General features: G+C 40.6%; 2 protein-coding genes across 2 annotated transcripts; both read right to left on the reverse strand.

Moving 5' to 3' along the window:
* Positions 1-1,131: 1,131 nt before the first annotated feature.
* On the reverse strand, positions 1,132-18,998 carry LOC132631023 (uncharacterized). Its single transcript, XM_060346622.1, has 6 exons — positions 18,621-18,998; positions 18,092-18,537; positions 17,313-17,637; positions 17,128-17,249; positions 1,628-1,882; positions 1,132-1,240 (listed from the first exon to the last, which is right to left on the reverse strand). The coding sequence occupies exons 1-6, from the start codon at positions 18,996-18,998 to the stop codon at positions 1,132-1,134; spliced, it is 1,635 nt and encodes a 544-aa protein (XP_060202605.1).
* A 767-nt stretch (positions 18,999-19,765) lies between these two features.
* On the reverse strand, positions 19,766-20,404 carry LOC132631024 (uncharacterized). Its single transcript, XM_060346623.1, has one exon. The coding sequence runs from the start codon at positions 20,402-20,404 to the stop codon at positions 19,766-19,768; it is 639 nt and encodes a 212-aa protein (XP_060202606.1).
* Between the last annotated feature and the right edge of the window lie 51,685 nt (positions 20,405-72,089).

Below are 72,089 nucleotides of genomic sequence, written 5' to 3' on the forward strand. Positions count from 1 at the left end.
CAACATACTTGCCATAAGTTAGTTCAGCCACTACCACATAAGCCACAATTACTCTATTTTTTCTAAACAACTACCTAAATATTCTAGGTTCAACAGAAATAAAACCCCTCAGAAAAAGAACCATGACAAAGAAAAGCCGGGGAGAAGGGGGAGGGGGGGGGGGTCCTAAAACACATATATACAAATACAACAAAATCAGTTAGCCTACCCCCAATTAAAAATCATGAATTGTCCCCAAGGCATGAATATACGTAAAATAGAGTGTTAGGACTACCTATGGCGTACTAGGACAACTGCTCATCCTGAGGTGTGAGCACCTCATCAGTGTGGACTAGTGATAGCTCGTCCGCTGGGACAATAGTGCCGGTGGAAGGCTATGTATGGCTCTGTGGAAGCAGGTCCTTCTCGAGGACAGTAGTAGTAGCCTCCACGGGTACCTCAATATTAAGCACTGTCTGCTCAATACGAGTGGCTGTGCTGGACGTCGCCCCTGTGAAATATGTATCAACAATGGAGCGACGTTGTACTTTTCTAACATGACGCTCCTCTTCATTACTCTGATGCTCCTCCTCATCATCATTATCCTTCAATATTGGTCTCTTGTCCACATCTCAGGGTGGTGATTTATCTCCCAACAATCTGACCACTGGGACTACTGATGCCAAATCTATCTCCTGTGCTAGTGCAAGGTTTGCAGGTTCAGGTCCCTCTTTCACTTGTAGCTCATTCATATCACTCTTCAACTAGAGTATATATGCCTGAATTGCCCATAAACCAACCTCAGGCTTACCTTCTCTAACTCTAGAATCCTCCTCTCAAGGCCACAGTCCGGGAGTGAATCTGGCGGTGAGAATCCTTCACCGACTGTTTCAATTTATCCAAGGTCTTCCTAATCTACTTTTCTACAGACCCTTCCAAATCTCCCATCAGGCTGACAAACTATCGATCCACTCTATCAACTTTCACATAAGCGTCATGAAAATAATGTTGAGATAACAGAATCATAGTGCCCCCAGGCAGAACTGTGGGTGCAGGAGCCGTTGTGGCAGCTAGGATAGCTGATGGATCGGAAGATGATGTCGGGACCTATGATGTGGAATGTGCTACTATGGTAGTGTCATTCGGAATCTCTTAAGAAGTCTTGGGTAGGCCCCTCTCCTGATGATGTGTTTTGGAAGGAGGCTGTGCCAACGTCACTGGAGGTGGCACCGTAAGCTCCCTGGCATGAAGGTCCTCATCCCTGCAATTCATCAGATCATAAAAGCTCTTATCTTAGAGCTGATAATCTCTGTGGGATACAACTGGTCACTTGTTCTAAGGCATAAGGCAGTAATGAGACACGGATACACCAAAGACAACTCCTACATCCTCGCATGATAATGAACTTCTTCCACAATAAGCTTGCTAATGTCAATGTTGTACCGGGACATGATGGTTGCTACTAGAATGGCCCTGTCAATGTGAGTTAGTTATCTGCCTGAGTGGGGTAGAATTTTTGACAAGGACACTCCGCCAGAATTTTCCTTCAACTAAGAGATCTGCTTTCTTGACCGCAATGCATGTGTCCGTACTCTAATCGGGAGTCCCCTTACAAATAACTGAAGCCACCCATGGTAGCTCGTTCAACTTGTCTTTTCTGCTATCACTTAATCTATATTCAAGCTCATCGGTGTTTGTAGGTGGCACATACTCATCACCAAAGTAGAAACGGTTGACAGCTCGGCCGGAGAAGTCAATTTTCAAACCTCGGACCGTTGCCTCTTCAAGTGGCGCATGTTTCTTATTTTTTAGCTGGCCAGGCTTATATGTGTTGTTTATCTCAGCAACGTAGGAAGCATAGAAGTCTCGGACCAAAATCGGGATATACTTTCTAGGAGGATAACTGAGGAATTCCCATTTATAGTATTAGATGATAACTAGGATTTTGGGAAATTTATCCAATCCATCCATGCTAATTCTCCGTTCCTCCTGTATGTTTCTCCGTGCCCCCCGTCAATCTTACTCTTCTCAATCCCATGCTCAAATAACTCTTTTGATCCTTTAATAGAGAATCGATTACTGTACTACAACCTTTCTTTCATTCTGAGTTCTTTCTATCGCGCAGCCTCCTCAGGATCCGTATTGTCAGAGTAGCTAGTGGGTGAGGAAGATTCCCCCTTTTCAGATTGGGGGGAATTCTCAGTTTGTGGTGTACCACTGCCTCTGGTGACTCTGACAAGTAGTGTGTCATCCTCTATCTTCTCAACCTCAGTGACCGGTTGGTCAGGGAGGCGCGATCAGATTTTTTGTTGGCTTCTGCTCCTACCTCTGCCAGTTGGTTGTGCATTAGCTCTCCTTTTCGAATTTTTCGGGGCCATACGTGTGTGTTACACTATTAGTAAGCATGTGGAATAAATAAAATCAAAATCTTTTTGGGTTTTCTTTTATAATTGAAAGCAAGAAAAGAGAATAAAAAGAATAAAAGTGTGCTATAATCATATGTACACGATTTGATCACAGTGATAATAATGGACCATACAATATTTCATGAGCCGTGAAAAGTTTTACGGTCTGTGGATTGTACCATCAAATGGTCACAGTGAGCACAAATATGGAAGAACTATTTGACGGTGGAGGTTTACGGTCCGTAAAACCCACCGTATAATGATAACAGTGAACAAAAATTGGGGAAGCTATTTTACAGTGCAAGTTACGGTCCGTAAGTTGCATCGTAAAATAGAAACAATGTACTCAATTTTGTATAAGGTGTTTTATGACACATTTTAATGGTCCGTAAATTAATTTATGATCCGTCAAACCTAGTCATAAAATTCCCTATGCAAGACTGAGCAGTTTATTCCAGAGTTAAACTATTCAACAATACTTCCATCCTTGTTCATGATCAATCATATCACCCCAAAAAACAATATACACACTTACATAAGACTGGGGGTTAATCAAAATTCACCCCGTTAGCAATTGGATTCATTCAACCATTTAATCGAATAGTTGGCGGGCATAATGAATTTTGACTTCAAAATTCAAATTGATGATCGAAATGCCCCCGGACTCAATGGAGGTTGCGATACCTCGTCCCCGATGTGTTCAATTATACACAAACATCCGAACACCCTAACCCCTAACTAAAATTTTTTGATTACGCACCCCACATGATGAAATCATATTATTTTGCTCACAAGTATCATAGGAAATGAACATACATCCATTATCCTTACCTATAAGCATCATAACGTATGAGAAGATTAGAATAAAAAGTCAACATACTTGTTAGAGGATTACATGTTTAATTGAAATTGTTGAAAGACTTAAAAGCACTGTACGTGTGGGTGTTAATGGGTGTGTGATGAGAGGTGATTGTGTGAGGGGCGATGGAAGTGTGATGAGAGGTAAACAACGATAAGGGATTTAATGGACGTTAATGGATGTTTATGGGAGTGAAAGATGGAGGGTTTTTAGGGAATTTGAATTGTGGTGGGAGAGGGAAGGTGTATAAGCGTGTAGGGTATGGGCACGCCGGTTGGGTTTTTTAAACCCTAGCCGCTTCAGTTAAGTTCCATATATTTTTTTTTACTATCTGGTCTACGGACCGTAAAATGGTTCCTGAACCATTTTACGGTCACTTACATGACAAGGATAATGATGTGGAAGCTTTTTTGAATGCCAAGGTTTTACGCTTCCTTTTACGGTCCGTAAAATATCCACGGGCCGTAAAATCTAGCATAAAACCATAACATTGAACTTGTTTTGAATGCCCCATTTTATGTTTCCTTTTATGGTAAGTATAAAATTTTACGGGTCGTAAAATCTAGCGTAAAATAGGAACAATAAGCTCATTTTCGATGCCCAATCTACGCCTTCATCTACGGTCCGTAAAAAATTATATGGCTCGTAGATTCTGGCGTAAATTCATTCCAGTGAGTCGCAGTTGTTTCTCCACTTCTTCCATTTTCCAAATCTTTGTAGATCCTTGCACACAACCCAACATCAAAGCAATCTGAAAGTCAAATTACATGAAGGTAAACATGGGTTGCCTCCCAAGAAGTGCTTGATTTAATGTCACAGCACGACGGTGTTACCACTCTATTCAGGATCAGGAGTGTAACCATGCTTTAAACGGTGCCTATCAACAATCTTGTCATTATCAATGCATCCATGTTAATGCTTCACCCTCTGGCCATTCACCTTAAAGGTCCGAGTTACATCTCCGGAATTCAATTGAGTTGCACCTTGGGGTGAAACACTTACCACTTGAAAAGTCCCGGACTATTTGGATTTCTATTTGCCCTGTAGAAGCTTCATTCTTGAGTTGTATAGTTGGACATCATTAATGTTACACCCTGAAAAATTTCGCGTTATCAAGACTGTGGACGGCTTAGTATGAGCTCAAGGGGGGATCAGAGTTACACAAGGATTAGGGAGGAAGATTATATTATCTGAGCATAAGAATATATATATGACATTTGGAGATTGTATGGAGTAAATCAGTAAACACGATTACTCGATGATAGCCCTCGTAACCATAAGTTAAGGTGGGGCCCACATGTCGGGATTTTGTAAAGGACATATTAAAAGTGATACGAGTAGTACATGGAAAGTTGAGCAAATCTTAAGAGGACCCTTAAGTCAAATATGGGCATAAGACCTCCAAAAGGATGATTTAAAGGTACATTTTCGGATGACCTAACTTGGAGGGGCCAAAACGCTATTATAAGTTTGGAATTTGGAAACACTACAAGAATGAAAGTGGTGTATAATTGAAAGAGCTTTCCAACCGTAGGTCGTGAGTCCTTACACAATATCGAGATCAAAAGTTATGGCTGTTTTAAAATCAGGACTCTAAGCTGCCAAATGGCCCCGCGGGCCCCACTTGAGGAAGTCGGTGAAACCGACCTAGGAGGGGTATAAATACCCCATCAACCCCATTTTTTTTTCAGTAAACAACATTCTAAAGAGTCCTAGAAATTTCTCCACACCTCCCCCAAACATTATAGTCCGATAAATCAAGAATTTAACAAGATTACACCAAACTAGCCCACGAAAGGTGATTGTTCTTGCTTCTACTTAAGCTTGGTATTGGAGAAAGTTGATGTGGCTGAGTTTCTTCAAGTGTAAGGTATGTTATTCATCCTATCTCTTATGTTGAACTTATTTGAGGGTTTAGCAAGCCGGAAAGGTGAAAATAGTTATGGAGGAAATGTCATAAAGTGTTGTGTTGTAGTTGTTGTGTTTATGGGCTGTTTTGAACATGTTGTAGCCATGTGGTTGGGCGATTTATACGTGTAGAAATGGTATCTAACATTGTTGGTGTGTTGATGAGATTATACTCCTTGATCGGGATGAAAGGAAGTGCATATTGTTGTTGTATGTTGAAAAACATCGTGTGGGATGTTTGAGGTATATATTGGTATAGATAATAGTGTTGTTGATGTTGGTATTGTTGTTGTTGTTGATTGGTTGCTGAATTGTAATTTTGGGTTAGGCATATAAATAGGGGAGATGCTCCCCGATTTTCGGCAGAATATAGAATAGTTTGATTTGAAACCTGGAACAAGTGTGCAATAAAGAGTCTAACGTTAGTATAACTCCTCTTAAATGTAGACTTGCGAGCTCAGACGAATAAGCGTAGCTAATAGGAGGTCGAACAAGTATGTTAAGGCTCGTCCCTTTCTTTCAAAGGCATGATTCCTACGTTATGATTTTATAAATGTTTCCATATCCTCCTTGTTATCAAAAGTTAAAAGTCTGGGATTCCAAGGCATGATTCCTTTCCCGATAACCCGTAAATGATTTTCCAAAATATTCATATTTTTCTAAAACAGAGGTTTATGATTTTGTAAGCTCTTATGACAACAAGGATGGACATGTTTTTATCATGATGGCAATGATGCCAAAGATGAGAATATTTTTCTATGGTAATTATTATGAGAACGATTTCATGTTTAACGGTTCCAAGTTTACGATTTCAATGACGGTATAAGAATGTTGAGCTATTTCTTCATTTCCCAATTTTATTCATGGATGATGACTATTTTTAAAGATTCCAAAGTATATGAATTGATGCCTTATGAGATTTACGATCTTATTCTATGTTTTCTCTTGATGCTATTATTCATTGATAGTCTCACCTTATAATAATTGTTCCTTCAAGGTGAGACAAAGCGAAGATGATTATTCCAAAATGTAATCGGAGGTTACCGACCTTACGTCACTCCGATAGAGAAATAACTTTCTCTGGGCTCTTCTGCATGCTGCTTATATGATATATGTATATTTAAATGGGGAATATGGGAAAAAAAGAGGAGCGTTATATACGCGTAACCACCTGATCAGTTGGTATAAAATGACATGATATCATCCCGGACGCGGGATATATGGGGTTAAATGGAGCGGAGCCGACGCCTCGGCAATATGATATGTTCTATTTTCTGTATATATGAACAAGAAATGTTTTTCAAAGAAAGCTAAGCATGCATGGAATCCGTCCTAAAAGGCACTCATATGTACTGGTTTCTCTTTTATCTTACGATATGCTCTATATTTGCATTTTGTTATCATCCATACTTGTATCCCTTATTATATTATCGTTCATGCCTTACATACTCGGTACATTACTCGTACTGATGTCCCTTCTTGCGGATGCTGTGTTCATGCCCACAAGTAGACGAGGAGACGGTACAGATCCCTAGGAGCCTTGTCAGCAGCTTTGCAGAAGCGTTTCACTACTCCGGAGTTGCCGCTTATTGGTACTTCCTTTTGTGTACATGTTTTGGGGCATGGCGGGGTCCTGTCCCATCCTAATGTTCAGTATTCCAGATAGAGGCTCGTAGATACATATGTGTGGGTAATCGATGTCTCATGATCACCTTAGTGTATATTTTTGTATATCACTTTTGACACCTCGAGAGCTTATACACATATGCATGTCTTGTGAAAATATTTAGCGACCATTTCACCGCAAGTATGTTGGGAATTATAGTTGCACAGGTAGAGCGATAGATGGTATGATAAGGGGTGCTCGGTAGCTAAAACTGGGTACCTGTCATGGCCCTCTTGTTGGGTCGTGACAAAAGTGGTATCAGAGCAGTTCTGTCCTAGGGTGTGTCTACGAGCCTTGTCCAGTAGAGTCCTGTTTATGGGTGTAAAGCGCACCACATTCATAAGCAGGAGGCTGCAGGGCATTTTAGGAATAACTGACCTTCTTTCCTATCTTAGATCATGCGATAGAGCCATGTTATCAGGTTCTCCCCATTTTTTTAATCGTGTGTTATGATTTCAGCGATGCATGTGAAGAGAAAAGCTACGGCGGCCCAAAAGGGCAAGACGGTGGCTGGGAGAAGAGTTGAACGGGAGCCACCGGTGGAGGTAGAAGAGGGTGAGTCTCATAAAGAAGTCCCTCCTTGGACTTCTCGTACTCCACCCGTGTCGGCGGAGCAGGAAAGAGTTCCAGCTCCAACCCCAGTACCTCCAGTTCCACTGCCAGCAGCTTTGGGCCAACATATAATAGAAGCTATTCAGTTGCTGACCCAGTTGGTTGCTGCGCAAGCTCAGCGGCAAGGTGCGGGCCAAGGTGACAGGGCGGTGAGTGCAAGAGCCCGTGATTTTATCACTCTGAATCCTCCGGAGTTTTATGGATTGAAACCCGATGAAGACCCGCAAGGCTTCATAGATGACATGCTGAGAATGCTGCGGATAATACATGCTTCGGATACGGAGTCAGTAGAGTTGGCTTCGTATAGGTTGCGGGATGTAGCCGTCCAGTGGTATAATGCTTGGATATCTTTGAAGAAAGCAAATGCACCTCCCCCAGTTTGGCAAGAGTTCACCGAAGCATTCCTGTGATATTACTTACCACCGGAGGTTCGACGAGCCCGAGCTGATAAGTTCCTAAATCTCAAACAGGGGAATATGAGCGCCCGGGAATATAGTGTCCTTTTTAATTCTTTAGCCAGGTATGCCCCAGCCATGGTGGCTGACATGGGGGATCGTGTGCATCGATTCGTGAGTGGGTTGGGACCACATCTAGTCAAGGATTGCTTGACGGCCTCACTCCAGGATGGGATGGATATCGCTCGTATTCAGGCCCATGTCTAAAATCTGGAGGAACAGCAGCAGCCGCAGAGAGGTGAACGTTATTCTGATTGGGAGCCCAGAAAAAGGGACAGGTCTTTCGGAACTAGAAGTGAGTATAGAGGGGGACAGACACAACAATATTCTAGGTATTCAGGCCAATCAGCGCCAACGCACCTCCTCAATTCGCGAGTAAAAGATTTGATCGTCCTATCTATTCAGGACCAGACCAGAGTTCCAAAGCTTTATGGTCCCAGTATAGAGCTGATTCTAGCAGGACGAGGCCACCTCCACCACGGTGTCCTCGGTATGGCAGGCCACACTCTGGATAGTGTCCCCTAGGTGCACGTGCTTGTTTTACCTGTGGTCGAGTTGGCCATTTGATGCGTGATTGCCCACTGAGGAATGAGGGGGACAAAGCTCAGCCCGCCGGGTCGGCAATTGGTTCATCATCGTCCGTGCGCCCTCCTGGACAAACTTCCCAGGCTCCAGCAAGCCGTGGCCGAGGCAGCGGAGGGGCACACAGTTCAGGTGGTCCTCAGAACCGTATATATGCACTGGCGGGACGGCAGGATCTTGAATCTTCCCCAGACGCGGTTACAGGTACACTATCGGTATTCTCTTATAATGTGTATGTGTTGATTGATCTAGGTTCTACTCTATCATATATCGCTCCTTATATTGCTAAACGTATTGGGTTGAAACCCGAGCCAAATCGAACGATTTGAGATGTCTATGCTTGTTGGCGACCAAGGTGTTTTCGCCACTATTGGGAATCTGGAAATCCTGGATGAAAGGTAGTTGTACACATAGGTGAAAAGTGAATATTGAGGATCGAAAAGGGCAAAATAGTAATTATGTGATCGGAAGAGTAAGAGATCCTTTCTAATTCGGAGGGAGAGGTAGTACGAGAATGTTTTGGAATCTGTCAAGACTTCAGTTTGCTCTAGATTATGAGGTGAAGGTCACGCGGTGAGGTAGATGTGATCATGCCAGCATTAACGCACCGGATTTCATCAGAGTTTCAAGGTTAAGCGTGCTGGGGTGAGAGAAATGTTAGGATGGGTGACCCCCTGGGAAGTGTACTAAAAGTTCTATAAATTTAGACATAAGACAGGAATAAGAAGCCAAAGTAGCCCAAGGGAAGTTAGAGTGTGCGGAGTAGTTGGAAACCTTAAGAGGTCGCGAAGAACGAGGCAGACTAGATCGGTGAGGGGAAAGAAAGTGCATTACAGCTCTAGAATTAGGATGTGTTTAAGTAGCGCTTGGAAATACCCTGCAAGCGAGGCGTTAGAAAATGTACATATGTATGCATATGATATCCTATTTATGGCGATATCAGCCGGTACGTGTATCCGGGCAACCGGCTTTGCGGCATCTTGAAGGCATTAATCGAACAGGGTAACAAAGTTCAAGTGACAAAAGAACGTTACCAGGTAAGCTGATTTACTTTCACTACCAGATAGGTTTGGAGAGTTCTAATGCAATAACACTTGGAAAGGAAATAAAGTGAAAATACGGAAGGTAAGGAGATCAAAGTGTAGAGAAAGTAAAAAGTAAAAAACATGAGTGAGCGAAGCCTTCGAGAGAGATGACGGGTAAAACGCGAGACTATTTGGGTAAGAATCCGAAGGTAGGCGTGTGAAGGGGCTAAGGTGTGGTAGTAGGGAACAAAAGAGGAATGTGTGGGGTTAGAGAATAGAATTCGATGAGTGAGGCTAAGAGGATAGTGACCACGACGAGGAATGAGAAGTAAGAGAAAGAATGGTTAGGCCTTGCGTCGATGTTAAGAGATTTCCAACTCTCGGAAAAATATATTTACGAAGGGATAAAGGTGTAGCCATATTGGTATGGTTGCCTCGGACATGGAGAAACTTTCCTAAAAGATGACTTAAAAATTAGAACGGATTTGCACATTTTAGGGAATATTTCACGAACTTTAGGGTTGATACTGTAAATAACGAGGGAAGAAAGGCGCTCAAGGAGGAAAGATCCTAAGGAAGGTTAAGGTTGAAAATAGGGAAGGTATACTAATGGGTTAATCAAAGAAAAAAAAAAAGAGGGAGAGCATTTAGCAGCAAAGTAACTGGAAAACTTTAACCATGGGAGTAAGAGGGATATTTTAACGAGTTGGCAGTAGGAAACCGATTACTTATCGAGGAAAGGACGAGGATGATGAGTCAACACAATTGATTAGAAAATTAATGACATGGAATAAGAATTCACGAGAAGGCCGATAGATTCAATCATAGAGGAAATGGATTTAAATGTAAGGAACATGTATGGAAGACCACCCGGCCGTAGCATCAAAAAGATAGATAAAGGTTCGATGAACAAGGATAGAGATAAAGGCTCGATGAATGAGGATGGAGAGAGAGTACATTGTAAGGATTCTGTGCCAAGAGTAAGAAGTAGCAGGACACTCGGGAAACTCGAATGTATAGTTGCAACACAAACACGTAGTTAAGAAGAATTATGAGTAAGTTAGCTAAATGGGCGGAAGGACTAGTAGTGGAAGGAAGGGTACGAAAATATTGACAAAATGAGGATATAGGCATAAATGGAAGAAGAACTCAGGGTAAGGAGTTTTAAAGATGTCATAAGCAAAGTAGGGAATAGCAAAACAAGGAGTAAGGTATAATCGGAGACTTCATAAAGGACGTGGTGAATCTCAATATCCCCATCAACTTTCAGGTCCGGAAAACCGTTAGTCATAAAAGACAGAGGTGCGAAAAGACGGAAAAGAAGGCATCAGAATTGGATCTAACCCTTATAAGTATTCCGATTGGATACAAGACTGTAACTAGCAAGAAGATAGACAAGTTCGACCATACGATGATGGAACCCCGACCCCAAGAAGATCGTGAAGGACGATAGATAATTATCGAAGGCTATGGGCGTATAAGGACCTTCTTAATAAGGGGGGGGGGGGGGGGGAAGAACATACTAGACTTGAAAGGAGCAATGACGTTTCAAGCCCCAAACAAGGAGATTTATTAGCTCGGGCTAGAGTTGAGGCATATTGTCATATCGGGAAGGTAACAGAAAGATGTGGAAACGAATTGACAATAAGTGTACCATGAGGTAGACATAGGGAGAAAGTATGGAACATGACTCAAGAGAGCACTTTCCGCCAAGATGAACTACGATATTTTTAGACAATGATTTGAATCAGTACGACGTATATCTAAGATCAACGGGTACAAAAAGGATAGCCCGAGATGGCACTGAAGGAGTAAACGCAAAGAGGGCGCCGTAGAGAGAGAAAGGTAGCTGCTCACTAACAAAGGAACAAGGAACGAGGAAAAAGAGAAATACTCACGGGTTGATGAATAGTTATGGTGCGATAAGTCAAGTTATAGTCTAAGCAAACAGTAATCGGTCCCGAAGGGAAGAATGATTGTTCTAACAAATCAAAAGATGTCGCGGGTTGTAAACCACAACATTCAAGGACGAATGCTTTTAAGGGGGGAAGGATGTTAGACCCTGAAAAATTTCGTGTTATCAAGACTGTGGACGGCTTAGTATGAGCTCAAGGGAGAGCAGAGTTACACAAGGATTAGGGAGGAAGATTATATTATCTGAGCATAAGAATATATATATGACATTTGGAGATTGTATAGAGTAAATCAGTTAACACGATTACTCGATGATAGCCCTCGTAACCATAAGTTAAGGTGGGGCCCACATGTCGGGATTTTGTAAAGGACATACGAAAAGTGATACTAGTAGTACGTGGAAAGTTGATGAAATCTTAAGAAGGACCCTTAAGTCAAATATGGGCATAAGCCCTCCAAAAGGATGATTTAAAGGTACGTTTTCGGATGACCTGACTTGGAGGGGCCAATACGCTATTATAAGTTTGGAATTTGGAAAAACTCCAAGAATGAAAATTGTAGATAATTGAAAGATCTTTCCAAACGTAGGTCATGGGCCCTCACACAATATCGAGATCAAAAGTTATGGTCGTTTTAAGATCAGGACTCTAAGCTGCCAAATGGCCCCGCAGGCCCCACTTGAGGAAGTCGGTGAAACCGACCTAGGAGGGGTATAAATACACCATCAACCCCGTTATTTTCAGCAAACAACATTCTAAAGAGTCCTAGAAATTTCTCCACACCTCCCCCAAACATTATAGTCCGATAAATCAAGAATTTAACAAGATTACACCAAACTAGCCCACGAAAGGTAATTGTTCTTGCTTCTACTTAAGCTTGGTATTGGAGAAAGTTGATGTGGCTGAGTTTCTTCAAGTGTAAGGTATGTTATTCATCCTATCTCATATGTTGAACTTATTTGAGGGTTTAGCAAGCCGGAAAGGTGAAAATAGTTATGGAGGAAAGGCCATAAAGTGTTGTGTTGTAGTTGTTGTGTTTATGGGCTGTTTTGAACATGTTTTAGCCATGTGGCTGGGCTGATTTATACGTGTAGAAATGGTATCTAACATTGTTGGTGTGTTGATGAGATTATAATCCTTGATCGGGATGAAAGGAAGTGTATATTGTTGTTGTATGTTGAAAAACATCGTGTGGGATGTTTATGGTATATATAATAGTGTTGTTGATGTTGGTGTTGTTGTTGTTGTTGATTGGTTGCTGAATTGTAATTTTGGGCTAGGCATATAAACAGGGGAGATGCTGCTCGATTTTTGGCAGAATATAGAATAGTTTGATTTGAAACATGGAACAAGTGTGCAATAAAGAGTCTAACGTTAGTGTAACTCCTCTTAAATGTAGACTTGCGAGCTCGGACGAATAAGCGTAGCTAATAGGAGGTCGAACAGGTATGTTAAGGCTCGTCCCTTTCTTTCAAAGGCATGATTCCTACGTTATGATTTTATAAATGTTTCCATATCCTCCTTGTTATCAAAAGTTAAAAGTCTGGGATTCCAAGGCATGATTCCTTTCCCGATAACCCGTAAATGTTTTTCCAAAATATTCGTATTTTTCTAAAACAGAGGTTTATGATTTTGTAAGCTCTTATGACAACAAGGATGGACATGTTTTTATCATAATGGCAATGATGCCAAAGATGAGAATATTTTTCTATGGTAATTATTATGAGAACGATTTCATTATTAAAGGTTCCAAGTTTACAATTTCAATGACGGTATAAGAATGTTGAGCTATTTCTTGATTTCCCAATTTTATTCATGGATGACGACTATTTTTAAAGATTCCAAAGTATATGAATTGATGCCTTATGAGATTTACGATTTTATTCTATGTTTTCTCTTGATGCTATTATTCATTGATAGTCTCTCCTTATAATAATTGTTCCTTCAAGGTGAGACAAAGCGATGATGATTATTCCATAATGTAATCGGAGGTTACCGACCTTACGTCACTCCGATAGAGACATAACTTTCTCTGGGCTCTCCTGCATGCTGCTTATATGATATATGTATATGTAAATGGGGAATATGGGAAAAAGGGAGGAGCGTTATATACGCGTAACCACCTGATCAGTTGGTATAAAATGACATGATATCATCCCGGACGCGGGATGGCCGGACGCGGGATATATGGGGTAAATGGAGCGGAGCTGACGCCTCGGCAATATGATATGTTCTATTTTCTGTATATATGTCACGACCCAGTTAGGGGCCGTGACGGGTACCCGGGGCTGACCACCGAGCACCGCTCGTTCTACTACTCATCATACTTATTAAGCCTCTTTTTTCGTTCATAAACTCATAATCATAAGAAAATTATTTTCATTGAAGAACATAAATACTTTTATATACATAAGCCCTTTGGCTATCAAATGATAATGTACACATATGTACGTATATACAGTAGTGACCTTGTGAGACCATATAACCCACTCATACGTATCTACGAGCCTCTACTAGAGTACTAGACTTATGGATGGGACAAGACCCCGTCGTGCCTAAAATATTTATACATATGTATATACACAGAAGTATAAGCCCGATTAGCACCTCCGGAATAATGGAGTGCTTCTGCAAATCTGCTGATAGCTCCTAAAGGTCTGCACCGTCTCCCTGTCTACCTGCAGGCATGAACACAGCGTCCAAAAAAAACGGACGTCAGTACGAATATTGTACTGAGTATGTAAGGCATGAATGAAACAAACATAATAGAGAAATCATAAGTCATGAGGTGAAGGGAAAACTTGCGCGACCTTTAAGGGTGAATACATTTCATACATATATCACATATACATAATCGTCGTACATGAACCATTGTAGCGTATACATTATCATGTCATATAATTTATCATCGTAGTGCCGTAGCTTCTCATACACATAAAACATTATCCGTATTCGGCCACGTAGGGCTCGACAATATCCGTATTCGGCCACATGGTGGCTCGACAGTATCCGTATTCGGCCATGTAGTGGCTCGACGATATCACATACATATCTTCCATATTCGGCCACGTAGTGGCTCGACCATATCACATGCATCATACAAGGATCAATATATCTCATCATCATCATTGTCATCATATACATCTCATAAGCTTATCCTAACCTTTCATTAATGCACACATTTAAATTTAAAGACAATCTATGAAAATCACATCGTATTCGTAGCATGAATTTCGTATAATTATCGTATGATAGTCTTTATAATATTTGGGCTTAAGCTCATCATTTCCATTATCATTTCTATAGCATATCTCTTACCTTTATCTCACATGAAATCCTTTATGAACATAGACTCGTAGTTTCTCGAAACATTCGTCATAGGACATGAATTGAGGCTTATGACCAATCTTTAACAATGTCGGGGTGACGTAAGGTCGAGCACCCCCGCTTACATTATGAACGTTTATGAGTATCGTGCCTCGCCTTGAAGGAAATAGAGCATAAGACTAGTGTTAACAGAGATACCATCATTAGCCTTATAGGAACATCATGCCACAATTTCTTGAATCGCTATACTCTAGCTCATTATCATCACCATCATCTTCATATGTAATTCAATATATTGAAGGAATCATAGGCTTTGTTTTGTGGAAGGATTATATAAGACTTGAAGGATTCATGCCTTTTGAAAGAAAAGATAAGCCTTACATACCTTTCCTTTAGCTATTCTACCGCTTGATCGTTTCTCTTCAATATTCGCGTCTTTACCTTCAAGATAATTCACATCAACGTCAGTTAATCGACTATAAGAACGCGTGACTATTTTCTAGGGAAAATTGGGCAGCATTTCCTTTGTTGCTACTACTTTTCCCATGTTTCATTTCAACTACTAAACATTCACAACAACACTCACAATATCGTATCAACAATCGTTATTTATCTACATTTACCACATTCCACCATTTTTCTCCAATTTCTCCACATTTATGGGTTTTAGCTCATCATCACATTTTCTCATACATAACACCTATTTTATGGTCTACAAGTCATTTATAACATATTCATACTCACAACACACTAACATTCATGATTCAATTCAACTACCATTCACTCATAGCACTATTCACTCATTTATGACCCATTTGCTATGCTTCTCTACAATTCGGGTATCTTAACCTTCCAATACCTTAAACAACATGAAATGGTCATGAAACTTACCTTGGATGATGGTTGAACAAGTCTTGAGTGGAGTTTCTCCTCTAGCACCAAAACCCTATCTCATATCTTTTGGTTTTCTTTGAGGAAGATGAACTTTACTTGGGTTTCATACACTTTGATTCATGGATTATGTGTTGTTTACCTTAGTTCCCCTTTGATTTCTCTTGTAGTTGAAGAGTAGGGAGGGTTCTAGATGTTTCTTGAAGTGTAGAGTGAGAGTGGAATGAAAAATGAAATGAAAAAGGGGTCCTTATACTTAAACTTAAATCTGCCCGACCATATTATACGGACCAAACATACGGTCCGTACTATTTATACGAACCGTATGTGTGGCCGTATGTTTGGTCCAGTAGCTGGTGGCCTTCTTGGCCAATTATACGGTCCAACATACAGCTGGTACAATTTATACGGTCCGTAGGTTGGGCCGTATAATGCCCAGTGATTCCGTTTTCGTTCTCGTCGCCTCGTTTGATCTCCGATCCTTATGGAACCTTCTTGGAACTTGTTTAACATCTCAATATCAATCTTGGGGGAGTTATTAATCTTCTCTAAGACATCATTATGCCATCATAAACTTGTTTCTCGAAATCCTTATCCAATACACAATATATGGCTTTGCTTTCCTTAACAACTTTCTTTCCTTGCATTACATGCCTTTAAAATCTCGTTGAGGGTCATCTAATACTCTTTATTACTCGTCAAAACATCGCATATGCTATGTCCTCTGCTAGCCTGTTCCCTGTACATATACGGGGGATTTTTCCAAGGTGTAACAATATATGAACAAGAAATGTTTTTCAAAGAAAGCTAAGCATGCATGGCATCCGTCCTAAAAGGCACTCATATGTACTGGTTACTCTTTTATCTTACGATATGCTCTATATTTCCATTTTGTTATCATCCATACTTGTATCCCTTATTATATTATCGTTCATGCCTTACATACTCGGTACATTACTCGTACTGACGTCCCTTCTTGCGGACGCTGTGTTCATGCCCACAGGTAGACGAGGAGACGGTACAGATCCCTAGGAGCCTTGTCAGCAGCTTTGCAGAAGCACTCCACTACTCCGGAGTTGCCGCTTATTGGTACTTCCTTTTGTGTACATGTTTTGGGGCTGGCGGGGTCCTGTCCCGTCCTAATGTTCAGTATTCCAGATAGAGGCTCGTAGATACATATGTGTGGGTAATAGATGTCTCATGATCACCTTAGTGTATATTTTTGTATATCACTTTTGACACCTCGAGTGCTTATACACATATGTATGTCTTGTGAAAATATTTAGCGACCATTTCACCGTAAGTATGTTGGGAATTATAGTTGCACAGGTAGAGCGATAGATGGTATGATAAGGGGTGCTCGGTAGCTAAAACTGGGTACCTGTCATGGCCCTCTTGTTGGGTTGTGACAATTACCTTGTTGGAAGTCCCGTTTGAGGATCTTTTTATCATGGCAGTGCTTCCTCCTCTCCTTGTACGATACTGCACTCTCATATTCTTGGTACCAGAATCCATCCATCTCATTAAGTTGAAACAACCGAAGCTTGGTTGCCTTTTTCCAATCCATATTTAGTTTCTTCAATGCCCATATGCCCTTGTGTTCAAGTTCGACTGTCAAATTGAACGCCTTTCCAAATACCAGCTTGTAAGGAGAAGTTCTAATGGGATTCTTGTATGTCGTTCAACACACCCAAAGAGCATCATCAAGCTTTCGGAACCAATCAGTCCTATTTGCAATGACCGTCTTGGCCAAAATACTTTTTATCTCCCGATTAGAGACTTCCACCTGGCCATTAGTCAAAGGATGATACGTGGTAGACACTCTATGCTTTACACCATACTTCTCTAGCAGTCCCGCGAAGGCTCTATTGTAAAAATGTGAACAACCATCACTTATGATTGCCTTCGAGATGCCGAAATGAGTAAAGATGTTTTTCTTCAGAAAACCCATAACACTTTTGGCTTCATTATTGGGTAAACCATTGCTTCTACCTATTTGGAGACGTAGTCCATAACTACCAAGATGTACTTCATTTTGTACGAACTCAAAAAGGGGCCTTTGAAATCAATCCCCCATACATCAAAGAATTTCACCTCCAATACAAAATTCATGGATATTTCCTGCCTCCTGCCAATGTTTCGTTGGCATTGGCATTGGTCACACGATCATTCCAACAGGTTTATATCATGGAATATAGTCGGCCAATAATAGCCACACTCAAGTGCTTTTGGTGCTGTCCATTTCCACCATGGTGACACCCAACAGGAGAGCCATGGCAATCCTTCAAGATATTTATCTTCTCAGATTCGGGGATACAACACCGAATGATATTGTCAGCACATGGTCGAAACAAATAAGGTTCATCCCAATAATATTGCCAAGAATCCCTCAAGAACTTCTACTTTTGGTATGCTTTGATTTCATCGGGAATAAGACTAGTCACCAAAAAGTTGGCGATATCAACATACCACGGCGCTACATCACAAGACACCGCTAAAAGCCTCTCATTTGGAAATGCATCATCAATATCAAGATCTCCTAATTGTCGCCCAGCTTCCTCAAGCCGTGATAGATGATTAGCAAACTGATTTTCTGACCCTTTCCGATCTTTGACCTCGAAGACAAATTCCTGTAGCAAGAGGAACCATCGACTCAACCCTGGCTTTGCATCTTTATTCACTATCAAATACCTCAATGCCGCGTGATCAGTATACACAACCACTTTGGACCTTAACAAATAAGCCCGAAACTTCTCAAATGCATAGACTATAGCAAGCACTTCTTTCTTAGTTACAGTATAATTCATCTGCGCCCCATTCAGTGTTTTTCTTGCATAGTAAATCAGGGGCATGATCTTATTGTGCCTCTGACCAAGCACCGCTCCAATGGCAAAACCACTTGCATCACACATAAGCTTAAATGGTAGAGATCAATCAGGTGAAACAATAACTGGAGCTGACGTTAGCCGCTCCTTTAACTCTTCAAACGCTTTCAAACACTTGTCATCAAATGGGAATTTAGGTTCCTTTTCAAGAAGCTTGCACATGGGATTAACAATCTTGAGAAATCTTTAATGAACCACCGATAGAAACCAGCATGTCCCAAGAAGCTATGAACACCCTTGACAGAGATGGGTGGAGGAAGCTTAGCAATGACATCAATCTTTGCTTGATCAACCTCAATAACTTTTTCAGAAATTTTGTGGCCAAGTACAATCCCTTCCTTCACTATAAAGTGGCATTTCTCCCAATTAAGAACAAGGTTAGTTTCTTCACACCTCTTCATCACTCGACCCAAGTGGTCAATACACTCATTAAATGAATCATCAACAACAGAGAAATCATCCATGAAGACCTTCAAGAAGTCCTTAACCATATTCGAAAAGATAGACATCATACACCGCTGAAAAGCACCGCATATGCCGAATGGCATCCTGCTAAAAGAAAAAGTGACAAGTGAATGTGGTCTTCTCCTGGTCCTCCAAGGAAATATTTATCTGGTTATAGCCAGAATATCCATCCAAGGAGCAATAATATGACCTTTCCGCTAGCCGATCACGTATTTGATTAGCAAAGGACATAGGGAAATGGTCCTTGCATGTCGTAGTGTTCAGCTTTTGGTAATCCATACACACTCTCCACCCTATAACTATTCTTATCGGAATCAGCTCAATCTTTGCATTGGGCATCACTGTGATGCCACCTTTCTACGAAACAAATTGCACTAGCTAACCCATTTTCTATTTGCAATTGGGTACACAACTCCAGCATCTAACCACTTGATAATTTCCTTCTTGACCACCTTTTGTATAGGTAGATTCAGTCTTCTCTGATGTTCAAAGCTCGGCGAACTATCTTCCTCAGGTTGAATTTTATGCTCGCATATGCCAGAGGGAATCCTCCGAATGTCTGCAATGCTCCAACCTATACCTCGCTAATATTCTCGCAAAATTCGAGCAATCTCTTTGTCTGCTCATCATTTAGCAAGGAAGAAACAATTATTGGAAAAGTATTATCCAGACCAAGAAACTCATACCTCAGATTTGATGGGAGCTATTTAAGCTCAAGCTTAGGTGGCTCAATAACAGATGTCTTCACTGGAGGAGTAGTCCGATTTTCTAGATCAAGAGATAACGTCTTCGGTTAGTAAGAGTAATAGCCTATCCCTACAAGTGAGTTCACTATCTCCACATAGCCCTCCATATCATCAACATTGAAATTAACAAGGATGGATACTAGAGCTTCGGCAAGACACTCTTCCTCCATTTTGAATTCGACTGCTTCGTCAACTACATCAATCGTGTCAATCACAGAAATGCTTTTATAAGCACTTGGTAGTTTCATTCTCTTGCTCGTTTGAAAAGTCACTTCTTCATCATTTACTCGGAATTTGATTTCATTTTTCTCCGAGTCCATGAGAGCTCTTCCAGTGGTAGGGAATGGTCTACCCAAAATAATATCCTTATCAACTGCACAATCCAGAATTTCAAAATCTGCCGGATAAAGGAATTCACCAACCCGAACAAGAACATCATCAACCACCCCAAGTGGCCTCTTTATTGATCTGTTAGCCATTTGCAGATGCATGTTGGTAGGCCTAGGCATCCCCAATCCTGATTGCTTGTAAATTACAAACGACATTAAATTTATGCTAGCTCTATTGTAACAGAGAGCATGTGCAAAATCATGATAACCAATAGTGTAAGGAATAGTAAAGGACCCTGGATCTTCTTTCTTATGAACCTTGGTAGTGGAGATAATAGAGCTAACATGATGAGTCATACTTACAGTTTCATGTTTGACTGGCCGCTTCTTCATCAACAGATCCTTCATAAATTTCGCAAAACTTGCATTTCCTGGAAAGCATCAAGGAACAATATATTCATAGATAGCTACTCTAACTGATCATAAAAGCACTGTCGCTTGGCATCCTCAGTCTTCTTCACCAACCTTTGAGGAAAAGGAGGTATGGATTTAAAGGGTTGAGTTAAGGGACGAAGAGCCCCTATAACCTTTGATTTTCCCGTGTCACTGTTCCCTTCAGGAATCTTTGAACTTTCTGGAGTACTATCAACATTTTTCACAATAGGCACATTTGTATTCACATATTCAGCAACAATTGGCACATCAAGTTGTGACTCTTCCTGTTCTTCGACTGGCTCACTTTCAATCACCTTCTTACCTGTACCTTGAAGTAGTTTTCCACTTTGAGTGCTAATAGAAGCACACTTCTCAAGATTATTACCTCCTGTGCTATTGGGATTTGGAATTGTATCACTCGAGAGACCTCCCTTTTGTGGAGGGTATTGCTCTCTTGAAATATCTCTCATCTATGACTCAATATTTTGGATGGAAGCAGTGTGAGAGCCCAGAGTTTTTTTCAACCCCTTCAAAGTTTTATCAAACTTCTCTTGGTTGGCTAGCTCCCTTTCAAGCATGCTCTCTAGCTTACAACCTCCTTGCTCATTCGATTGACCCTTTGGTGAAACGTAGGGATTGGAACTCCTATTTCTGAAATTATTACGGATGTTATAGTTCCCTTGGTTTCAAACCACCATAGTCGTTTCACCCATACTAGTTACCTTTCCCTTGTTGAGGTCTCCACTGATTCATATTCTGATAACCCCCTTGGTAATTCTGCTTTTGATAACCCTCTTGAGAGTTATTCACATTATTGGCATCTTTACATTGCATAGGAGGTCCTTCTGGCTATGTGATAACGTCAAAATCCACTCCTCAATGAGAAAGTGTACATGATCGTATGCAATATAATTTACCCAACGATGAGTCGTGTAATGACCCGTTTAGTCGTTGTTGCAGTTTTAACCATTTACGCACGTTGACCCTGTCCCGAGCCCTGTTAGTACAATTTAACCCGTGGGGATGGGTGGTATGGTTCTCGAGGTAGTCGGGTGAGTTTTATGATGACTTATGTGAAATAAAACCTTAAAGTGAAAATCGATTCTCTGATAGTTAGCTTTTGGGTAAACGGACCTTTTCGGATATCCATCAATTCTGTGAGGTTCGGAGGGTCGATTATGACTTAGTTGGGTGGATGGTTCGGTTCCCAAGGAATTTGGGTTGCATTTTGGGTACTTGGTTGGAAATTTAATTTTATCTGTTTGGGGGTTGACTTGGTGAATTAGATTTTTGTTGGTAATTCCGAGGCCACGGGTGAGTTCGTAGCGTATTTTTAAGTGTATGTCCATATCTGGTTGTGCCCGGGAGTCCTCGGATTGATGTTTGGATTTTGGGGTGGACTTGTGAAAAATAAGAAAATCTGGTTGTTAGTGTTCTCACCATGGCGAGCCCAGTACTGCCATAGCAGGCCCGCCACGACGGAGTCTTGCCCACTATGACGAGGGTCTATGTTTAAGTGGAGTTTTGCCATGGTGATCCTAATTATCGTTGAGGCGAATCGACAGGTTTAGTTACTTATTTTAATACCCTAAGTCCGAATCATTAGTCTAAAACACCCAAAAACCTTATTCTAAGAGCTCGTAGAGGCGATTCTTGAAGGATTTTGGAGAAATCATCTATTGGGGTAAGTTCTAACCTATAATCTTGCTTATTTACCTTCCTCTTTAATATTCCGTAAGAGATTATGGCCTTAGAATGATGGGTTATGAGACTTAGGGTATTAATAATGAAACCCTTATATAAATTGGTTATTGTTGATTAAATTACTGTCTATATCATCATGAATTGCAGATTAACATATTCTAGGATTGAATCACTCATAATTTCAAGAATCAATTCATGAAACTTAGGGTTTTGCCCAAGTTTGGGGTTTTGACTAATTTGAAGAAATGAAAGGTCTAATGTGATTAGAAACCTATATAATTAAGAATTATGGCTATTGGGAATATGGCTAGGGTAATTTCACCCTCAGTTTCAGGTTTAACCCATATGATTCGTTAGGGGCATTTTGGGTAATTTTGCCCGAATCAATTCTTCTTCCGATTAGTTGGTTTGTTGTTGTCATTTTCTTACTTAGCATTGCTAATTGTTAGACTACAAGAGGTCAGAGGCATTTTGGAAAGGCAAGGCTCGGATTTGGCGGTTCGTGGCACCAGTTCAACATCAAGGTAGGTTACGACTTTTCTTTCGGTTGGACTCAAATTAGTGAAGCATATGTAGGAGTTAGATATTAACGGGGAAAGCATGTTAGGCCTTCAGGTGTGGAGTTGGGATGGAGTTCTATTAGGTTGGTTTCCGTTGATCGTGGCTTATTGGCCTGTTATTGTGATTAGGCTTGTTGCCTTATTTGCTGTGTTGTGATACATGTTTGCATTCATTTCTCTCTTGTTGTGTCATTTATCATTAGGGGACAGGAAGGATAATAAGAGTAGGCTTGAATCGTGATGTATACTTATAAAAATACACGGTTGAAATTTTGATTATGATTCACTGTTGATGATGATATCATGCATGGCGTACATTCTCATTTCACATGAATTTTGGATATTGAATTATGACCTGATACTGAGGATGATAAATGAGAAAATAGAATATATTGGTGACACAAGGCCTAGTCATGAGGAGTATTTATCATGTTTGGAAGTGAAGGGTTGTTATAGACTCTCTATGCTGACCGAACTGATTTGTTGATTCATTCCATGGTTGAGTTGATTTATCTAAGTCTTGGTATGACTTATGGCATTGTGACTTCTTTTACCTTCATTGTTATTTGAGTGCATTGATTTACCATGCTTACACTCATTTCTGCATTCATACATTCATACGTGATGGAAATAGTTCAGAATTGAATGATAAAAGACTTATGGTATCTATGAAAGAAAATTATTTAAATGCCCGATGGGAAATGGCTCGGGGTGGTGTGATATGATATGATATGATAAAGAACCTCAGTGGGCAAAGATCCGGAGACTCGTTACCGTTAGGCAAAGATTCAGAATGAGTGGTACTGGACAACATGGGCCCCCCGCGGGTCATGACTATTATACGTACAATGCCATTAGCATGTGTGTACAGGTTTAAGACATTTGGCCAGTGCATTGGATTGCATTGAAAATTATTACATTTCATCCTACATCATCATACGACTCCTTATTTCTGATTTTGGTATGGTTTTTTGTAATATTGTTGTGGTATAGATCTGATAATTAGGGTCTGAACGAGATTGTGGATTAGTGAATCTACCTAGGTTTAGGTATTGGATTTGTGATTATTGATTTGAGATTATTGACACTTGATAGGCTTGTGGTTTAGAAGTTTCGCTTAGGCTTATGACTTGGAAAGTGAGTTTTTGTATGACGTTTGTGTGGGTGGAAGTCCTTGATTATTATGATAATGTGATTTGTAAGTATACGTGATAGCTTATCTACCTACTTGTTGATTTCTTTCTTCATATATGTGAACTAATTGTTGTCGGCCTATGATACCTACCAGTACTTGTTGTTTGTACTGATGCTACTCTTGATGTACTCTTTTTTTGTGTGCAGAGTTTGTTATTAGTTCCATTTTCCGTCCTTCAGAGGGATCCGAGTCTACTTGACAGGGATTTCAGGGTGAGCTTATGGGCTAGATCCGCAACCCGGAGACTCTTCTTTGTATTTCACTGTCTACTTTGTATTTCTGAGACAATATTGATATTTGATATTTGTACTTCCTATCGGACTTGTATCTATGTAACAGTGGCTCTTGTACTAGTTCAGACCAGATTTTGGGTTATTCTTACTTCCACACTTATCATTTATATAATTTGAATCCGTTAGCTAAATCATTATTTATTTCCGCATAATTCTTATAAATGACTATAATGATTTGGGAATGGTTCGGCTACCTGGGAGGGACAATGTAGGTGCCCTCACGATTCACAATTTGGGTCGTGATAAGTTGGTATCAGAGCCCTAGGTTACCGGTCTTACAAGTATAAGAGCCTGTCAAGTAGAGTCTTGCGGATCGGTACTGTCACGACCCAACTAGGGGGCATGACGGGTACCCGGAACTGACTACCGGGCACCACTTATCATGCTGACTATCCCTCCCATCCTGAATAGATATAACTTCTCAAAGATATACTTACTATAAAATAATCACCAACCAACCCCCAAGAACATGCATATATGCATAGGCCCATAAGGCCACAAAATGATGTACAAAGTGTATGCTGAAGAGGTCATATAGCATCTATTACCCACACATGAGTATCTACGAGCCTCTAGCTGAAGTACTGAAATCATAAGGATGGGACAGGACCCCCCCCATGCCCAAAATATGTACACAAAAGAATATTACAAGAAATGGCAACTCCGGAGTAGTGGAACACTCCTTCAAATCTGCTGAGTAAGCTCCTAAACATCCGCGTCGACTCCCTGTCTACCTGTGGGCATGAACACAGCGTCTATACAAGAAAGGACGTCAGTACGAACAATGTACTGAGTAAGTAAGGCATGTATATTAACATAAATAAGGAATAAGAGAACATGAGATGAAGAGATAACCTGTAACCAATTGCCTCTTAAGGTGGAATCATGCATGCTAACAAAGAAAGAAACATCATATCATGTATGTATATATATATATATATATATATATATATATATATATATATATATATATATATAAACTTCCCGACCATATAGGTACGGTGTGATCATCATCAGCCCGCGTCCGGGGTAAACATCTCAAGCCGCCCACTAGTGGTGTCTGCCCGGCCAATTAGGCACAGTGTGATAATCATCATAGCTGCCCACTACGCCTGTCGTAGTAGTGACTGCCCGACTAACTAGGCATGGTGTAACCTTACATATACATAATCTAAAGCAGGCATGAGAGCTCAAGTAAAAGCTGTAACTCTATCGGAGTGACATAAGGTCGGAAACCTCTGATTACATTATGGAATAATCGTCATCACTAGGTCTCACCTTGAAGGAACTAATATCATGAGGTGAGATAACAATAAGAAGTAACATCAATGAAATCATAAAGATAAGAATATCAAGCTCATCATTATCATCATCATTATCATGGAACATATCTCATCTCTATCTTATAAGAATCATTAACTTTCATCTTTGGAATGTAAGAAAGTCATGGAAATGTAAGAAAGGAAATCGTAGTAGAGGAGTCATGCCTTTGGAAGAAAACGGACTACCCTTACATACCTTTACATCTCCTTAACGACTAAGTGCTCTCTTTCCAAGCTCACAACTCTACATTCAAGAGAATTTGTACTAAGGTTAGATATTAGAAACACGCTTAAGTTTAGGCTAAAACAACTATAGGCTAACGAAAATTGGGCAGCATTTCCTTTGTTTCGACAACTTTCTCCATATAATAAACAACTCCCAAATAGCAATAGCAACACCCATAATACTATAATCAATAAACTTCTTCAAGTTAAACATTATTCAATCCTCACAATTCTCTTCCAAATCATCCACAACCATGACTACAATGCAACATCATATTCATTTTTCACATAATGCTCCCTCAACGACATTAGCTTCATTCATAACAAGATTATACTCATCTCATGCTAAGAATCATGACTCAAATGAACTTACTACTCAAAATACCCTTACTTCCATATTTTGGGCTCATATTCTACTTTCTTCTCTAATCCAAGTCTTTCAACCACTCAATACTTGTAATAACATAAAATAGATGTAAAACTCACCTTTAATTATGTAGGAATGACCCTGGATGAAGATACTCCCCTTAATAAAAACCCTAACTTCAATACAACAGGAATTCTTGATCTTTACAAACCTTAGTGAGCATCCATACATTTGATTCTACCAATTCTTGGTGTTTAATCCTTGATTTGTCTTGGATATGTGTTAATATAGTGGAGGGAATATATTAGAGTTTTCAGAATTTGTGGAGAAGGTGGGATATGAAAAACAAGAACAATGGTCGTCTATTTATAGCTGGGACTAGAATATTCCAGAGAGGTAGTTCGACGAGCGGGTCGACGATCCATCGACATGTCGACGGTCCGTCTACTTGCTCCGTCGACTTGCGCCTGCAGGTCACCAATTGCAGAAACATATTGACGGTGCACAGTGACGGTCAGTCGACATGTCGATGACCCGTCGACACTGACTGGTGTCTGCAGAATTTCCTGAATCAGTTCAGATTGCGTCTATTCGATTTTTTCAACTTCTAACCCTGTAAATTACCGGGAATACCTGTTGGTACATTTGTACACAGGGTAAGGCACTTTCTACCTTAACTTTCTCCAACGAGCTTTCTTCTCTCTCCACAAATGTCTTTGGAATCTTAATTAGAATCACTAAATATCCCTTCTTACTTGTAGGGACATCATATATACCTTAACTTGCGTTAGTCTATTCATCGCACAACAATCCAAAATTCCGAGGTGTAACAGGTACGATGAGCTCCATACTTATCTGCGAGAGGCTATAGGACATTTAGGAAACTTCTAATTCTTTCCCTCTGTCGTGCTACTTCATTCAAATTGGTATCTAATCAATTCCAATTGGTATCTAAATTTCCTTGTCTTATTCTCCCATGGATGGTGGGAACTCGTCCCCAATTTCTTATGCGAGTGGTTTGATATGACATGGAGTGGTAAAGTGCGAGGTGTGTTATTATGATGCGGGTGCGTGATCCAAGTTCATTTTTTAGTTATGACTTGAAGTTGCAGTAATGTTGGGTTGTGGTTAAGACTTGTTTATCGTGGGGGATTTTCTTGAGGAAAGGGGGAGATAGTGTAAGGGACCACTTGATCTCTACGTTTTCAGCGTTGGATTGCTCGGAGCCATAGAAATGGATTTATTGGTTAACGAGAATGATCTGCTGGAGGTATGGTTGGTTTGGGGAAAGTTTCAGCATTGTCAAATGTATTATGATGGTTAGGGAATGAGTATAAGTTCAGTAAGGATCAGCAAATTTGGCAAAAGTATATTGATCGCGCGTAAGAAAGAAGAGAAGGTGGGAATAAGGACATGAACGATGATTTTTATGGGAAATGAGTAGCGAAGTAAGATTTCTTAGGGTATTTTGGTATGAGTACCTTTCACGTCAATGGGACTGAGGCGTAAGGAAGAGGGTTTGGATAGAGTAATCTCCACTATTAGGAAGGGAAAAATTAGTATCTGCCGTGTTTGTCAGGATAAGGTTGCAATCAGAACGAGAGTGGATTTTTTATTTGGTTGTGCAAAGTTAACTTGGGCTTCGACGTGACTATATTCTAGTGGTTGTGGGTTCGTCCAGGGAAAATATTAGTGGTTCTAGATCGGAAGGAAAAGTTACTTGTGACAAGTGGAGACTTAATGTTACACCTCGGAAAAGTTTTCGTTGATGCATAGTGAATAGACTAACGTAGAGCACGAAGTATACGGTATTTAGATAAGTAAGGAATTACATTTGATGACCTTAATTAAGATTTCAAAGACGTTCGAGATAAGGGAAGAAAGTTTGCCAAGAGAAGGCAAGGCTTACGATAGGTGTCGAAAAGGAATTACGAGTAACGAGTTAACGAGGATTTAATAATGCTTTCGAGAAGAGTTATAACGTCCCTTAGATTGTTAATGAGGTGATAAATGAGTGCTAAGAAGGTTCCATAAGGATTGGAGATCAAACGAGTCGACGAAAACGAATTTCGGGAAACTGGGGATTATACGGCCAAACATACTGGCCGTATAAAACATACGGACCGTATGTTGGACCGTATAATCAGCCAAGAATGGAACCCCTCTCTGGACCAAATCTACGGCTAGACATACGGTCAGTATAATTTATACGGACCGTATGTTGGTCCGTAGAACTGGTCGGGGTAGAATTTGGTGTATTTAATAAGGGATCCAAGTTTCATTTCATTTCATTTCGCCTATCACACCCCTTATATCTAAAACATCTCTCTACATTTCTTCCACAATAATTCAAGAGATATTAGTGATCAACAACATAAACTAAGTGAATCAAGTGTAAGAAACCCATTAAAGATCATCCAAGTCAAGAAATCTCATTGGAGATGAACTAGGGTTTTGGCTCAAGTGACGTATTTCCACCCAAAGCTTGTTCCTACAACATCTAAGGTAAGATTTATGGTATTTCCATGTTGTTTAAGGTATTTGAAAGTTGAAACACTTGGATTGTAGAAGGATATAGAAAAGTGGGTCATGAATGTGGAAATAGTGCCATTGTGAGTAATATCTTGAGTTGAGTCATAATTCTTGATTTGTTGTGATATGGTTATGTTATAAATGATGTTAAGAACATGGGATGGGCATTGTATATGAATGAACGTAGTCGTGTGTTATGACTATGGATATGGGTGATTGGAAGTGAATTGAGAAATATGGATAATGTGGATAAATAAAGACTATTGTTATGATATTATGAATGTATTATTGATGTTTGGGAGTTGATATATGATATGGAGGAAGTCGTATAAATAAAGGAGATGCTGTCCAATTTTTACTAGCCTTTGTCACGTATGCTAGCTATCGATTTTCTAATGATAGTATAACTCTAATGAAGGTTGAAACGTGAGCGTGGAAGGAGAACGTGCAAGTGTAGAATAGTTGAACGGGAAGGTATGTAAGGCTAACCCTTCTTTCATAAGGCATGGTTCTTTGGCCAATCATCTAAATCTTCTATAAGTCTATGATGTCCTCCAAATGACTCTATCTTCAAAAGCTACTAAGCTTATGATTCTCGATATGTTACGATTGTACTAAGTTCCTCATATGATGAGTAATCCTATAAGGATAGATGTAATGAACGATGATGATAGTGATAACGATAATGACGACGATGAAAATGGCAATGATGCTAAAGATGCTTATGAGCTATTATGTATATTTATCTATGTATGACTATTATGGAACCCCGAGCTTAGTAGGCTGGGTAGAATATGTATATATTTATGTAACGCGCACGCACCTCTGCAGTTGGGTACGGGTAACCCTGAAGCCTTGGTAGGGCCAGGTATGTGTAACCCTGAAGCCTTGGTAGGGCTAGGTATGTGTAACCCTGAAGCCATGGTAGGGCCAGGTATGTGTAACCCTGAAGCCTTAGTAGGGCCAGGTATGTGTAACCATGATGCCTTGGTTGGCCAGGTATGTATATGATATAAATATGTATATGACATAAATATGTATATGATATGGATATGTACATGATATGGATACGAGTATGAATACGGACATGATACGAATATGAATAAGAATAGGCATATTAATACGATTATGGATATGAAATGTAAGTGAGTACGGATATGAGTACGGATATGAATACGGATGTATGTACACAACCTCGCATTAGAAATGGAAAGTCCCTATGAAAAGCAAGTAAGTGCTTATGACGATGATTCGACTATCTCCCATCTTATGCTATTTCTTATGTTGTTTATTATGCTTCTATATTGATATTGATCATGCTTTACATACTCAGTACTGTCACGACCTGACTAGGGGCCGCGACGGGTACCCGGGGCTACCCACCGAGCACCGCTCGTTCTGTTACTCATCATACTTATTATATACCCTTTTATCAAATTTATACTCGTCATCATATCATATAGGCATAAATGTATAAGTATAAGCTGCCCGTCCATGTAGGTATGGTGTAATAACAAGTAACCTGCGTCCAAGCCTCCCGCGTCCGGGGTATAAGCTGCCCACTATAGTAATGTGTATATCTGCCCGACCATATAAGTACGGTGTAATATCATCATCATATGCTCATCATAATCTACTCATCATAGTGTGCTCATCACAATACATGCATGAAAACTCAAGGACAACTATACTTTATCGGGGTGACGTAAGGTCGTGATCCCCCGATTCCATTATGGAGCATTCACAAACATCCTGCCTCACCTTGAAGGAAGTAATACGTAAGGTGAGTGTGTACAGAACATAACATCATCGACTTTATGGCACTCTGCCTCACCTTGAAGGGACAATACATAAGGTGAGTGTCTACAATACCTGACATACTTAACTTAATGGTATTCTGCCTCACCTCGAAGGAAATAATGGATGAGGTGAGTGTATACAACATACGACATCATTAGCGTTATAGGAACGTCATAACATGAACTTTAGAGTCTTTAGACTCAAGCTTATCATCATTGGACTCATAACATATCTCTTATCTCATATAACTATTCATGATCATAGACTCTTGACTTTCCGGGATATATAGAGAATTTATGGAGAGAAAGGAGAATCATACCATCGGATTCATTCCATAGAAAGAAAGGACTAGCCTCACATAGCTTTTACGTTTAGCTAATTTATCGCTAGCTTGTTCTCATTTAATGCCCACGTTCTACCTTCAAGAGAATTCGTATCGACATTAGCTAACAATTATAAGAACGGACTTACTAACGCTAGAGAAAATTGGGCAGCATTTCCTTTGTTTATACTACTTTTCCCATGTTCTATATCAGCTCCCAACGTTCATATCAATATTCACAATATTGCAACCAACAATCATCATTTATCACCATTTACCACAAGTCACCATTTCTCTTCAATTCCTCCACTATTATGGTTATAGCTCATTATCGCGTTTCCTCACACATAATACCTATTCCATAGTCTAAATGTAATTTATAACGTATTCACGATCACAACATACCAACGTTCATCATTCATCCCAACCACTATTCAACAATGACACTATTCACTCATTTATGACCCATTTTCTATGTCTTTCTACAATTCAAGTGTCTTAGCCTTCCAATACCTTAAACAACATGGTATGGTCATGAAACTTACCTTGGATGATGGATGAACAAGCCTTGAATGGAAATGCTCTTCTAGCACCAAAACCCTATTTCACTTCCCTTGGGTTTTCTTGAAGTAGATGAGCTTTTACTAAGTTTCACACACTTGTTTTCATGGATTCGAAGTGGTTGATCTTGGATTTCCTTTGATTTCTTGTGGACGAAGAGCGGAGAGAATATTCTAGAGGTTTCTATGACCAAAAATGGTGAAAATATGATTTTTGGGTCGAGTTTGATCTATATATAGTAGTCCAGAAAATTCTGGACCGACACAACATGCGGAAAGCTTTGCTAGACGCAAAGCGTGCTTTGCGAGCCGCATGTTGTGTTGCAGAACACACACAACACCAATTTTCACTGTGACACTTTGCTGTGCAACTGCGTGGCCGCAAAGCGTGTTTGCTGATCATATGTTGCGCTGCAAAGTGCGCCATAATGTGACATTTTACCTAACTTCCACCTATACTTAAATCCGATGATCCGACGAGTCTTAAACTTTCCCGAGGCTTACTAAACATGGTTTTTCTCCATCATAGACCCAAGATGGACATATCTATCCCCATGGTCTCGAAAAATTTATCCTACTTCCCAAGGCTAGGACAATTAGAATTCGGCGAAACTTAATGTATGAAAATGAGAGGTGTAACATTCTCCCCCCCTTTTGGAACATTCGTCCTCGAATTTTAAACACTCGGGAATTCTACAAAAATTTCGCTAGAGTTTCCCCTGTAATATGGCACTACCATCCTGTAACAACAACCCATAATAATATTGCCTTACAAGGCTACAACACAATATCAACACATCTATGGCCACACACGACCAAAAGTATGAAAATAAAGTATACATACCTCATAATGTTAGTGTTTCATTTCGAATCTCTCCCAGGGCTGAAACAAGTGCGGACACTTGGATTTCATATTTTCTTCCGCTTCCCGAGCCATTCTTCTCAGTTGTTATTCTGCCATAAGACCTTAACTGAGGCCACTTCTCTATTTCGAGGTCTCCGTACTTGCCTATCTAATATGGCAATGGGTAGCCCTTCATAAATCAACTTTTCTTGTCACTTGAACATCATTTACTAACATAATCCTAGTAGGATTTCCAACATATTTACGAAGCATCAAGATGTATAAAACCGGGTGAACTGACACCAAATCAGGAGGTAGATCTAATTCATAAACCACCTTGCCGATTTTGCACACAATCTCATAAGGCCTAATGCATCGGGGACTAAGCTTCCCCTTCATTCAGTGATCTTCTTGCCTTCGTAAGTGGTCACACCCCAAGGCTACTGTAGTAAGCGTATAGCACGTACTTGTGTCATATTCCAAGTAATTGTCCTATTTATCCCTAACAATAATCCCAACTCATTATTTCAACTCAATTTACCATATATTTTTGCTTCAACTGACCCGGAGTATCATGACTACCCTGTCCTTGTTTACCTCCTACTCCTCTTTTTAAGTACCCACTTGGTTTCATTGGCGACGCATAATTATTTGCAAGTTACATAATCGTTCTTGCGTGATTCGTGTACATACACATCTATACATATACATGTATCCATATCCGTATCCGTATTCATAATCGTACTCATTTACATGTCGTATCCATGGCCATATTCATACACTTATCATTTACATAGCATGCCCGACCACAAAGGTTCAGTATTTCGCATATCCGGCCACGACAAGGCTCGGTGTCATTCATACCAAAAGTCTTTTGTCTGCCTGTAGTAACTCGTCTCGTCTTGCTCTCTTCCTTCCTTTATTTTTTTTCCTATCTTATGCTCTACCAAAGAAAACCTTAGGTCCCTTTCTTAATTGTCACTAATAAATAATGATATCATTAACAACGACTCTCCCATTAGTGCCTTTGTCTCCATTCCAGTACAACATCTCTATCTTTTACAATATCCCTTAAGTTATTTGCTCTCAATATCACGGGGTTCAAGGTCTTCGCGAATGGTTTCCCGCACAGTCTCAGATGTCTGCTCAATTCGTGTCCTGCATAACTCTCACTTTTTGTTTTAGAGTCTATATCTGTCACATCATAGGATTCATCGTTTCAATCTCTACACTCGTATTTTCCTTACTCGCTTCCCTCCCTTTAAGGGTTTTACTTGTATCATCCTCAAATCCGTTGCCTCACCTTCAAATCTTGAATTCATATATCCCTTACTATACTACATCTCATTTATGCTGTTCCCCATAATTTATAGCTACGGTAATTCATGTGGGAGGTCTTAACATACTCATCTTGCAGTTTTGTAATCAAGTAATACAACCGGCATAGCAATCCGAACAAGAACGTGTTTTACCTAGCTCATTTGGTAGTTATAAGTCAATATCTAAATCCGCTCCAATTAACAACTTTCTGCCCCATAGGGATGCTCACAACAATAGTAGGTCTAGTTATCTATACCATCCATATAATGTCACTTGCCCTCTTCTTCGGTGCTCAAAGTTCACTTCTAACGTCATCTTTGTTCTCCAGGGCCTAAGTCTCATACGCCACTGATACCCCTCACGCTTCACATTCTTTTACTCTTGTTTTGCACTCAACACTGATTTCAAGACCAATCATAATCGTATTATATTTGTCGTTGATGATAGATTTACTCTATCGCTTTATCGTCGTACGGTAAACCCATAATTCGTGATCATCTCTTTCTTTTCAAATCTTTACTTCATATACTTTACTTGTTCTAACTTGGTATAGGATATTCGCAGGAGATGCATCTTCTTTTAGTCATAACATGACTAGTTCTTAAGTGCGCGTACTTTGCAGCGCATTTCCTACTCTTTCCATTCCTCTTACTCATTCCTTTACAGTTCTTCCTCCTCAATTTACCTTATTTCCTCCCATTTTATGGTTAATCCTTTCTTCTTCGCATGAGGAACTTTATTCCTAACTTAATACCGCTTTGTCTTTTAGAATATACTGCCTTTGTACAATCCATTCTTTTTGCTTTCTCATCTACTGCCCCATGGCTCGCTTGCTGGTTTCACTCTTGCATTCACTCTTTATTCATATAGAACATGTCACCTCCTTAGTCGTTTCCTCGTTATACTTTGTATTACAGTTCTTGTTATGCCCTCATTATACCTTGATCATAATCAATGCTATAGAATGCCACTTCCTTACCTCGTTCGCAAACCTGCTCATAAAATAGAATAAATCTTGCGAAGTAAGCATACTCAACCTGTTACACTTTCTAATTAGTTCTATTACAATTACCATATAAATTGTTTACCAATGTATTCTCATTCACTATAACCCTTCGTATTCGTACCTCTGTCTCCGAGTACTGTTACTTTAGTTGCTAGTAAACTTATCATATCTTACTCGCACTTATCCGTCCAATCAATACTCAGTATCACACTCTATTGGAGTTACCCTTTATCTTCCATGTCATGTCTTAGTACTACCAAACATTTCTCCTTACCGTATCAATGTCGATCTTATAACTACTGTTACTATCAATTCAATAGTACTTAACTCAGCTCGTGTAGTTGTTAATGATATTCCTAACTTAATCTCGTCCTGCCATTACCTTGTTGCACGACATCTCTTCTCGTTAGAACATGTCACAAGCTTATATCTTATCTCCTTTAGATTCTAGGAAAATTTCGGCAGAGTTTCTCTTGTAAACATAACAATCCCAAACCTGCACATAGCCCAGAAAACACATCCGATGTCTTAATAGGACATATATCGGAACACACATAATACGTAACTGAACAACACAAGATCACTTACCATTAAAGGATATAAATAATAGGGCTTGTCTCATAAGTTGTGCCTGCACACTCGGTATATAATTCCATTAGCTATATACATACACATATTATTTATATTCACTCACTGTCAATCAACTTACTTGTAAATCATGATTTTTGGCTATCACTAGGTTACTAACAAATATAGCTATCTCAAATCGTCGGATTGGCTCAGATTTTTCACCTCAACACAATCATCACAACGGGGGTGATACATGACAGCATAGGATCCGAATCAATCAATGCACAGATATCATAAGAGGATACTAACAATATACCTGGAACAATATCAGGGGAAGACTCAGGATCCTGTCGCTCAGCTAACGCATGGATATGATGCTAGGATCCATTTGGACTGGGCGTTCCTCTTTGGTCTCTATCACCACTTACTAACATCTGTGGCCTTGTCCTTGGAGGGCGTACCAATGACGAAGAGCCAGCTACTAACCCCATAGGCCGAACCTTATCTCTACCACGCCTCTATGGGCAGTCGCGCAAAATATGGCCTGGCCGAGCACAGGTATAACAAACATCCGAGCCCAAGTGGCACGGTTCCCAATGTAACTTGCGACACTGAGTACATCGCGGTAGCGAGGGTCTCATCTGAATAGAACCACTCCGAATTCGAGAACTGGAAACTCTGAGACTATGGGATGACCTGGAATAAGTAGACCCATCAAATCCGGGTTTAGAAAACTGCGGAGGAGCACCACTTGTCGAACGAACTGAGTGCATAAAGAATTGTTGCCTCGGAGCACCCCTAAACACATGATCAAACCCTGAAGAATTAACTCCCTTTCTCCAACCCCTGTTATCGTGGCCCATATCCTGCCGCTGAGCTTGAGCGGCTACCAATTGAGTCAGTAAAAGAATAGACTATCTCATCTCTTGGCCCGAGGCATCTGGTGGAGGAACGGGGGGTGCTGGAGCTAAAGTTGAGGCTCCCCTCTGATCCTCTAAAGTGGGCGAAGTATGGGAAAACCGAGGTAGGGCCTTATTCTGGGTTCGCCCTCTTCCATATCTATAGACGGCTCTCGTTCAAGCCTTTCTTCAACCACCATCTTGCTCTTCTGGGCTGCCGTAACTTTTCCTTTCATCAGCTTTGCTGAAATTATAGCACACTATTAAGGAGGAGATAATTTTATAATACAGCTCTATCACACGATCTCTTAAGATGAAAGATGGTCATTTTTCCTAAATGCCCTGTAGCCTCCTGTTTATTAGTGTGGCGCGCAACACACCATAAACAAGACTCTCCTAGACACGGCTCGTAGACACTTCCTAGGACTGAACTGCTCTGATACAACTTTTGTCACGACCCGACTAGGGGCCGCGACGGGTACCCGGGGCTATCCACCGAGCACCGCTCGTTCTGTTACTCATCATACTTATTATATACCCTTTTATCAAATTTATACTCGTCATCATATCATATAGGCATAAATGTATAAGTATAAGCTGCCCGTCCATGTAGGTATGGTGTAATAACAAGTAACCTGCGTCCAAGCCTCCCGCGTCCGGGGTATAAGCTGCCCACTATAGTAATGTGTATATCTGCCCGACCATATAAGTACGGTGTAATATCATCATCATATGCTCATCATAATCTACTCATCATAGTGTGCTCATCACAATACATGCATGAAAACTCAAGGACAACTATACTTTATCGGGGTGACGTAAGGTCGTGATCCCCCGATTCCATTATGGAGCATTCACAAACATCCTGCCTCACCTTGAAGGAAGTAATACGTAAGGTGAGTGTGTACAGAACATAACATCATCGACTTTATGGCACTCTGCCTCACCTTGAAGGGACAATACATAAGGTGAGTGTCTACAATACCTGACATACTTAACTTAATGGTATTCTGCCTCACCTCGAAGGAAATAATGGATGAGGTGAGTGTATACAACATACGACATCATTAGCGTTATAGGAACGTCATAACATGAACTTTAGAGTCTTTAGACTCAAGCTTATCATCATTGGACTCATAACATATCTCTTATCTCATATAACTATTCATGATCATAGACTCTTGACTTTCCGGGATATATAGAGAATTTATGGAGAGAAAGGAGAATCATACCATCGGATTCATTCCATAGAAAGAAAGGACTAGCCTCACATAGCTTTTACGTTTAGCTAATTTATCGCTAGCTTGTTCTCATTTAATGCCCACGTTCTACCTTCAAGAGAATTCGTATCGACATTAGCTAACAATTATAAGAACAGACTTACTAACGCTAGAGAAAATTGGGCAGAATTTCCTTTGTTTATACTACTTTTCCCATGTTCTATATCAGCTCCCAACGTTCATATCAATATTCACAATATTGCAACCAACAATCATCATTTATCGACATTTATCACAATTCACCATTTCTCTTCAATTCCTCCACTATTATGGTTATAGCTCATTATCGCGTTTCCTCACACATAATACCTATTCCATAGTCTAAATGTAATTTATAACGTATTCACGATCACAACATACCAACGTTCATTATTCATCCCAACCACTATTCAACAATGACACTATTCACTCATTTATGACCCATTTTCTATGTCTTTCTACAATTCAAGTGTCTTAGCCTTCCAATACCTTAAACAACATGGTATGGTCATAAAACCTACCTTGGATGATGGATGAACAAGCCTTGAATGGAAATTCTCTTCTAGCACCAAAACCCTATTTCACTTCCCTTAGGTTTTCTTGAAGTAGATGAGCTTTTACTAAGTTTCACACACTTGTTTTCATGGATTCGAAGTGGTTGATCTTGGCTTTCCTTTGATTTATTGTGGATGAAGAGTGGAGAGAATATTCTAGAGGTTTCTATGACCAAAAATGGTGAAAATATGATTTTTGGGTCGAGTTTTGATCTATATATAATGGTCCAGAAAATTCTGGACCGACACAACATGCGGCAAGCTTTGCTAGACGCAAAGCGTGCTTTGCGAGCCGCATGTTGTGTCGCAGACCGCGCACAACACCAATTTTCACTGTGACACTTTGCTGTGCAACTGCGTGGCCGCAAAACATGTTTGCTGCTCGCATGTTGCGCCGCAAAGTGCGCCATAATGTGACATTTTATCCAACTTCCACCGAAACTTAACTCCGATGATCCGACGAGTCTTAACCCTTCCCGAGGCTTACTAAACATGATTTGTCTCCATCATTTAACCAAGATGGACATATCTATCCCCATGACCTCGAAATATTTATCCTACTTCCCAAGGCTAGGACAATTAGCATTCGGCGAAACTCAACGTATGAAAATGAGAGGTGTAACAAGTACATTCTTCGTACTGACGTCCTTTTCTTTGTGGATGCTGCGTCATGCCCGCAGGCGGCCAGGGAGATAGACTTGATTCATAGCTACATTACTCAGGGACTACATAGCGGAGCTCCATTTCTTTCGGAACTAAAGCTTTTAGTACTTATTCTTTTGTGTCTATATTTATGGGCATAGCGGGGTCCTGTCCCGCCTATATGATATGACATACTCTCCTTAGTGGCTCGTAGACATGTGTATATAGTTAGATGTGTTTGGCCTTGTCGGCCTATATTTTGGATATCATTTTGTTAGCCTCGTCGGCTTATGTACATTGATATAGGCTTAGTTGCTAATGTTGACATAAAGGTATTGTTGCCTAATGGGATTCGTATTATCGATGAATAGAAATGTATGATTTAATATGTGGCTCACCTAGATGTGAATGTAAAGGTATGTTAAGAGGTGCCCGGGCGGGCTAGCACCGGGTGCCCGTCGCGGCCTTCCGGGTGGGTCGTGACAAAAGTGGTATCAGAGCAGTTCTGTCCTAGGGTGTGTCTACGAGCCGTGTCCAGTAGAGTCTTGGTTATGGGTGTGTTGCGCGCCACACTTATAAACAAGAGGCTCCGGGCATTTTAGGAATGATTGACCTTCTTTCTTCATAAAATCGTCCGATAGAGCTATGATATAAGAACGTCCTTCTCCTTAACTGTGTATTGTGTATTTCAGAGATGCCTGTAAAGAGAAAGGCTACAACAGCCCAAAAGGGCAAGACAGTGACAGAAAAGCGGGCTGAAAGAGCACCGCCAGCAGTTGTAGAGGAAAGTGAGTCCCAGAATGCCGCTCAATCTCAGTCCTTCCCGACAATGCCTATTTCTGAGGAGCATGAGAGAGCCTCAGCTCCAACTCCAGCACCTCCGGCACCTCCACCGGATGCTTCAGGCCAAGAGGTAAAAGAGGCCATTCATTTGCTTACTCAATTGGTTGCTTCTCAGACTCAGCGGCAAGGTACAGGGCAAGGTGATAGGGCTGTTAGCGCAAGGGCCCGTGACTTCATTAGCTTGAACCCTCCAGAATTCTTTGGATCAAAGCTAGATGAGGACCCTCAGAATTTTATTGATGGAATGTTGAGGACGCTTCGTTTGATATATGCTTCGGACACCGAATCGGTGGAGTTAGCGCCATATAGATTGAGGGATGTCTCGATCCATTGGTACACGGTTTGGATGGCTTCACGGGGAGCCAATGCACCTTCCCCGGTATGGCAAGAATTTGTTGATGCTTTCCTCTGACACTATATGCCTCTAGATATTCGGCGAGCTAGAGCCGATAAATTCTTGAATTTGAAGCAAGGTAGCATGAGTGCTTTAGAGTATAGTCTCCGCTTCAATTCTTTGGCTAGGTATGCTTCGTCCATGGTAGCGAATATGGGTGACCGAGAGCACCGATTTGTGAAAGGCCTAGGACCACATTTGATGGATAGGTGCTTGACTGTGTCCCTTCAGGACACTATGGATATTTCACGCATTTAGGCCCATGCTCAAGATTTAGAAGAAAACTTACAACAATAAAGAAGTGAGCGTGAGCATGATAGGGGACATAGCAAGCGGGCTAGATCTTCGGGTCCGATGAGTGAGTATAGAGGCGGGCACAGACAGAAGTTTTCTAGGCATTCAGGCCATTCTATGACTAGTGTGCCTCCACGGTTTTCAGGCCTGAGATTCGGTAGATCTACCCATTCTGGGCCGAGTCAGTGCTTTTCGGGATCTCAGTTCAAAGGTGATTCGGGTCAGGCGAGGCCACACGTGCCACGATGTTCCCAGTGTGGGAGGTTACATTAAGGTCCATGCAGATTGGGTTCAGAAGTTTTCTATTCATGTGGTCGACCAGGCCATATTATGTGTGATTGCCCCTCAGTTCATGGTAGAGGTAGGACCCAGCCTTCAGGGTCGGTAGCCGGATCTTCATCATCTGTACGCCCTATGGGGCCAGGTTCACATGCGCCAGTTGGCCATGGTAGAGGCAGAGGGAGAGTCCCCAGTTCTAGCGGTCCTCAGCACCGTATTTATGCTTTGGCTGGACGCCAAGATCTTGAGTCTTCTCCTGATCTGGTCACAGGTATATTGTCGGTCTTTTCTCATGATGTATATGCTTTGATAGATCCGGGCTCCACATTGTCATATGTTACTTCGTATATTGCGGGTCGATTTAGAGTCGAACCGGAGTCGATCAAACCTTTTGAGGTGTCTACACCCGTTGGTGAATCGGTAATAGCTAGCTGAGTATATAGAAACTGTGTAGTTGTGGTTTGTAACCGTCGTACTATGATTGACTTGCATGAGTTAAAAATGGTTGACTTTGATGTTATTATGGGCATGGATTGGTTGGCTTCTTGCTATGCCAATGTTGATTGTAGAATGAAAATGGTTCGTTTCCAATTTCTGGGAGAACCAGTTTTAGAATAGAAAGGGAATACTGCGTCACCAAAAGGTAGGTTTATTTCCTATCTAAAGGCAAGGAAAATGATCATGAAAGGATGCATTTATCATCTAGTTCGGGTTCAAGATGTAGAAGCTGATCCGCCGACTCTTCAGTCAGTTCCCGTGGTGAGTGAATTTCCAGATGTGTTCCCGGAAGAGCTTCTAGGCCTCCCTCCTAAGCGGGAGATTGATTTTGCTATTGATGTGTTTCCAGACACTAAGCCTATATCTATTCCTCTTTATAGAATGGCACCCGCAGAATTGAAAGAGTTGAAGGAGCAATTGAAAGACCTACTTGAAAAAGGCTTTATTAGGCCTAGTTCGTCCCTGTGGGGAGCACCCGTATTGTTTGTCCGAAAGAAAGATGGCTCCTTGAGAATGTGCATTGACTATCGACAATTAAATAAGGTGACGATTAAGAATAAATATCCTCTTCTGAGGATTGATGACTTATTTGATCAATTACAAGGTGCCAAATGGTTTTCAAAGATAGATTTGAGGTCCGGGTATCATCAAGTGAGAGTTAGGGAGAAAGATATCCCTAAGACAGCCTTCAGAACAAGATATGGTCATTTTGAGTTCCGGGTAATGTCATTTGGGCTAACTAATGCATTGGCAGTATTTATGGATTTTATGAACAACGTGTTCAGGCCCTTCCTAGATCTATTTGTGATTGTATTCATCAACGATATCTTGGTGTATTCTAGATTCGAGGCAGAACATGCGGAACATTTACGTGCTGTCCTTAGAGTTCTTCGAACTTGAGAGTTGTTTGCAAAATTTTCTAAGTGTGAGTTTTGGTTGAACTCAATGACATTTCTGGGGCACATTGTTGCAGCCGATGGTATTCGAGTAGATAACCAAAAGATTGAGGCCGTGAAGACTTGGCCAAGGCCCACAACACCTACAGAGGTTCGTAGCTTTCTGGGCATAGCAGGTTATTGCAGGAGATTTGTTGAAGGTTTTTCTTCTATTTATGCACCACTCACAAAGCTGACCCAGAAATCAACAAAGTTTCAATGGATAGATGCTTGTGAACGTAGTTTCTAAGAGTTAAAAGATAGATTGACTTCTGCCTAGTCCTGACACTTCCAGAGGGATTGGAAGGATATGTTATTTATTGCGATGCCTCAGGCATTGGGCTAGGATGCGTGTTATGCAACGTGGTAAGGTGATTGCGTATGCTTCAAGGCAATTACGGAAACATGAGAAAAATTACCCAATCCATGATCTAGAATTGGCTGCAGTGGTTCATGCATTAAAGATATGGAGACATTATTTATATGGTGTCCATGTGGATATTTATACAGATCATAAGAGTCTTCAATATATCTTCAAGCAGAAAGAGTTGAATTTGCGGCAACGACGATAGTTAGAATTGCTAAAGGATTATGATGTTGATATCCTATATCACCCCGGAAAGGCAAATGTTGTGGCTGATGCTCTTAGCCACAGATCTATGAGAAGTTTGTATGATGTACGACCAGAGAAGAGAGAAATGGCTCGTGAGCTCCAACAGTTAGCTAGCCTAGGAGTTCGAGTAGTGGACTCCGGTAGCAGGGGAACTACCATTCAAAATTCAGCAGTCTCGTCGCTAGTAGCGGAAGTGAAAGAGCGACAATACGAATATTCCATGTTAATGCATTACAAAGATACACTCCCTCAGAAGGAGTCATCATCATTTGAGCTTGCAGGAGACGGAATTCTCCGATGCCGAGGCAGATTATGTGTTCCTAATGTGGCAGGTTTACGCCACCAAATATTGAGAGAAGCCCATTGCTCCCGTTATTCTTTCCACCCTGGAGCGACGAAAATGTACCATGATCTTAAATCTATATATTGGTGGAATGGGATGAAGAAAGATATAGCGGAATTCGTAGCTCAATGTCCCAACTGTCAACAAGTGAAAATTGAGCACCAAAAGTCGGGCGGATTGCTACAAGCTATAGAAATTCCAACTTGGAAGTGGGAAGTAATTAACATGGACTTCATTACAGGCCTACCCCGTTCTCGACGTAAGTATGATTCTATATGGGTGATTGTGGATAGACTCACGAAGTCAGCTCATTTCTTACCAGTCAGAACGACATATGTGGCGGAAGATTATGCAAAGCTTTATGTTAAAGAGATAGTACGACTCTATGGTGTCCCGGCATCTATTATCTCTGATAGAGGGACTCAATTTACAGCTAATTTTTGGAAGTCCTTCTAAGAGGGTTTAGGGACCCAAGTGAGCCTTAGCACGGCATTTCACCCGCAGACTGATGGACAAGCTGAACGCACCATTCAGATCTTGAAGATATGTTACGGGCATGTATGATAGATTTTGGAGGTAATTGGGATGATCACTTGCCACTCATTGGATTTTCTTATAACAATGGTTATCATTCTAGTATCCAAATGGCACCGTATGACGCTTTATATGGGTGAAAATGTAGATCCCCAATTGGGTGGTTCGAGGTAGCAGAGGCTAAATTGATAGGGCCAGACTTGGTCCAACAAGCCATAGAGAAAGTCAAGCTCATACAAGATCGGTTATTAGCAGCTCAAAGTCATCAAAAGTCCTATGCGGATAATCGTCGAAGGGACTTAGAGTTCCAAGTGAAAGATTAGGTATTCCTAAAAGTGTCACCAATGAAGGGTGTAATGCGATTTGGCAAAAAGGGGATACTTAGTCCCCGATACATTGGGCCTTATGAGATTGTGCGCAAAGTAGGCAAAGTGCCCTATGAGTTAGATCTACCTCCTGATTTAGAGTCAGTTCACTTAGTTTTCCATGTCTCTATGCTTCGTAAATTAGTTGGAGATCCTACTAGGATCGTGCCAGTAAATGATGTTCAAGTGATGGAGAAGTTGACTTATGAAGAGGTACCTATTGCCATACTAGATAGGCAAGTACGGAGGCTTAGAAGCAAAGAGGTGGCCTCAGTTAAGGTTTCATGGAGAAGCACTAAACGAGAAGAAATGACATAGGAAGCGGAAGAAATTATGAGATCCAAGTACCCGCATTTATTTCAGCCCCTAGAAGAAATCCAAGATGAGACATCAAGATCTTAAGGTATGTATGTTTTCCTTTTTATGCATTTGGGTCGTGTGTGGCCAAATTATATTGCTATTATGTTATGGCCCTGTGAGGCATTGTTATTATAGGCTGTTGTGACAGGATGCTAGTGCCATATTACAGGAGAAACTCTGGCGAAATTTTTATAGAATCCCCGAGGACTTAACATTCGAGAACGAATGTTCTTAAAGGGGGGAGAATGTTACACCTCGAAAATTGTTTCGTTGATGCACAGTGAATAGACTAACGTAGAGCACGAAGTATACGGTATTTCTATAAGTAAGGAATGACATTTGATGACCTTAATTAAGATTTCAAAGACGTTCGAGGTAAGGGGAGAAAGTTTGCCAAGAGAGGCAAGGCTTACGATAGGTGTCGAAAAGGAATTACGAGTAACGAGTTAATGAGGATTTAATAATGCTTTGGAGAAGAGTTATAACGTCCCTTATATTGTTAATGAGGTGATAAACGAGTGCTAAGAAGGTTCCATAAGGATTGGAGATCAAACGAGTCGACAAAAATGAATTTCGGGAAACTGGGGATTATACGGCCAAACATACTGGACGTATAAAACATACGGACCGTATAATCAGCCGAGAATGGCACCCCTCTCTAGACCAAATATACGGCCAGACATACGGTCAGTATAATTTATACGGACCGTATGTTGGTCCGTAGAACTGGTCGGGACAGAATTTGGTTTATTTAATAAGGGATCCAAGTTTCATTTCATTTCCCTATCACACCCCTTATCTCTAAAACATCTCTCTACATTTCTTCCACAAGAATTCAAGAGATATTAGTGATCAACAACATAAACTAAGTGAATCAAGTGTAAGAAACCCATTAAACACCATCCAAGTCAAGAAATCTCATTGGAGATGAACTAGGGTTTTGGCTCAAGTGAAGTATTTCCACCCAAAGCTTGTTCCTACAACATCTAAGGTAAGATTTATGGTATTTCCATGTTTTTTAAGGTATTTGAAATTTGAAACACTTGGATTGTAGAAGGATATAGAAAAGTGGGTCATGAATGTGGAAATAGTGCCATTGTGAGTAATAGCTTGAATTGAGTCATAATTCTTGATGTGTTGTGATATGGTTATGTTATAAATGATGTTCAGAACAAGGGATAGGCATTGTATATGAATGAATGTAGTCGTGTGTTATGACCATGGATATGGGTGATTGGAAGTGATTTGAGAAATATAGATAATGTGGATAAATAAAGACTATAGTTATGATATTGGGAATGTGTTATTGACGTTTGAGAGTTGATATATGATATGGAGGAAGTCGTATAAATAAAGGAGATGCTGTCTAATTTTCTCTAGCCTTAGTCATGTATGCTAGCTATCGATTTTCTAATAATAGTATAACTCTAATGAAGGTAGAAACGTGAGCATGGAAGGGGAACGTGCAAGTGTAGAATAGTTGAACGGGAAGGTATGTAAGGCTAACCCCTCTTTCATAAGGCATGGTTCTTTGGCCAATCATCTAAATCTTCTATAAGTCTATGATATCCTCCAAATGACTCTATCTTCAAAAGCTACTAAGCTTATGATTCTCGATATGTTTATTGTATTAAGTTCCTCATATGACGAGTAATCCTATAAGGATAGATGTGATGAACGATGCTGATAGTGATAACGATAATGACGATGATGAAAATGGTAATGATGCTAAAGATGATTATGAGCTATTATGTATATGTATCTATGTATGAGTATTGTGGAACTCTGAGCTTATAAGGCCGGGTAGAATATGTATATATTTATGTAACGTGCGCGCACCTCTGCAGTTGGGTATGGGTAACCCTGAAGCCTTGGTAGGGCCAGGTATGTGTAACCCTGAAGCCTTGGTAGGGCTAGGTATGTGTAACCTTGAAGCCTTGGTAGGGCCATGTGTGTGTAACCCTGAAGCCTTGGTAGGGCCAGGTATGTGTAACCCTGAAGCCTTGGTTGGTCAGGTATGTATATGATATAAATATGTATATGATATAAATATGTAAATGATATGGATATGTACATGATATGGATATGTATATGATATAGATATGAGTATGAATACAGATATGATACGAAAATGAATAAGAATAGGCATATGAATACGATTATGGATACGAATACGGATATATGTACACAACCTCGCATTAGAAATGGAAAGTCCCTATGAAAAGCAAGTAAGTGCTTATGACGATGATTCTACTATCTCCCATCTTTTGCTGTTTCTCATGTTGCTTATTATGCCTCTATATTGATATTGATCATGCTTTACATACTCAGTACATTCTTCGTACTGACGTCCTTTTGTTTGTGGACGCTGCGTCATGCCCGCAGGTGGCCAGGGAAATAGACTTGATTCATAGCTACATTACTCAGGGACTACATAGCGGAGCTCCATTTCTTTCGGAGCTAAAACCTTTGGTACTTATTCTCTTGTTTATATATTTATGGGCATAGCGGGGTCCTGTCCAGCCTATATGATATGACATACTCTCCTTAGAGGCTCGTAGACATGTGTATATAGTTAGATATGTTTGGCCTTGTCGGCCTATATTTTGGATATCATTTTGTTAGCTTCGTTGGCTTATGTACATTGATATGGGCTTAGTTGCTAATGTTGGCATAAAGGTATTGTTGCCCAATGGGATTTGTATGATCGATGAATAGAAATGTATGATTTAATATGTGGCTCACCTAGATGTGAATGTAAAGGTATGTTAAGAGGTGCCCGGGTGGGCTAGCACTGGGTGCCCGTCGCGGCCCTCCGGGTGGGTCATGACACTTAAGATATTTGGTAGCTGTGGTGCTGGTCTTTCAGTAAAGGGTGTGTTTGTCGCGTCTTCGTGTTTAGAGAAATGGTAAGAGGATCGTGGAATCAAGAGCTAGCTGATTTGAGAGTGATGTTGCGGGCATACATGGTAGGATAGACATAAGGGTTCCGTATGGGTCAGTATGCTCGGTTATGTCGTGGGCTAATGGGAGTCAGAGGTTGGCTAGTAAGGATGACTATGGTGCTGGACAAGTGCGAAGTCTTAGTATTCGAGAAACTATAAGGTGTTGCATCTAGTATTGGATTAGGGTTGAGAGCTTGTACCTGTTGTGTTAGTTTAGGCTAGTTCCCGCTATTACTGGTGTTGCTGCTTGGTTGAGTTGATCGAATAGAGGGATAATCGTGCGAGTGGTTAGAGGTGTTTTGGTTCGGCAACTGGGACGTTCCAAGTGGTATGATGAGGTTCAAATTAATTCGAGTTGTAGAGATCATTTTGGAATTTGAGCAAAGGCACCTTGATGGAGGTACGACATTGGTAGGACTGTGTATGTGATATGCTAGATTTAGGAAGTAATCAGTTTTGGAGTTGAATGCATTAAGGGAACTCTAGTGTGTAGAGTATGTGGTATGCTTCTATCTCCAGGGCTGACTCGGCTAGTTTGCAAGACCTATGATTATGCTGTGTTCTATTGAATGGGTTCGAGAAATGGTTGAATGGTGATGATGATTGTGATTTTATTGGAATTGGGAAATTGAAGAGTCAAAAAAGGTATAGTTGATCGAGAATAGGTAAAGATGAGGCACACATTCGGAATTACTTGGGTCAGTATGGTTTGTGGTACTATTTTCTTGCATATTTTAGATGGGTCGTGATTATTTAGTACACTTAAAGAAGGAAGTTTACGGAAATAGATTAGGAATATGACAGAGTTCCGTAAGGTTTCGTGATCAGCGACTTGTGAGGATGAAATTTCAGGTAACCGACATGTTAAGGCTTATGGAAGTGCTTGTGTGGTACACAGTTGGATAATTTTGTAACACTCTACACTAGATGAGTTAGTGTGGGTTAAGGGAAAGGAATTGTGGGAATCCCTATTATGTGAGGGCTAGAGTTATACTTTCGAGATCAGACCGTATCCGTGGTAGTGTATCATGTTGCAAGTAATATTGACTGGATAGCTTGGGTGTGCACTTTTGGATACTAATGAGTTGGGAGTAGTTGCGTGGGGTTTAGAGCAGTAGTTTTAAGATTTGATTCTTTCGGAATTGTTATGGGAATATTGAGGTATTACAATGGGAGATTCGATGGTTAAAGGGGTATTATATGAGGCTACCGATTGTACGTCGAACACTTCGAGGTCGTATCAGATTTGCGTATTAGGTAAAGGTTGAGAAACATGAAGACTGAAATCATACGGTATAGTTCTTCAGTACTTGTTGACGGCTTAGATAGGACTCAGCCTTTGGAGTCGAGGGTGACAAACATGATCAGTTTTGCATGAGAAAAAGATTAGAATTGGACGCCACAAATGTGTGGTAGGACTGTGATTGGTCTCAGAAAGTTGGAGTCAGTTCGATTATCATTGATGGTATTCAGAGGTTGTACATTCATTCCAGTTCAGAATTGTTCGATTAGAGCTTGATGGGCCATGTTTATATTTTTAGTAAGAATTATGTGTTCCCAGTAAATCGCCTTCACTGATTCGATGAGTTTCAGTCCAAATTTGAGGTATGGCTGGTTTACCGAGCTTTATCAGGATTTACGAGTGGACTTGATGACACTTTATCAAGAGCAGCTATTCGGATAGATATAACGGTTTTCGTCGGTACTTGGTAATGATTTGAGAAGGTACTATGGTTGCGAGGGGTCCTTAGAGCGATCATGTAACACCTCGTGCCGTCGGGCTAAGGTTTGACTCGTACATCATATAATGGAAACAAGATGGGAGGTGTAGAAAGTGTTCTGAAAACTAATCATGTTTGTTACATCCCGTATCTTATAACAAAGGTTAGACTTGTATCGTTGGAGTTTACTGGAGAATTTGAAAGTTTGTGCGTTTTGCGAAAATGGTCAACATGCCTACTTGGGGCACCCATAGCCCCTTGATTCATTGAGAATTTGAGAAAACTTAAAACATGAAAGTTGTAGCCCTTTGAAAGACCTTTCCAACGATATTTGGACCAGCGCAAACAGAGCTTTGTGCTAAGAGTTATGCCTATTTTACGACCACTGGTTGGAGCAGAATTTTTAGATTTTGGGTTATGATTTTTAGCCTTTTCCTACTCCGATTGGGACTCCTTATTTTATTATTTTATGAAGAAAAAACGTCCCTAACACTATTCTAAATCCTAAGAGACTATTTATTCTCTCTCTACCTCCATCCTTAAAGAATCTAGACACTCCAATCCTCCAAGAACCGCAAGAAAATCATTCTTGCAATCAAGAAAATCAAGAAACCTTCAAGAGTTTGGTTTGACAATCTTGTTTCTTGAGATTTCCTCTAAGGTAAATCTTTCGATCAAGAACCTTTGAATTCTACAAGGTTACATAGTTTCTAAACACTAGAATAAATCCATCCACCCCGTACCCTATAAAAATCAAGAGTTGTAAAGAGTTAGAGAAAACCCTAGTATTTTTCTGTTGACTTTCACTCCGACCAGCCATATTCAATTGGTGTTTGCCGGTAATATAACCGTTGGATTAAGCTCAAATTTTAATTGAGTACTCATAACATCTAAGTCTTAAAATATGAATGGTGAAGATTGGATTTGGAGGTCTGGAGCAGTGCCCTTTGAGCCACGAATAGTAGCTACAAAAATCATTGAAAACTTTTCTTAAGGTTTCAAGTTCAAAGCTTTGGTTTCTTCTTCAAAAAAGTTCAGACCTTTTCTTCAAGTTTTGGAGCGACTAATGTATGTAGAGTTTTTATCTACATGTGGGAACATCATTGTTCTTCCTCACGCCACGTTCTTCCATGAAAGTATGAGATTATACGAAAACTAGGGTTCAAGATATGTTCATGCTAACCCTAAGTCTATATACTATGATATACCATGTTTCTGTGAATAGTTCATTAATGTATTCTTGATATTCCATTTTGGTTATTGAGAATCTGTCCGTAATCCATGAAAACCCATACTTTGCATTCCATGGGTTCTTACATGCAAGTTATTAATTACTATGTTTATTTTCATGAAACACTTTACATGTTTACATGTCTTCATGCAAGTATATAATGTAACTATATCCATGTATAATGCAAGTCATGATTTATGGAAAACCATGGGATCATATGTCACCTATTTTCATGTTCATGTTTTTGAGAGTTGCACAGATTTCCGAGAAGGCTCAAATAGCCTGAAACTACGTTAGCCCCCGTGGGATGAGGATCGCTCCGCCCATGTTTAGGATGATTCCTTAATATTGATTGGATCCTTTCATGCCATATTTATATCTTATACCCCTAGCAAGGTATGAGAGCTCTGCTGGCCGAGTCAGGTACCAGACTCCACGTATCCACACGGTGATTCATGTTGTCGGTTATATTTATGCTCTCCCTACTTAAAATGTTTTAATCATTATATATATATATATTTTTTTTTTCTAACCTACAACATGAAGGTTGTAGGTTAACAATGTACCCACTTTTTGATTCACTAAAATGTCCCTATCATTTGATTAAAGTAGGCACTTTTAGGGGCTTATTGGTCTTTTACCCAAATCTCAAGTTTCTTCCATCCTTTGCATCAGCCCACTCTCTCTCTCTAAATATCCGTGGACATTCAACAAGACCCAATAGCCATGATGCTTCACTGATCTTCCAGTTTTTTTTTTCTTGTGACTCTTGGTCTTTTTATTGTTGGAAATCATCATAAATACCGGAATGGAAGTGTATTTTATATGCAAAGGTGAAGAAAGAAAATTTTCTTTTCAATAATTTTTCTTAATTCGTTGCACATTAAATTTGTAGTATAATATGTGATTGAATAAATTAGATTTTCTTTTTAACCATAAGAAAAGTGAAAAGTTAGAAAGGATTAATTGAATCCAATAAATTTAGAAGATATGCATTTATTCATAGAAAAAGAAAAAAATTGTGAGCCAAGGTGTTCTTTTGTTAATCTCTAATTCCAGCAGACTTCTCCCAATAGAAAGCAAACTCATTTGTTGATTGTTGCTTTTTTCCATTCATGCGCTTTCTTCATTTTGTTTTCTCCACAAAAATCACCCAATCTTTGCTAACATTAAAATGCAATAATGGACGAAATGGAGGATTGTTTTTGTTGAAGTTAATCTGGGAAAGGAAATGAATTGTAGGGGAAAGAGAAGGAAATTTGGAGATTTGAGTAAAAGACCAATAAGCCCCTAAAAGTGCCTACTTTAATCAAATAATAGGGACATTTTAGTGAATCAAAAAGTGGGTACATTGCTAAAATACAAACTTCGTGTTGTAGGTTAGCAAAACCCTATATATATATATATATATATATATATATATATATATATATATATATATAAATATATATATGTTCATGAATAGACTTCAATTTCTTATATATATATATATATATATATATATATATATATTCATGTTCATGAATAGACTTCAATTTCAGCTTTTATCATGTTATTTCACGTGCCACGCTTATTTCATTTAGTTACTTTACATACCAGTACATTCAATGTGCTGATGTCCCCTTTCTATTACCTGGAGGCCTGCATTTCACGATGTAGGTACGGACTTACAGGACGACGGATCTGCTCTATAGGATCATCCACATATCAGATTTTGGTGAGCCCCATCTTCTTCGGGGTTTAGTCATTATTTACTTTTATGATAGTTATGCATTTAAGGTATGCTGGGGGCCTTGTCCCAGTAAGTATGTTTAGCAGTTCAGACTCATGTTAGAGGTTTCACAGACTAGATAGTTATGTTATGTCAGATGTTCAGAGTCGTATAACTATCTTTGGCTCATTATCTATGACAATCATATTCATATTTTTAAACAAATATTTTAGTTGATATTTATGATATCCCATGTTTAGGCTCACCATGTTTTTTTTTTGTCATATTCTGCTCATGTTATGCCTCATGATGATTCAGCAAGCCATGTGGTTCACTCGGTCACATGCAGTATGGCACCGAGTGTCGTGTTACGTCCAGGATATGGTTCGGGGCATGACTGATCAGGTGTTTTCCTACGGACTTGGTTCGGTGAGGTATTCAGTGGGCATGCTTCCAACATTGTGATTTGAAGGTTTAAAAAGACTTAGGACTAGCGAAGTCAGTTGCGAATAAGATCAATTTGATGGAATTACTTAGAGTTACTCCGATAAGCAAGGATTTTTTTCTGGCAAGGGTAAGTCAGGGTTTCGAGCAGTGTTTTTGGTGTACTTCTTGCCATAGAGGCTTCCGGGCGGTTATAATACAGGTTCCCTGGTTACCGTCAGGTTTCATACTCTCTTTCTTCGTTCGAGCAAGAACAATTTTTTAATTGGCATCTGATGTAGTGACCCGTTGGTCGTCATTGCAGTTTTGACCCTTTTACCTTTGTTGATCCTTTCCCAAGACCTGTTAGTACGATTTTGATCGACGGGGATGGGTGGTACAGTTCATGAGATAGTCGGGTGAGTTTTATGATAACTTATGTGAAATAAAACCTTAAAGTGAAAAGCAGTTGACCGATAGTTGACTTTTGGGTAAACAGACCTTTTCAAAAATTCGTCGATTTTGTGAGGTCCGGAGGGTCGGTTATGACTTGGTGGGGTGGATGGTTCAATTTCGAGGCGTTTTGTTGCGTTTTGGGTACTTGGTTGGAAACTTGATTTTATCCGTTTGGGGGTTGACTTAGTGAATTAGACTTCCGTTGGGAATTAAGAGGCCACGGGTGAGTTATGTAACGACCTGTTTGGTCGTTATAGACTTTTTGATGCTTGTGACCCTTTCCCGAGCTTGTTTAGCTCACATTTGACCCAAGGGAAACATTAGAATACTTCCCGAGGTCTTTGGATATGATTTGGGTGACTTTGTGGGACTTAAAGCGAAAAAGAGTTTACTCAAAGTTGACTTTTTAGTAAACAAACCTTTTTCGGGAATCCGTCCATTTTGAGAGGCTCAAATGGTCTTTTAGAACTTGTGTGTATATTTGGTTCAGTTTCTAATGCACTCGGGTGCATTTTGGGACTTGGGGTTGGGAGGTTAGTTTTGAGGTATCGGGGGTTGACTCGGTTAACGAGACCTCTGTTGAGAATTCCGAGGCCACGAGTGCGTTCGTAGCGTGTTTAGGGAAGTTAGATTCATTAAATGTGTTTTAAAAGCCCTAAGTTGTTCATTCAATGCCTTTATGACTTTAGAGCTTTTTCAGAGCATTCAAGGTTGTTCTTCATAGAAAATCATTGTGGTAAGTTCTTTCACCTTCCTTTCCATTCCATGTTTCATTAATCACCTTAGGAATCCATTAAGCATGCTAGCTTCCTTAAGAAACGGTGGATTGAAAAAGGGGTTTGTGGGTTCTTCATTCTAGGCTATTAAATTTTGAATTATTGATTGGGTTAGCTTCATTAAGCATGGAATTGATGATTAGAAACTATTGTTGCATGATTCCTCCTTAATTAGTGGATAATTTATGAAATTGGAAGTTAGGGTCCATACCCAAATTTGGGGGGTTTTGCCTAGAATTCGAATTTAGGTGATTTGTTAGTTCTTCTAGCTTATAATTGATGGGAATTGATCACCTAGAATATTAACTTCATGTTGAGACCTATAGATTCCTAATTTCATCTTTTTAGTTCATAAACCCCATTCCTTAGGTTGGGATTTGGGTCTTGAAAAAAGTAAGGGTTGAATGATGTTTCTTATTGATTCTAATTTCGTAATTTGGATGTGATTAGACTTTCATTTCACGAGGCTCAAAGGAACGGAAAGACTAAGGTTTGACTATTGGAGACTTTACTGTTCGGCTTTCCAGGTAGGTTACAGTTTACCTTATGGTGAGACTTCGATTAGCAAAGTGTATGTTTAGATGATATTGTCGGAGAATGCATATAAACCTTCGGGTATGAAGTTGGGTTAGATATTGCCTTAGGTTGGGCCTTGTTGTATGATTTGGGGAATAGCCACCCCGTTGCGTTGTTAACTTATCTTGTTCTATTTACTTATTGGTTCGTTGCTAAGTTGAGACATCGGATATGGGTGATTAGTGATATATCATGACTATGATATTATGGTACTTTACTTGATTTGATAGTGAGATGAGAATTGTGATTCCATTGTGGTTTATTATGTAGCCTTATTATTGATATTTCTTGTGTGCCATGTGTGGTAATGTTTGGGATTGAATTGGTTATTGATCTTACATTGCATTGTATTCATACTCATTTCCATGATACATTGATATTGCGTTGTTATGGTACTGAGGATGGAAAGTGAGAAGGAACACTGATGCGTTGAAACATATTGTATATTGAGTCATCTCTGGGCTGTGTGCGGAATGACTGATATGAGGCGTATAGGTGGGAATAGAGTCAATCTCTGGGCTATGTGCGGAGTGACTGGTACATGGACTTCGCGGGTCCCTCATGGGTTGTGCTGCCGAGACCAAATACTGGGGTTGGATTCTCATTACTTCCACATTTCTTTATATTATTATCGTGAGACTTACGTTATTCTATCTTCTTCCGCTTAATTTATGTTTTATGATTGTTGGGATAAGGGTTTGCCTACCGATATGAGAAAGTTAGGTGCCCGCACGAGTTAGTGAAAATAGGTCGTGACAAGTTCGTAGCATGTTTTTAAGTGTGTGTGCATATTTGGTTGCGTCCGAGAGGCCTTGAATTGATGTCGGGATTTTGGGATGGACTTGTGAAAAAACAGAAAATTTGGTTGTTGGTGTTCTGGCCATGTTGAGCCCAGTACCGCCATAAGGGGCCGGCCACGACGGAGTCTTGCCCGCTATGGCGAGGGTCCGTATTTAAGTGGAGTTCGGCCATGGCGATCCTTATGAGCACCGTGGCGAATCGACGGGATCAGTTCTTTATTTTAATACCCCAAGTCCAAATCATTAGTCCAAAGCACCCCAAAAACCTTATTCTAAGAGCTAGTAGAGACGATTCTTGAAGGATTTTGGAGAAATCATCTGTTGGGGGTAAGTTCTAACCTATAATCTTGCTTATTTACCTTTCTCTTTAAGATTCCATGGGAGATTATGGCCTTAGAATGATGGGCTATGAGACCTGGGGTATTAATCATGAAACCCTTTATATAAATTGGTTATTATTGCTTAAATTACTGTCTATATCATCTAGAATTGCAAATTAACACATTCTAGGATTGAATCACTCCTAATTTCAAGAATCAATTCATGAAACTTTTCCTAATTTTTTTTTTTGGGGGGGGGGGGGGGGGGGGGAGGGGGGGTTGGTTAATTTGATGAGATTGAAGGGTCTAATGTGATTAGAAACATATTTAATTAAGGATTATGGCTATTGGAACTATGGGTAGGGTAATTTCACCCTTAATTTCAGGTTTAACCCGTATGATTCGTTAGGGGTATTTTGGGTAATTTCGCCCGAATCGATTCTTCTTTCGATTAGTTAGTTTGTTGTTGTCATTTTCTTACTAAGTATTGCTAATTGTTAGACTACGAGCGATCCAAGGCACTTTAGAAGGGCAAGGCTCGAATTTGGCGATTCGTGGCACGAGCTCGACAGCGAGGTAGGTTAGGGATTACCTTTCGGTTAGATTCCAATTAGTGAAGCATATGTAGGAGTTAGATATTAATGGGGAAAGCATGTTAGGCCTTTTGGTGTGGAGTTGGGATGAAATTCTATTAGGTTAGTTGCTGTTGATTGTGGCTTGTTGCCCTGTTATTGTGATTAGACTTGTTGCCTTATTTGCCGTGTTGTGATACGTGTTTGCATTCATTTCTCTCTCGTTGTGTCATTTATCATCGGGAAAAGGAAGGATAATGAGAGTAGGCCTGGATCGTGATGTATACTTATAAAAATACACGGTAAAAATCTTGATTATGATTCACTGTTGATGATGATATCATGCATGTCATACATTCTCATTTCATATGAATTTTGGATATTGAATTATGACCTGATACTGAGGATGATAAATGGGAAAAATGAATATATTGGTGACATAAGACCTAATTATGAGGTGTATTTATCCTGTTTGGAAGTGAAGGGTTGTTATAGACTCTCTAGGCTGACCGAACTGGTTTGTTGATTCATTCCATGGTCGAGTTGATTTATCTAAGTTTTGGTATGAATTATGGCATTGTGACTTCTTGTACCTTTATTGTTATTTAAGTGCATTGATTTACCACGTTTACACTCATTTTTGCATTCATACATTCATACGTAATGGAAATGGTTCGAAATTGAATGATAAAAGACTTATGGTATCTATGAAAGAAAATTATTTAAATGCCCGATGGGAAATGGTTCATGGTGGTGTGATATGATATGATATGATAAAGAACCTCAGTTGGCAAGGATCTGGAGACTTGTTACCATTGGGCAAAGATTCGAAACGAGTGGTACATGGACACTATGGGTCCCCCGCGGGTCATGACTATTGTGCATGCAATGCCCTTAGCATGTGTGTATAGGTTTGAGATATTTATGCAGTGCATTGTACATCATTACATTTCATCCAACATCATCATACGACTCCTTATTTCTGATTTTGGCATGGTTTGTTGTACTATTGTTATGGTATAGATCTGATAATTAGGGTCTGAACGAGATTGTGGATTAGTGACTCTACCTAGGTTCAGGACTTGGATTTGTGATTATTGATTTGTGGTTATTGACACTAGATAGGCTTGTGGTTTATAAGTTTCACTTAGGCTTATGACTTGGAAAGTGAGTATCTGTATGACGTCTGTGTGGGTGGATGTAACAACCCAACTAGGGGGCCATGACGGGTACCCGAAGCTGACTACCGAGCACCACTCATCATGCTAATCATCATACTCATCTTGAATGCATTCAACACAACTAGCCATAAGGAAACCGTTATCACTTCCAAAACATATCTACATTCATGTGCATATGCCCCTCGAACTATCAAAATAATTGTCACGACCCAACCCCGTAGGCCGTGACTAGTGCCCGGTCTGGGCACTCAAACACATTCTAGTATATAGCAGAAGCCGACAAGGCTTTATTTCCAATTTAGATAATTTCCAGAAAAATTTCGGCAGAGTTTCCTTTGTTTTACGGACTATCCCATATACCCTGCACGCAGAAAATACCAACAAAGGCCACACAGGGCCAACAGAGTAACATTTAAATATATGCGGACCGGTCGCCGCGGCGAATGGGATCGCCCAAACACAACATATACACACAGCTGTACAGAAAGATCCCAACCCACAAACATGTCCACAGACCTCTAACAGACCGACAGAATCATATGACGGGACAGGGCCCCGCCGTACCCATGAACGAGAATATACATATATAGAAGTGACAGACTATACCAAAAGATGGCTCTGAATAAAAGAGCGCTCCAAAAATAGTAGAATGAGATCCTAAGCGGACGGATCAGCAAACCTGTCGTCGGTACCTGCGCAGCATGAAAACGCAGCCCCCAAGGAAAGGGGGTCAGTACGAAATATGTACTGAATATGTTACGCTTGAGTTGCAGAAACAAAATCATAACTGGTATAGAACGTACTGAAATAAACAGAAAAATCCAAAGTATCAGATACATAATTTCAAAACATGCAGAGTGTGTACAGAAACATATGTCATATCAAATCCGGCCCCTGCCAAGGGACTCGGTAGACAGAACGTGGCCACCCTCCCGACGCTGGTGCCACAACACAGAAGAATCAGAATGGGGCATAACCCCGTCACATATTATATCATATCAGATGGCCATAGCAAATCATATCAGAACAAGCGTACATGGCACAGCATACTCCACAAACCCATGTACGCGTATACCTGCCCCCTCACATCGAGGCACGGCGAACAATGCAAAGGATCACGCTTGACAACATATCCTGGCCCGGGCTCAGTGTGGGAAACATTGGGGCATCCACGAATGGAGTAGTGAGAGACTAATGCAATTAAAATATCATGAACGTTTCCATAGACTCGATGAGGCATATCAAAGACAAGCCGATCCAATGAAGTCGGAAGGAATCATAGTAAATGAGTTTCGAGTATCAAAACAATTTATCAGACTTAATGGAATATTTAAAACAACGTTTGTTAGGTAATTAGAATGGTAGTCAAAACGTTTCTTTTAAGAACTATTCGAAAAGAAGACTTAAGTACATTAAGGGCAAAATCGGGAATAGTGGGCCCACCTCGGGACAAGCAAGGCGATGGGTCCAAATTATGCCCTTTAAGCTTATGGGATCACCTATAAAGGTTCTACGGACATTCTGTAGCTTTCCAAGGAGTTTAGAGAAGGTTTGCATAATTTTTAAGAAAACATACCAAAAGAGTTCAATCTTACTGAAAGAAAAAGTGATATTTTCACTTGCGGATTCCGAGGGGCAGAAAGTCTTTCGAGGCCCGAATTCGATCCTAATACACTTAGGCATGCCAAAAGAAGGATTGGGGTAGCTTTACATACCTTTTGAGCTTTATAAGCCTATCCAAGCTCACTCTCCGTTTCGTCGAAAATCTGCAAATGCTCAAATTTACCAATTGTAAGCTATAGATGCTACGAATTCAATTCAACTCATATTTGTCTACCGAAATTTCGGCAGCACTTCCCCTATACATATAGCACCCCCGAGAATTCAACTCGGCTCACAATCATCAACAACAACCCAAACAACAACATCAACATCAACAACAAACACTAGAAACACAATATGGCACAACTAGTTCTACTTGCCGACATAATGCCATAACCCTTTACTTTAACCTTAACTTTCAAACTAATCTCAACGATTTCACATTCATTATCAATTTAGATCACCACAACGTAGTTTAGAAGCATTTCATATCGTTTTCCTCAAATTATACACACGATATACATAATATACAAACTTTCCGCCAAAGTCATAATTTATCCAAAACTCCTAATCTTTGGCATGCGTATTCATAACATGTTTCCTTCTTCCAAGTTCATCAATACTTGTCATAATTAGCAACCTAATAATTTCATTTTCATAATGTCGTAAAATCGTACTAAAACGACATAAGCTTCAATATTCCATTTCGATACAAACTTATATCATTTTATCTCCATATACATTGCAAGTATCCTAATAACACATTAAACAAACTTAATCCATTTCCATTCCACACACTCCAAAGCACACGGCCAAACACCCCACTAACCACTTCTATCAATTTCATTTCCAATATGCATCTCACCACAATCACAACTAGAATATAACACAAATTCAACACATTATGGCTATACAACATATACATACACACGGCCATACACTAATAACACACACCCACTTTGCAAACTTCCATTTCTCCATACAATCAACACATTTCTACATACTACAACACAAACAAGACTCCATAACACAATAATAAGGGATAAATTCTTACCTTTTTCTATAGTCTTCTTTACTTGAATAAGAGATCAAATTGATGAACCAAGGCCTCTTTCTTCCAAAACAAATACACCAAGTTGAGAAGGGACCTTGAATTAGTAGGAAAACCACAAAAGAAAATTTTTAGGAGCAAGATTTTTGGTGGTGATTTTTGCACCTCAAACCCGAAACCCCTCTCTCTTTCTCTCTTGTTTCTTTGCTTCTTATCTTGAGTCTTCTAAGAGATGAGATTATATAAATATAATACATGGTCCCTTAGTTAATTAAGCACATGGAAAAATTAAATAAAACATGGGTTTGGGCCATTGGCTTGGCCGGCCACCCCTTGAATATTTGGGCCTCATTTCAATTCAACTTTTTTGAGCCCAATGACTTGTGAATCAAATTTTGTAATTCCCGAAACTAATTTCCAAAATTCCAAAATTTACCCTTAGTCTCATTCGACACCCCCACATCAATATTCTTTCATGCACAACTCCTATGTCAAATAAAATCAAATTTGACCTTATTTCTCAAAAATCCAAGATATTTCAAATTTTTCCAACGTGTGAAAACACGGGATATAACATCCTCCCCCCCTTTAGAACATTCGTCCTCGAATGTTAAATTAATCTTATAGGGTCTGCAAATACTTCGGGGGAGTTTCTGTTTATAGACAACACATTCGTTATTGAAATGGAATTAAACAAAGATTCGAGATTACCTGTGGGCATAGGGAACAAATGAGGATATTTCTTCTTCATCTCCTCTTCGGCCTCCCAGGTCATTTCTTCCCTATTGTTGTTCCGCCACAACACCTTAACAGAGGCTACATCTTTTTTCCGGTGCTTTCTTACCTGGCGGTCTAGAATGGCTACGGGCTGCTACTCGTAAGATAACTGCTCCGTCACCTGAATATCATCTGCAGGAAATATTCTGGAGGGATCACCGATGCATTTGCGGAGCATAGATACATAGAATACCGGATGTACCGCTTCCAAATCAGATGGCAAATCTAAATCATAGGCGACATTTCCAATTTTCCGCACAATCAAATAAGGCCCAATATAACGCGGACTAAGTTTGCCCTTTCTGCCGAACCGCATTACGCCTTTCATAGGCGATACCTTCAGAAATACCCAATCACCGACCTGGAATTCCAAAGGACGACGCCGTTTATCAGCGTATGATTTCTGTCGACTCTGGGCTGCCAATAGTCATTCCCGGATAAGTTTCACCTTATCAACGGCCTGCTGAATCATATCCGGGCCGATTAACTCTGTCTCGCCAATATCAGACCAGCCGATAGGTGACCTGCATTTCCTACCATATAAAGCCTCGTACGGAGCCATCTGGATGATCGAATGGTAGCTGTTATTATAAGAAAATTCAATCAATGGCAAGTGATCCTCCCAGCTACCTCTGAAATCAATAACACAGGCCCGCAACATATCTTCAAGCGTCTAGATAGTGCGCTCGGCCTGTCCGTCACTCTGAGGATGGAAAGCTGTGCTCAGGCTCAGCTGAGTCCCTAATCCTTCCTGAAAAGATCTCCAGAAGTTCGCTGTGAACTGAGCACCTCTGTCAGTGATAATAGATATAGGAACTCCATGAAGTCGCACAATTTCTTTAATATAAAGCCTGACATAATCCTCAGCGGAGTAAGTAGTTCTGACGGGGAGAAAATGGGCTGATTTTGTCAGCCTATCAACAATAACCCAGATGGAATCATACTTCCGTGGAGTGCGAGGCAACCCTGTAATGAAGTCCATATTAATGATCTCCCACTTCCACGTCGGAATTTCCATTTCCTGCAACAGTCCACCCGGTTTCTAATGTTCAATTTTGACCCGTTGACAATTGGGACACTGGGCGACGAACTCTGCGATATCCCGTTTCATGCCATCCCACCAGTATAAGAATCGGAGATCATGGTACATCTTCGTAGACCCAGGATGGACCGAATAGCGAGCATAATGTGCCTCGCTCATAACCTGCAGCTGAAGACCTGCAATATCAGGTACACACAACCTGCCCCTGAATAATAAAGTCCCGTCCTGAGTGAACTCGAACGGAGTCTTCTCCTTATCATAGGTTGTGTCTCTGTATCGTGCCAAAACAGGATCTTCATATTGATGCCGTTTGATATCTTCCTTAATAGATGATTCAGAAACCCCTCGGACAGAAATCCGTGTACCTCCAGATTCGGCCAGACGAACCCCAAGATTAGCCAACTGATGAAGGTCACGCACTATCTCTCTCCTGTCTGGCTGTAAATCTGCCAAGCTGCCCATAGATTTTCGGCTAAGCGCATCTGCCACAACATTAGCCTTTCCCGGATGATACAGAATATCCACATCATAGTCCTTCAGGAGCTCCAGCCACCTCCGCTGCCGCAAATTAAGCTCTTTCTGCTTGAAAATATACTGGAGACTCTTATGATCTGTATAGATATCCACATGAACGCCATATAAATAATGTCTCCATATCTTCATGGCATGGATCACCGCTGCAAGCTCCAGATCGTGAGTAGGATAATTCTTTTCATGCTTCTTCAATTGCCGAGAAGCATAAGCTATAACTCTGCCGTGCTGCATCAATACACAGCCCAATCCCACGCCAGAAGCATCACAATAAATAACATATCCATCGGGTCCCTCTGGAAGAGTCAGAACTGGGGCTGTAGTCAGCTTCTCTTTTAGTAACTGGAAGCTTCGTTCACAAGCATCAGTCCACTGGAACTTGGCTCCCTTCTGAGTTAGCCTTGTCAAAGGCGCTGAAATCGAAGCAAACTTTTCCACAAATCTTCTGTAATAGCCAGCTAACCCCAGGAAACTACGTACCTCTGTGGGCGTCGTGGGTCTGGGCTAATTTTTCACGGCCTCAATCTTCTGTGTATCCACCCGGACACCATCAGCTGCTATAATATGCCCCAGAAATGCCACTGAAGCCAGCCAGAATTCACATTTAGAAAATTTTGCATATAATTCCTGATGCCGAAGTACCCCCAATACCGCTCTCAGATGATCTGCGTGCTCTGCCTCGGACCGAGAATAAACCAGAATATCATCGATAAATACAATTACGAACATATCCAAGAATGGCCTGAATACCCGGTTCATTAAATCCATAAATACTGCAGGAGCATTAGTCAGCCCAAAAGACATAACTCTGAATTCATAATGCCCATATCTGGTCCGGAATGCTGTCTTAGGAATATCGGCCTCCCGTACCCGTACCTGATGATAGCCAGACCGAAGATCTATCTTCGAAAAATACTTGGCGCCCTGCAACTGATCAAACAAATCGTCAATTCTGGGGAGGGGGTATTTATTCTTTATGGTTACCTTATTCAGCTGTCGATAATCAATACACATACGCAACGACCCGTCTTTCTTACGCACAAATAATACCGGGGCTCCCCAAGGCGAAGTGTTGGGCCTGATAAAGCCTTTTTCTAACAGATCCTTCAACTGCTCTTTCAGTTCTTTCAATTCTGTCGGTGCCATTCTGTACGGGGGAATAGATATCGGCTGGGTATCTGGAAGCAAATCAATAGTAAAATCTATTTCCCGCTCCGGAGGAAGGCCTGGAAGCTCATCTGGGAATACATCCGGAAATTCATTAACCACGGGAACTGACTGAAGAGTCGGCGCTTCTGCTGTCAAGTCTTGTACCCGAACCAGATGATAAAAATAACCCTTTCTGATCATTTTCTTCGCCTTAAGGTATGAAATAAACTTACCTTTCGGCGATGCTGTATTACCGGCCCATTCTATAACTGGCTCCCCAGGAAACTGGAAACGAACTACCTTATTTTGGCAGTCAACATTAGCATAACAGGAAGCTAGCCAGTCCATACCCATAATAACATCGAACTCGATCATATCTAACTCCACCAGATCTGCCTTAGTGTCTCGGCCGCATATAATTACAGAACAGTCTTTATATACCTGTTTCGCTATAATAAAGTCCCCAATCGGTGTGGCTGCCTCAAACGGCTCTATAGGTTCAGACGTTATACCAATTTTACTAGCAACCAGAGGCGAAATATATGACAAGGTCGAACCTGGATCAATCAATGCATACACAGACCGAGAGAAAACCGATAATGTACCTGTAACGACATTAGGCGATGCCTCCTGATCCTGATGGCTGGACAGAGCATAAATGCGGTTCGAAGGACCGCTAGTACCAGAAGCTCCACCACATTCTCTGCCGCGACCTGCTGGTGCTGAAGTACCTGGCCCCGTAGGGCGCATATCCACTGATGAAGATGAAGACCCGGCGGCTGATCCGGTAGGCTGCACTGCACCACCCGAACTACCCTTATACGGGCAATCTCTCACAGAATGGCCTTGACGGACACAAGAAAAACATGCACCGGTGGCTCTGTAGCACTCCCCAGGATGGTATCTGCCACAATAAGAACACTGAGGCCTAGGTGGCCTCGTCTGACCAGAACCCCTATCTGTCCGCGAACCTGAAGCCTTGGAGCTCTGACCTGCTCCTGAATACCCTGGGCTATCAAATCTGCGACCTGTAGGCTGTGGAGGTGCGCTCTGTGCCGGCTGGGATAGATGTCTTCTAGGCTGCTGCGGCGGCTGAGGCTGCCTGCCCCGAAAATCTCCAGAATACCCAGACGATCTGGCCCTCTTGGGCTGTCTCCGATCCTGGCTCCTATCAGGCTGACGCTCCCTATGCCGGTCCTCCATGCCCTGGGCGTGCGCCTGAATCCGGGCAATATCCATGCCGGGCTGAGCAGCCAATACCAAACAGCTGTCGACAAAATAACGGTCCATCCCCATAATGTACATGTGCATCCTGTCAGCCATAGTAGCTACCACAGCTGGTGCGTATCGGGCCAATGAGTCGAACTCCATACTGTACTCTCGAACACTGCGACCCCTCTGTCTCAGCAATAAGAATCTGTCAGCCTTGGCCCGCCGTAGTTCCGGGGGCAGAAAATGGCTAAGAAAAGCCTGAGAAAAATCATCCCAAACAGTTGGGGGAGCGCCGTCACCCCTAGATAACTCCCATGACTCGTACCAATTTTCCGCCACATCATACAATCGGTACGAGGCCAACGCAACTGACTCTGTCTCGAAAGCATTAATCAACTGTAAAGTGCGCCGCATCTTCCTGATAAACTCCTCAGGATCCTCCTCGGGCTTAGTCCCGAAGAACTCTGGAGGACCACAAGTCAAGAACTCACGGGCTCTCGAGCTGTCACGCCTGTAAGCCCGGTCACCTCCCAGTCCGTGCCCCTGAACCTGTCCTGCCACAAGTCTGGTCAATAGCTGAACTGCCTCCCTCATGGACTGATCCTCAGTGCCTGGCCGTGGAGCTGGGGGCTCAGGTACTGGAATCTCGGGAGCTGGCGGTGGAGCCGCCCCCCGACCTGCAGCTGCTGCTGCTCCAATCTCCTCTACATGTGGCGGTGTGGAAGAGCCCTCTGCCGGGGGCAAAATATCAGGAGCAATATGAGCATGGGCCCTGGTAACCCTCTGGGCCCGACTAGTCTCTCCCACAGCTGCTGCCTTGGCCTTTTGGGCCGCTGTCGCCTTTTTTGGAGGCATAACTGCAAATGTAACAATTCGTTAGGGAGGAATCATCCTGATAACACAGCTCTATCGCACGATCTAAGACAGAAAGAAGGGTAGTATCCTAAATGCCCTGTAGCCTCCTGTTTATAGGTGTGGTGCATAACACACCAATAAACAAGACTCTACTAGACACGGTCTGTAGACATTCCGAGGACGAACCGCTCTGATACCACTTTTGTCACGACCCAACCCCGTAGGCCGTGACTAGTGCCCGGTCTGGGCACTCAAACACATTCTAGTATATAGCAGAAGCCGACAAGGCTTTATTTCCAATTTAGATAATTTCCAGAAAAATTTCGGCAGAGTTTCCTTTGTTTTACGGACTACCCCATATACCCTGCACGCAGAAAATACCAACAAAGGCCACACAGGGCCAACAGAGTAACATTTAAATATATGCGGACCGGCCGCCGCGGCGAATGGGATCGCCCAAACACAACATATACACACAGCTGTACAGAAAGATCCCAACCCACAAACATGTCCACAGACCTCTAACAGACCGACAGAATCATATGACGGGACAGGGCCCCGCCGTACCCATGAACGAGAATATACATATATAGAAGTGACAGACTATACCAAAAGATGGCTCTGAATAAAAGAGCGCTCCAAAAATAGCAGAATGAGATCCTAAGCGGACGGATCAGCAAACCTGTCGTCGGTACCTGCGCGGCATGAAAACGCAGCCCCCGAGGAAAGGGGGTCAGTACGAAATATGTACTGAATATGTAAAGCCTGAGTTGCAGAAACAAAATCATAAGTGGTATAGAACGTACAGAAATAAACAGCAAAATCCAAAGTATCAGATACATAATTTCAAAACATGCAGAGTGTGTACAGAAACATATGTCATATCAAATCCGGCCCCTGCCAAGGGACTCGGTAGACAGAACGTGGCCACCCTCCCGACGCTGGTGCCACAACACAGAAGAATCAGAATGGGGCATAACCACGTCACATATTATATCATATCAGATGGCCATAGCAAATCATATCAGAACAAGCGTACATGGCACAACAAACTCCACAAACCCATGTACGCGTATACCTGCCCCCTCACATCGAGGCACGGCGAACAATGCAAAGGATCACGCTTGACAACATATCCTGGCCCGGGCTCAGTGTGGGAAACATTGGGGCATCCACGAATGGAGTAGTGAGAGACTAATGCAATTAAAATATCATGAACGTTTCCATAGACTCGATGAGGCATATCAAAGACAAACCGATCCAATGAAGTCGGAAGGAATCATAGTAATTGAGTTTCGAGTATCAAAACAATTTATCAGACTTAATGGAATATTTAAAACAACGTTTGTTAGGTAATTAGAATGGTAGTCAAAACGTTTCTTTTAAGAACTATTCGAAAAGAAGACTTAAGTACATTAAGGGCAAAACCGGGAATAGTGGGCCCACCTCGGGACAAGCAAGGCGATGGGTCCAAATTACGCCCTTTAAGCTTATGGGATCACCTATAAAGGTTCTACGGACATTCTGTAGCTTTCCAAGGCGTTTAGAGAAGGTTTGCATAATTTCCAAGAAAACATACCAAAAGAGTTCAATCTTACTGAAAGAAAAAGTGATATTTTCACTTGCGGATTCCGAGGGGCAGAAAGTCTTTCGAGGCCCGAATTCGATCCTAATACACTTAGGCATGCCAAAAGAAGGATCGGGGTAGCTTTACATACCTTTTGAGCTTTATAAGCCTATCCAAGCTCACTCTCCGTTTCGTCGAAAATCTGCAAATGCTCACATTTACCAATTGTAAGCTATAGATGCTACGAATTCAATTCAACTCATATTTGTCTACCGAAATTTTGGCAGCACTTCCCCTATACATATAGCACCCCCGAGAATTCAACTCGGCTCACAATCATCAACAACAACCCAAACAACAACATCAACATCAACAACAAACACTAGAAACACAATATGGCACAACTAGTTCTACTTGCCGACATAATGCCATAACCCTTTACTTTAACCTTAACTTTCAAACTAATCTCAACGATTTCACATTCATTATCAATTTAGATCACCACAACGTAGTTTAGAAGCATTTCATATCGTTTTCCTCAAATTATACACACGATATACATAATATACAAACTTTCCGCCAAAGTCATAATTTATCCAAAACTCCTAATCTTTGGCATACGTATTCATAACATGTTTCCTTCTTCCAAGTTCATCAATACTTGTCATAATTAGCAACCTAATAATTTCATTTTCATAATGTCGTAAAATCGTACTAAAACGACATAAGCTTCAATATTCCATTTAGATACAAACTTATATCATTTTATCTCCATATACATTGCAAGTATCCTAATAACACATTAAACAAACTTAATCCATTTCCATTCCACACACTCCAAACCACACGGCCAAACACCCCACTAACCACTTCTATCAATTTCATTTCCAATATGCATCTCACCACAATCACAACTAGAATATAACACAAATTCAACACATTATGGCTATACAACATATACATACACACGGCCATACACTAATAACACACACCCACTTTGCAAACTTCCATTTCTCCATACAATCAACACATTTCTACATACTACAACACAAACAAGACTCCATAACACAATAATAAGGGATAAATTCTTACCTTTTTCTATAGTCTTCTTTACTTGAATAAGAGATCAAATTGATGAACCAAGGCCTCTTTATTCCAAAACAAATACACCAAGTTGAGAAGGGACCTTGAATTAGTAGGAAAACCACAAAAGAAAATTTTTAGGAGCAAGATTTTTGGTGGTGATTTTTGCACCTCAAACCCGAAACCCCTCTCTCTTTCTCTCTTGTTTCTTTGCTTCTTATCTTGAGTCTTCTAAGAGATGAGATTATATAAATATAATACATGGTCCCTTAGTTAATTAAGCACATGGAAAAATTAAATAAAACATGGGTTTGGGCCATTGGCTTGGCCGGCCACCCCTTGAATATTTGGGCCTTATTTCAATTCAATTTGTTTGAGCCCAATGACTTGTGAATCAAATTTTGTTATTCCCTAAACTAATTTCCAAAATTCCAAAATTTACCCTTAGTCTCATTCGACACCCCCACATCAATATTCTTTCATGCACAACTCCTATGTCAAATAAAATCAAATTTGACCTTATTTCTCAAAAATCCAAGATATTTCAAATTTTTCCAACGTGTGAAAACACCGGATGTAACAATAATATACAAATATATAATGTGATCATCATGGGACATCAACTACCCACACGTACGTATCTACGAGCCTTTATTAGAGTACTAGACATAAGGACAGGACAGGACCCTGTCGTGCCTAAATATGCACACAAAATAATGTATCAACATGGCACTTCCGGAATAGTGGAGTGCTCCTGACAATCTGCTGAGTAGCTCCTAGGAATCTGGGCCACCTCCCTGTCTACCTGTGGGCACGAACACAGCGTCCAAAACAAAGGACGTCAGTACGAACATTGTACTGAGTATGTAAGGCATATACAACAGTAATATATCAAAGAGATGAGGGAACATCAACTAAGGAAACAACCTGTAACTGAATGTCACTTAAGACGGAGTAATGCATGCTAACTTACATCATAAACATCATCATATCAAGTATGCATAGATAGGTTTCCCGACCATATAGGTGCGGTGTGATCATCATTAGCCCACGTCCAGGCCTCCCTCATCCGGGGTAAACATCTCATGCCGCACATTAGTGGTGTTTGTCATGCCCTCTAGACATGGTGTATATGTCGCCCGCCTTAGCGGTGTCGGCCCGACCATATAGGCACAGTGTAATCTCATCATTATATACTTATCATAAAGCATGCATAGAAACTCAAAGATAAGCTATAACTCTATTGGGGTGACGTAAGGTCGAGAACCCCCGATTCCATTATGGAGTAATCATAATCATCATGTCTCACCTTGAAGGAACTAACATTATAAGGTGAGTCTAGCAACAATGAACAATATCAAGGAGTCATGTAAGGATCATTAACTTCATAGGAATATCACATCATGAGCTTTAGAATCTCTAGGCTTAGACTTATCATCATCATCATCATAATCATAACATATCTCTTATTTTTATCTCATGAGGAGCCCTTTGTAAACATTGACTCTTAATTTCCGGAATGTAAGAAAGTCATGGAAAAACAAAAAAGTCGTGTCATAGGAATCATGCCTTAGAATAAAAAGGGACTAGCCTCACATACCTTTTTGCCTTTCTAACTTGCTGACTGTGCGCTTCCTTCCATGTTCGTAAGTCTACATTCAAAGGGATTCGTGCTAAGATTAGATAATCGACAACATACTCAAGCTTAAGATAAAGCTAACAAAAATTGGGCAGTATTTCCTTTGTTTCTACAACTTCCTCCATATGATATAACAACTCCCAAGCATCAATAACAATATTCATAATATCATAATCAATAACTTGACAAGTTTGACATTATCCAATTCCCACAATTCCCTCTCAAAGTCATTCATAACCGTAGCTATAATATAACATCACATTCATCCTCATATAATGTTTCTCCCATATTCTCAATATCATTTATAACATAATTATACTCGTAACGTGTCAAGAATCATGATTCATGTGAAGCTACTACTCAAAAACACTACTATTCTCATATTTGTAACCCATCTTCTACTTCCTTCCATAATCCAAGTCTTCCGACATCTCAATATTCTAAATAACATGAAATGATAATAAAACTCACCTTTGATTGCGTAGAAATAAGTTTTGGATGGAAATGCTTCACTTGAAGAAAAACCCTAGCTTCAATCCAAAGAGATTTCTTGACTCCAAGCAACCCTAGAGACTCCCTTACACTTGATTTCCTTGGATTAATGATGTTGATCTTTGATTTGCCTTGGATTTATGTATTGGTATAGTGTGGAGAAAGTTCCAGAGGTTTTGAGAGTATGGAGAGAAAATGGGAAATGAAAGAAATGAACATGGGGCCTCCTTATATAAAATTTAAAATCTGTCCCGACGGTATTATACGGACACACATACTGTCCGTATAACTTATACGGTCTGTATATGTGAATGTATAATACCTACAGTAGAGACCCCTTTTCTGGACAAGTTATACGGTCCCTTATACGGACCGTATAAATTATACGGGCCGTATAAGTTGGCCGTATAACTCCCAGTTTTCCGAAGTTATTCTCGTCGTTCTGTTTGACCTCTGATTCTTATAGAACCTTCTTAGCACTTGTTTAGCACTTCATTAACAACCTAAGGAGCGTTATAACTCTTATTTAAGACATCATTAAGTCAACATTAGCTCGGCACTTTGCAAAACCCTTTACAAGACACGATTTATGCTTGACATTCTTCAACGAACTTTCTTCTCTTGCATCAAATGTCTTTGGAATCTTAATTAGAATCGGTAAGTACAACTTCTTACTGGTAGAAACATTGTATACTTCTCACCCGGCGTTAGTCTATCTGCCATACGACAACATGAAATTTTTCGAGGTGTAACACTCTTCCCCCCTTTAAAAATTCGTCCTCGAATGTTATGATCTTGGGAATTTTACAAAAATTTCGCCAGAGTTTCCCCTGTAATATGGCGCTACCATCCTGTCACAACAGCCCACAATAACGACGCCTCACAGGGCTACAACACAATAGCAATAAATTATGTCTACACACGACCAAAAGCATGAAAAGAAAGTATACATACCTCATAATGTTGATGTCTCATCTGGGATCCCTTCTGGGGGTTGAAATAAGTGCGGGTACTTAGACTTCATGTTTTCTTCCACTTGCCAAGTCATTACTTCTCGGTTATTGTTTCTCCATAAGACCTTGACTGAAGCTACTTGTTTGCTTCTAAGTCTCCGTACTTGCCTATCTAGTATGGCAATGGGTACCTCCTCATAAGTCAACTTCTCCGTAACTTGAACATCATCTACCGGCACGATCCTAGTAGGATCTCCGACACACTTATGGAGCATTGATACATGGAAAACTGGATGGACTGATTCAAGTTCTGGGGGTAAGTGCAGTTCATATGCTACTTGGCCTATCTTGCGGACAATCTTATAAGGTCCAATGTATCGAGAGATTAATTTTTCTTCCTTTCCAAATCTCATCACACCTTTCATCGGTGATACCTTCAGAAATACCCAATCATCAATTTGGAATTCTAAATCTCGCCGACGGTTGTCCGCATAAGATTTCTGGCAACTTTGGGCTGTCAATAATTGATCTCGGATAACCTTGACCTTTTCCACCGCTTGTTGAATCCACTCCAGACCTATTAGTTGTACCTCTCCTACTTCAAACCACCCAATTGGGGATCTACACTTTCTCCCATATAGGGCTTCATATAGGGCCATCTGAATACTTGAATGATAGCTGTTGTTGTATGAAAACTCAATAAGAGGTAAGTGGTCATCCTAACTACCACCGAAATCTAGCACGCATGCTCGTAACATATCTTCCAAGGTCTGAATAGCGCGCTCGGCTTGCCCATCTGTTTGTGGATGAAATGTTGTGTTAAGCCTTACTTGAGTACCCAAACCTTCTTGAAAAGACTTCCAGAATTTAGTTGTAAATTGTGCTCCTGTATCTGTGATAATAGATATCGGGACACCATGAAGTCGTACAATCTCTTTAAGATACAACCTTGCATAATCTTTTGCCGAGTATGCGGTTCTGATTGGAAGAAAATGAGCTGATTTCATCAGTCTGTCCACGATCACCCATATGGAATCATACTTACGTTGGGAGTGAGGCAACCCTACAATAAAATCCATGTTGATCACTTCCCATTTCCAGTTTTAGATTTCCATTGCTTGCCATAATCCTCCCGGCTTTTGATGCTCAAATTTCACTTATTGGCAATTTGGACATTGAGCTACAAATTCTGCTATGTCCTTCTTCATTCCATCCCACCAATACATTAGCTTAAGATCGTGATACATCTTTATCGCTCCTGGATGAATAGAATACCGAGAATGATGAGTTTTTTCTAGAATCCGACGACGTAGTTCAGCAACATTTGGAACACATAGCCGGTGTCGGTACCTAAGAACTCCATCTGTGGAAACTTCAAATGGTAACTTTTCTTTCTCATACAATGTATCTCTATAGTAACCCAACTGAGGGTCTTCATATTGGGGCTCTCTCACCTCCATATCTATGGATGAAACAGTTGGGTTGTGAATACCAATTCTTGCATCATCTG

The sequence above is a fragment of the Lycium barbarum genome, chromosome 3, assembly GCF_019175385.1.
Source record: "Lycium barbarum isolate Lr01 chromosome 3, ASM1917538v2, whole genome shotgun sequence".
Lineage (NCBI taxonomy): Eukaryota > Viridiplantae > Streptophyta > Magnoliopsida > Solanales > Solanaceae > Lycium > Lycium barbarum.

What these genes read in the sequence shown, in the direction of transcription:
- LOC132631023 (XM_060346622.1), bottom strand. Translation starts at nt 18,998, where the DNA reads ATGGTTAAGGACTTCTTGAAGGTCTTCATGGATGATTTCTCTGTTGTT. An exon ending in TCTTGTGATGTAGCGCCGTG is followed by an intron (nt 17,638 to 18,091) that starts GTATGTTGATAT and finishes ACATCTTGGTAG; the next exon opens with TTATGGACTACGTCTCCAAA. An exon ending in AGTGATAGCAGAAAAGACAA is followed by an intron (nt 1,241 to 1,627) that starts GTTGAACGAGCT and finishes GATGAATTGCAG; the next exon opens with GGATGAGGACCTTCATGCCA.
- LOC132631024 (XM_060346623.1), bottom strand. Translation starts at nt 20,404, where the DNA reads ATGACTCATCATGTTAGCTCTATTATCTCCACTACCAAGGTTCATAAG.